The 52,206-nt window shown below is 31.9% G+C and overlaps 4 protein-coding genes across 4 annotated transcripts; 1 reads left to right on the top strand and 3 right to left on the bottom strand.

Annotated features, from left to right (window-relative positions):
* Positions 1-14,095: 14,095 nt before the first annotated feature.
* On the bottom strand, positions 14,096-17,365 carry LOC127253716 (pentatricopeptide repeat-containing protein At5g57250, mitochondrial). Its single transcript, XM_051278441.1, has one exon. The coding sequence runs from the start codon at positions 17,332-17,334 to the stop codon at positions 14,170-14,172; it is 3,165 nt and encodes a 1,054-aa protein (XP_051134398.1). The 5' UTR covers positions 17,335-17,365; the 3' UTR covers positions 14,096-14,169.
* A 10,555-nt stretch (positions 17,366-27,920) lies between these two features.
* LOC127253502 (40S ribosomal protein S26-3-like) lies at positions 27,921-30,338 on the bottom strand. The gene is made up of 5 exons (XM_051278130.1): positions 30,194-30,338; positions 30,012-30,104; positions 29,038-29,122; positions 28,779-28,912; positions 27,921-28,187 (listed from the first exon to the last, which is right to left on the bottom strand). The coding sequence occupies exons 1-5, from the start codon at positions 30,194-30,196 to the stop codon at positions 28,122-28,124; spliced, it is 381 nt and encodes a 126-aa protein (XP_051134087.1). The 5' UTR covers positions 30,197-30,338; the 3' UTR covers positions 27,921-28,121.
* A 4,090-nt stretch (positions 30,339-34,428) lies between these two features.
* Positions 34,429-40,066, top strand: LOC127253562 (extra-large guanine nucleotide-binding protein 3-like). Its single transcript, XM_051278211.1, has 3 exons — positions 34,429-34,887; positions 36,839-36,942; positions 39,811-40,066. Exons 1-3 carry the CDS (start codon positions 34,429-34,431, stop codon positions 40,064-40,066), a joined length of 819 nt encoding a protein of 272 aa, XP_051134168.1.
* Positions 40,067-46,540: 6,474 nt separating this feature from the next.
* On the bottom strand, positions 46,541-47,960 carry LOC127253603 (hevamine-A-like). The gene is made up of 2 exons (XM_051278260.1): positions 47,423-47,960; positions 46,541-47,116 (listed from the first exon to the last, which is right to left on the bottom strand). Exons 1-2 carry the CDS (start codon positions 47,936-47,938, stop codon positions 46,676-46,678), a joined length of 957 nt encoding a protein of 318 aa, XP_051134217.1. The 5' UTR covers positions 47,939-47,960; the 3' UTR covers positions 46,541-46,675.
* Positions 47,961-52,206: the final 4,246 nt, after the last annotated feature.

Below are 52,206 nucleotides of genomic sequence, written 5' to 3' on the forward strand. Positions count from 1 at the left end.
TGTTTCATTTGGGTATAAAATAAATTGTATATAAATTTTTAAAGTTGCACACTTTGTTTTTTTACGGAAGTTCTGTTTGGTATATTTAACTACTATTCAGTTTTTTTTTTGGAGCTTATTTTCATATTTTTGTTTAATTGAAAATATAGATATATGTGTTAGCTTTAACTAAAGACCAAGTTTATCTCATTTGAGTGTAAAATTGATTTTTAATTATTTTAATAATAAAAATGTTATGTTTTCCCGAATTGAATTGGCTATTTTAGTTAAGATGATATTTTAGATAAAAATCAAATTAATAATTGAATTGTTGGTCTTTGAAATTAAATTTAGGAATGTTAGCTTCGATTTAGCGCTAGTTTCATAATATTTGGGCAAACGATGAATTTATGGTAAATTTAATAAGTTCGAGTGAAATTTCATAACATATCATATTTGGTGATTATGTGAAGTTTGATTCAATCAAGTTCCACGACTCAGTGGTAGTTGAGTTGATTTGCTTCCTATAAGTAAAGTAAGGAGTTAAATTATGCATACTTAAAATGAATTGACCATCTAATTAACTCCGTGACATTATAATATATTTGTATATGATATGTGGTGAACTTATTGTGATATGAGATTAAGCATTGATAATTTGTATATATCGTGGGTTTGGCTACACTTAGCCGTTGATTGACAAGTTGAATGATAATTTGTGTTTTGTGTGTATTGTAGATTTGGCTAGACTTAGCCATTGATTGACAAGTCGATTGATAAATTCTATAAGTTGTGGATTTGGCTAGACTTAGTCGTTAATTGACAAGTCCATTGATAAATTGTATAAGCCGTGAATTTGGAAAGACTTAGCCGTTGATTGACAAGTCGATTGATAAATTGTATAAATCGTGGTTTTAGCTAGACTTGGCCGTTGATTGACAAGTTGATTGATAAATTGTATAAGTCGTGGATTTGACTAGATTTAGCTGTTAATTGGAAAGTCAATTAATAAATTTTGATAGCCATATATTTAGCTAGATTTAGCCATTAGGGAAAGTTAATTAATAATTGAGTAAGCCGTAAATTTGGCTAGATTTAGCGGCTACTTGGCAAATTAGTTGATCAAGTGAGTGAGCCATGGATTTTAGATAGTTATAGTTGTTAGTTTGGCTAATACTTATTGTTGGTAATTTCATGCATTTTATATTTAATTCCTTACTTAGCTTTACCTGATGTTTACTACCATTTTTCATGTAGAGTTGATTTTCGAACTTTCATCCACTTGATGCATTATAGGGATGAGACTTTATCGAGTATGCATGACTTTTTATTGGATAATGTCCGAACTTATGATTATACATACTCCCTACTTTTAATATGCATTGAGACTTCTCAATACATGCAAAGACTTCTTACGATTACATGTTTTTCAAACACTTTTGGGTGTTAGAAAATATATTTTAAGATTTTCACAAAGAAAAACTTTTACACTCGCGGTTATGATGCTTTAGCCTAGCATCGGGGCACGGCATGTTTTTATGTGATGTTGTTCTGGTGTTGGCGTGTGACACTTCTAGATTTTTATTTGAGGTGTTACATTCTGTTGATGTAATTTGTGATCTTTGTGACATACTATTTGAACCGGGATTTGTAAAAATCTATAGCAGACAACGGGTTAAGATATACGAACATGTAGCATATTTTTGCATACGGTCGCTCGCCTAATTGTTTAACGTGTTGCCGGGGCGTAGTTTCAGCACAAAAAAAAAAATGTATGAACATGTAGAGAGAGTAACTTTGGCCCTCTTCAAGTTGGGGTTTAAGTCTTTTTTTTTATATATGTATATTACAAACGGAAAGAAAAAGAAAAGAAAGATTGTGAAAGAAAAAAGAAGGACGGGCGAAATCGTGAGGGTAAAAGAAGAAGGAAGATGAGAGTAAGAGAATATGAGGGGATGAAAAAAATTAATTAGGAAGATGCGATCGAATTGAGGTTATATATATTTTTTATATTTAAAATTATCCATATTCTTATTATATTTTATAAATTATAATTTAATAAAAATAGTAGTAGATACAAGTGAATGAATTTTTTTGATATATATAATTGTTTTCATTAGGATTATAAAAAATTCCAAGTGTTTGTTTTATATTTCTGTAGAAAAAAAAAATGCAAAAAAATGGTGAAATATAAGAAGACAATGAATATCAAATCAGCAATATTATGGTGTATATTTTTACTAATGATTTGATTTTTTTGATTTTTTTTTAACTTTGTAGATATGTTATTATTATTATTATTATTATTATTATTATTATTATTATTGATTTATGGTATGTGTCAAATATAAGTTTATAATTTCAATATTATATATCTTAGTTTTTAATTAGTTATTTGAAGGTATTTCCGAAAAGCTACTGGATCGTTGATCGCTATAAACATTACGATAAGAAAATATGCAATACTATTATGATAAACATATTTATAATATATTTTTTTTTTATACTTAATAAATTTATTAAATACTATATTATCACTATTAATTATTTTATTTAAATATAAATGTTTTGTACTTTTTTTTCAAATAAATAAACCAAAAAGATAGTTGAAAAAAGCCCAGATAAAAAATACAAAAGAAAAGCAATACTATTAGGATAAAAATATTTTTAATTTTTAATTTGAATTGGAAATATTTTATGCTACTTAAATATAATTCTTTTTATATAATTTTTTTTTTTCAATTCAAAGTGATAAATAGAAAAAATCTATAAAAAATACATAAGAAAATAATTATTGTTACTTTAATTTTTAATTATATTTGTTATATTTTTTGAGTTTATTTGATTACATATTAGTATTAATATCTCCGTTAGCGTATTAATATTTGAATATTAATTATATCAATACGCAATACAATAAAAATAACAAAAATATCCCTATTAAATTTGTAAAATAAATTATACAAATATAAAAATATTTTTAATTTTAATTACAATGACGCAAAAGACAAATGACGCCCTTCTTATCGAACCGAGGTAGTATTATTATTAGTTGTATTTATATACTATGATATTTTTAATTTTTTTTTCAGTTTTTTGTTTTATTATTTAAAGATAGAAAAATAATAATAAAAAAAAATTTGGATAAAAAATATAAATGAAATAATTTTATTATCGTAATAATATTTTTAATTTATAATTTATATTTATTATATTTTATAAATTTATTATGATTAAATTCCATTTTTTATAAGTTATTTATTATATATATATATGATTTTTTTATGCGTAACCAATAAGTTATCTTATAAGATAAAAAAATAATTTTAGAAATATATATATATAAAAAAATATATATTAAGATTGTGTTTGGTTGATATTTTCAAATTTGAAATGTATAATATTAGGTATAAAAAATTATATAATTAATATAAAAAATATTTTTTTTTTGTTAAAATAAAGTGTATTTTGTGTAAACATATGTATATATATATTTTTAATATTTTATGATTTCATTTGAATATATATTTTTTAAAAATAGTTGATTAATCTATAATTTATAAATAATTTAATTAATTACATTTGAGTTAATTCATTTAAAAAATTTGATAATTGTATTACCATTAATGCAATTCTATATATATTTTTTCAAAAGTATTAAATTGATTTGATTCGAGTAATATATTTTATATGTATAAAAAATATATGTATTATTTATAAAAAAATATTAAATTAGTATATAATTTAATATAAAAATAACTCATGAATAATACATGTTACAAACAAGTATATATATATTTTTAAAATAAATATATACACAATTGTACATGCAATATATTTATTTTGTGAATTAATATAAAATATATTTATAGAATAATATAGTTTTGACAAGGCAAGTCACACTAGGCAAACCATGTATGACAGATGGACCTTAAGATATCGGGGGTTTGAATCCATAATCTCATAATCACAAGTTCATTTCTCAGGGTTATTTATTTTAACAAAATGCTACACATTGTCTCTAATAAACATATATTAACTTTTTTATAAAATAAATAAATAATTTAGTGTATGTATTCTTTTAGTATTTATTTTTATTTTTAAAAAAATTTCTAATTACTATTAAAAACTGCAAAAATATTATTATAAAATATTTATTTTTATTATTATTTAAAAGTATTTTTATGAAAAAAATAATAACGACTGGTGAGGTAAACAGTCTCTATATTATTGTATAATTTTGTTTCACATCAATTCATCAAATAAATATATTTTATGTACAATTTTTCTATACATTTATTTTGAAATATAAACATCATACTTACTAGTATATACTCCCTCGATCCTGCAGAAAATGGAGTCTTTTGTTAGGATACTGTATTTTAAATAGTATAAGTTATTAAGTTATTAATAATAAATTAAGATAATATTTTATTATTTTTTATATGCGTTGTGTTGTTGGTATTTTAAATATTTTTACAATTATATTTCAATAAAATATATGCAATAAAATTTTATATAATACAAATGAATAAAAAAATATATTATTTATTTACCATTATCATAAATTAGTTTTATAAAAAATGAATAGTTTTAAAGATAGATAAAAATATTTATTAATTGATGAGATATATAAAAATAAAGAAGTTTTGAGTGGGTCCTACACGTGAGATAATAGAAGTTTAATTAAATTGATTCATATTTGTTAAGTATATTTAAGATTGATAAACTTGTCAAAAATAAAAATAAATCTATCTTTTTTTAAACATATCAAAAATGAAATTGACTCATCTACGCGAAGGGAGGCAGTATTTTACTTTCTTAAAAGTAGGAACCGAACAAACAATAATTCATTTTAACTCATTGGTAAAGACTGTACTATTGTTGGTGAATTATTGAAACGAATTTATTAGAATATATATATATATATATATATATGTGTGTGAGAAAAGAGACAAAACTGATAAAATTAATTATTGATGTGCAGATATGACAGGGCAGGGAGCCTATACTTACATACATACATTTATTTATTTTATAATAAATATTTGAAATTCAGATCCATCATAAATGGCAGCATAGCCGTTGCGGTCACCATTAATTTCTTTCAACAATTTCAATAATAATAATAATGATAATAATAATGATAATAATAATGATAATAATAATAATTGTAAAATATTTGTTTATCAATTACAACAATAAAATGACCTTATATCTCCTTTACAAATGTTGATTGGGTTGGTCTCGTTGAAATAAAACTAATCGATTATCTCAACGTTAATATGTACTTGTGTTCTTTTAAGATTTGAATTTTGTTTTTATGATTTGAACAGTAAACTTTTAAAATTGGAATAATTATATTATTCGATATTATTGAAACGTGATTTGGATTTAGTGGTCTATCCGACTTGAAATTAAAGCGAAAAGACTGTTTCAATTGGCATGGTTCCTTTTGGGTTTATCCTAATTAATAATAAATAAGCTTGGGATTTAGGGTGTTTTGAGATGCTTATTAATAGATAGTTATGATTCCTAGTCGTAAGATATGACTGTAACTCTCTGAATCAGTATAATAAAATCTCTTCGGTTCCTACCCGTGGATATAGGTTGACACACCGTCACCGAACCACGCAAAACTTCTGTATTTTTTACTTGTTTTCTTTCTCGTTTTCTCTTAACAAGTTATATCAGAGCCATATATGATTGATTGAAGATGTCCTTGTATAAGTTTGATCTAGAGAAGTTTAATGGATCGAATGACTTCACGCTCTGGAAGGTCAAGATGAGGACACTTCTGGTTCAACAAGGATGTGCGGCTGCGTTTGAGGGAGAAAACAAATTTCCTAAAGACACGAATGAGGAGACAAATAAGGAGACTTTGGCAAAGACTCATTTTGCGATCTTATTGTTAGTTATTGATTAGGTGTTACGGGAGGTTGTAAATCAGAAAACGACTTTTTGGGTTATGAATAAACTGTGTGAGAAGTACCAAAACAACTCTCTCACGAACAGCCTATATCAGAAGCAACGTCTTTACACCCTTCAGATGTCCGAAAGTATTCAGGTAAAGGATCACCTTGATACCTTTAACCGTATCATTCTTGATCTTCAGGGGGTTGGGGTTAAAGTAGATGATAAGATCAAACCCTAATTTTACTGTGTTTACTACCTGGTTCATATGAGAATTTTGTAGATACTATATTATATGGTAGAACTACAACTTCTATTAATGATGTGAAAGATGCCCTTATGTCCAAAGAATTGAAAAAAAAGGTTTATCTGGAATAGGGTTCTGGTTCAGGTATGTTTGCAGGTAGGGAAATACCATAAGAGAGGGGTAACGGGAATGGGAGGTCGCGTTCAAAATCAAAATCCTCTAGCAAAGTTAAGTGTTATCTTTGCAAGGAGAGGGACACGCTAAAAGGGATTGTTCACAGAAGAAGGGAAATACAAAAGTTGATTCCAATAATAGTGGCAGCAGTGCTGCTGTGGTACAAGACAATTGTGATGATGGGGACTTTGGTGAAGTTCTGACAACGTGTACTACTAGTACTGTTGATTCTTGGATTATGGATATCGGTGCTTCTCACCATATGACGTTCTCTCGTGATCTATTCACTTCCTTTAAGGAATGAAATGGAACGGTGAAGTTAGGTGATGATGAGGTTCTAGCCATAAAGGGGAGCGGGATAGTGCAGATAAAATTGCATGACGGTACTGTCAGAAAATTTGACTGTTGGTATGTTCCTGAACTCAGAAAGAATTTGATTTCTTTTGGTACCTTAGCTAAGAATGGTTTAAAATATCATAGTAAAGGTGAGTGGGTGAAAGTCCTGAAAGTTGCTCTGGTAATGATGAATAGAAAACTGCAGTATGGAATTTATTTTCTACAGAGCAGTTCAGTGATGGGAACGACGGCGGTATCCTAGTCCTTGGATAAACATAATGACAGGACAAATTTGTGGCACCGTCGATTAGGTCACATGAGTGAACTAGGGTTGTCTGTGTTGAGCAAGCAAGGTTTATTTGGTGGGGATGTGATAGGTAAAATTTAATTCTGTGAGGTTTGTGTAAAAGGGAAGTAACGCAGGGTGAGGTTTAGTACCGGTCATCACACTTCAAAAGAAATTTTGAAGTATGTTCATTCAGATCTATGGGGTCCCTCTCCGGTGAAATCGCAGGACGGGTGTCCTTACTTTGTCACTTTCATAGATAATTATTCGAGAAAAGTCTGGTTGTACTTTCTGAAAACTAAAGATGAGGTGTTTGGGAAGTTCAAGGAGTGGAAGACCATGGTTGAAAAACGGATGGGTAAACAAGTCAAGACTCTAAGAACTGATAATGGGTTGGAGTTCTGCAACGCTCCATTTGATGATTTCTGCAAGAAATAAGGTATAGTGAGGCACCGCACTGTACGACACACACCACAGCAAAATGGAGTTGCAGAGCGAATGAACAAAACCCTCATGGCGCGTGCTAGGTGTATGCGCATATTTGCTGGCTTGTCTAAGCAATTCTGGGCTGAAGCAGTAAACACTGCTAGCTATCTGGTTAATAGATCTCCATCAACTGCAATTTACTTAAAGACTCCTCAAGAGGTATGGTCCGGTAAACCCTCTGATTACTCTAATCTAAGAATATTTGGATGCCCTGCATACGCTCATGTGAATAATGGTAAGCTGGAGCCGAGGGCGGTAAAATGCATATTTCTAGGGTATACAACAGGAGTAAAAGGTTATCGACTGTGGTGTACATAAGGTAAAAATCCTGGTAAATTTCTTATTAGCAGAGATGTAACCTTTGATGAATCTGCTATGCTTGATCAGAGTAGAGGTTGTGAAAGTATTGCAGGTACAAAAGATTGTGGTGCTAACCAGAGGGTGGAGTTTGAGACTCCTGACAGAGTTGTGTTAGAGAAAAAGCAGCAGGATAATACTATTGATCAATCCGATCAACCAGATCAATCAAAACTTCAAGGGAAACCGGTTGAGGGGGAAGCTGATGAAGCTGGTACTGGGGTTGAAGATTCCATAGCACCAAGAAAGGGAAAGAGAAATATTCAGAAACCAGCTAGGCTTGCAGGATGTGTCAATACGTGTGACATGGATTCTGTTGCTTATGTACTAGCGGTTGGTGATGATCTTGGCTCTGATGAGCCAAAGACATATAAAGAAAGTGTGGCGAGTAAAGATGCAGAAACCTGGATTATGACAATGAATGAAGAAATGCAGTCTCTTGAAAAGAACAAGACTTGGGATCTTGTTGCACTACCAAAAGGGGTGAAGCCAGTGGGATGCAAGTGAGTCTTTAAAAAAAAAAGAGGGAATTCCTGGTGTTGAACCTGCTAGGTTCAAGGCGAGACTGGTGGCAAATGGGTTTTCACAGAAGGAATGAATCGATTACCATGAAGTCTTTTCTCCCGTGGTGAAACACAAAACCATTCGGATTCTTTTGGCAATGGTGGGTGCTTTTGATCTGAAGCTGGAGCAGCTTGATGTAAAAACAGCATTTCTTCATGGTAATCTAGAAGAACAGATTTACATGTCTCAACCGGAGGGGTTCTACAGTTCTAAAGGGACCATGTATGCTTGTTAAAAAAATCTTTGTATGGCTTGAAGCAGTCTCCGAGGCAATGGTACAAGAGATTTGACACATTCATTGTGTCTAATGGTTATGCTCGTAATCAGTTTGATAACTGTGTTTACTCGAATAAAGTTTCTACTGATTCCTTTGTGTATCTGCTATTGTATGTGGATGATATGTTAATTGCAGCTAAGAACATGACTGTAATTAATGACTTGAAGACTCTACTAAAGGGTGAGTTTGAGATGAAGGATTTGGGTGCGGCAAAGAAAATACTTGGTATGGAGATCTGGCGTGATAGAGAAACAAGACGGTTATGGGTTTCTCAAGAAAAGTATATTGAGAAAGTTTTGCAGGCATTCTCTGTTGATCAGTCCAAACCGGTAAGTACCCCTTTGGCGGCACACTTTAAACTTGATCGAAGCACTATACCGGCTACAGATGAAGAGGTTAGTTACATGAAGACGGTTCCATATTCAAGTGCAGTTGGAAGTCTTATGTATGCGATGGTATGTACGAGACCGGATCTCGCTTATGCGGTTAGTGTGGTGAGCAGGTTTATGGCTAATCCGGATAAAGCTCACTGGGGAGCTGTAAAGTGGATCTTGCGATATTTGAAAGGAGCGTCTGATATTTGTCTGGTATATGATGATAAAGGCCATGGTGATGGTCTTGTTGGCTATGCAGACTCTGATTATGGGGGTGACCTGGTGAAACGAAGATCACTAACTTGTTTTATCTTCACTTTGTTTGGATGTGCAGTCAGTTGGAAGTCTACTTTACAACCTACGGTTGCATTGTCGACGACTGAGGCGGAATACATGTCAATGACTGAAGGTATTAAGGAGGGTATCTGGTTACATGGTCTGATGCAGAGTTTGGGTCTGAAGGTGGAGAAACCGGTGTTATTCTGTGATAGTCAAAGTGCTTTGAGTTTGGCTAAAAATCCAGTGTATCATGAGAGAACCAAACATATTGATGTAAGGTTGAATTTTATCCGTGATGTTTTGGAGGAAGACAAGTTTTCTATTCAGAAAATAGCTACAGAGCACAATCCAACTGATATGTTGACAAAGGCGCTACCGACGGAGAAGTTTGAGCACTGCTTGAACTTGGTGAATATTCGTAGGAGGTAAAGCCCTCTCGGGGCATCTGGCAGGAAGGAGACGACTGAGAGATACTGACGAACCTTTGGCAGTTGGAGAAACTCCAAGTCAAGGTGGAGATTGTTGAAACGTGACTTGGATTTAGCGGTCTACCCGACCCTAAACCAAAGCGAAAGGGTTGTTTCAATTGGCAGGGTTTCTTTTAGGCTTATCCTAATTGATAACAAATAGGCTTACGGTTTAGGGTGTTTTGGAGTGCTTATAAATAGACAACTATGGTTTTTAGTCGGATGACACATTGTAAATCTCTGAATCAGTATAATAAAATCTCTCCGGTTCCTGCCCGTGGACGTAGGTTGACACATCGTCACCGAACCACGTAAAACCTCTGTGTTCTTTATTTGCTTTCTTTCTCGTTTTCTCATAACACACGTCAATATTTTCCGTCGGTTTGTTGACGGTGGGACAAAAAAAAAGATAAAGTTTGATTATATTGGGACAAAAAATAATTGAGTTTTGTTATATTGAGACTAAAATTGATAAAAAATTTATATTTGGAAAAAAAATGATGAGTTTTGTTATATTGGAACAAAAAATATAAATTTTGATTATATTATGACCAAAATTGATAAAATTTTTATATTGAGATCAAAATTAATAAATTTTGGTTATATTGATACATAAATAAATTTTTCCTTTTAAATATTCTCCAAAATCAATATATTCATTTTATTTTATGGAGTAGTAATTATACTTTCTATGTAATTAATATATCAATTTATATATAATTTTTTTTCTCTCTCTAGTGTTTGTTGGTATATTATACTCCCTTCGTTCCGGAATTAAATATTCATTTGCTTTTTGCACGTAGTTTTAGAAATATTAGTATTATATTGAGATATAGTAGGAATAAAGTAGAAATGACTAAAATAACTTTATTAGTACGTGTGATATAAATGTAATGATATTTGTATAATATATTGTAAGTTGTAAGAGTATTTGTAATGTTAGGTACATAGTACAGTTACTAAAAAAAAATGAATACTTTGTTATGGGATGGAGAGAATAATAAATTACTTCTAAAAAGGTAAAAAAAAGAAAATATGTATAAATAAAAAAAATTACTCCCTCTCTCTCAGGTAATACGAGACAAAATAATTAAAAAAATATATTAATAAAAATAATTATAAATTAAAATTAAAATAACTAAATAATTTAATTAAATTTTAAAAATTATAAAATATAAAATTTAAACGTATAATCACATTTTAAAAAGTAAAAAGACAAATAATGTAGAAGAGATAAAAATAGAAAATAAAAAAAAAAAAATTAAATAGAAATAGATACACTAGATCATCTTCACCCAAAATCAACAAAAGTGAAATGAATATCTTCTCCGGCATTTCTATCATCCGCTCAACTTCAATCAATAAATACACTTTCAATGTTTTACGTACATCCACCCGAACTGACTATTCCTAAGATATTTTCAAGCTATTTTCTCGTTATTATATCTTCATACCTTTGCATCCAAAAAAATCCTACTAGCGCATAGCGCGCTCATAAGCACTAGTATATATATTGTGCGCTAAGTGTGATTTTGATTATTAAGACTGTATTTGCACAAGTTTTGCACATAATTCTTGAGTTACGAAATTAGATTATGACAATAATTATACAGAATTATTTTTAGCCCGATGGTTTAGATTTTTGGAAAATTTTAAACTTCTAGAAATAATAAAACGGTATGTATTTAATATAATATTTTATGAGAAAAAAATTAATACTCCCTCCGTCTCATTAAAATGTTGTCATTTTTCATTTTTGTCCGTTCCAAAACAAGGTTACCATTTCCTAATTTACTAATTTTACTACCTATTTAACACAATAAATATCATTTCAACTTACACTATATTACACAAATGTCATTATTTTTATATTACACAATACTAATAGGATATTTTCGTCTTTTTCACTACAACTTATTATAATACTAATATCCAAAAATCTACGTGCAAAAAGTAAACGACAACTTTGCATCGGGACAGAGAGTATTATCTTATGAAGAAATTACTGTTGAATAATAGTGCAACATACCTTTTTAAACAAAAGTATGTTTGGTTGTTGGTTATAACCGAGGTTCGAAGTTATGTCTAATTAAATTTAATTTATAATGTAATACATATCACTAAAATAAATTTAAAATGTATGTTTAAGTGTTTTAAAAAATATACATTTCAATAAAATATAATAATACCAATAAATTCAATCTGGATGTCCTACAAAAATGGAAATAGAGATTTCATTGGAAAGATTAGGCTTGGAAACAGGTGGTTGTGAATACTGAAGAAAAGAGAGAAGAATCTCAATGTTATGCTTAGGTTTTGAAACAAATTATATGTCAGGGATTGCGCAATATGAGTTTATGAGAGAAAAATGCATCCAAGAAAAACAAGACCAGAAAAGTTTAAGGAATCACAGTAACCTCCATGGAAAAGCATTGCAAAGTGCCAAGTTTTCTATCTATAGGCATTTCCCAGCTACAATATTAACAGAGAAAAAAGAAATAAAAAATAAAAAATCAAAGAGGGCATGCATAGTCCTTAGGAAATAATTTTTCTTCTGTTATATTTACTCTATAACTGATTATCTGATGGAGTTGCCAATTCCTCTGTCACAATAACCAGATGGGGTCCTGCAAAAAGAAATTGTTGTGCCGTAGGAGATGGTCGGGTGGTGTGGAGGTGGACTCGCGACCGTGATGTCATAGAGTTCAAATATCTGACGCCTCCAAATCACTTAACACACATGGTTCGTCTAAGATTCCTGTAATACAAATTAAAAATTAATTTTACATTCAAAATATCACATGTAACACCTATTTATATCACAATCATACAACTATTACAATTCAAAATTTTTACTATTCAAATCCGAACTCCAAATCCAAACCCCCAAACAAACACACCCTAAAATGGCATGGGAAAATTTGTGCTAAAACATAGATGAGACATGGTAGACACAACTTCAGTAAAAATTATCTTTGAAGATATACCAACTACTTTCATCTACCTGCTTATCCAGAATTCTTGAGAAATCTTTTAAGGACAGAGTCCCAATTTTCTTCCGAAGCATCTATTTGCTAGATGTATTGCTTGACATTTTTCTTCATTAACTTGTAGAGAATATAGTAGCTGCAAGAAAACGCCAAAAAACAATTTCACTGCCATCGACAATCAAATGATAAAACAGCAACACTGAACTTCAAATCTAGCCAACAAACCATATATACAACAACAAAAAAAAAAAGTTCAAAGACCAACGAAAATAGGACAACCTAGCAGAACGGCTGAATGCTAATAAGCCAACACAACCAAAACCTCACTTCTTTTGAAAGCCGGCAGCCATGCTTCGGGGGTTTGATAGGGACACCGGCCTGTGAAGAAGGCATTTCCAGCAAGCTGATCCGACAACAGGCCAATAAAAAAAGCACAATAAATTCTTTATAAGGAAGACAAGAGCACGGTAAACAGAATACCAGTACAGGTACTCACATACAGCAGCATGCAAAAGATGTCTTTTAACATGAATACAAAAGATACAATTTTCAATAACCGTCTGGCCCCTTTATAAAATAATTTTCCTCTAAGCGATAGCAGTGAGATCCACTCCCAATTGCATAAAGTTATTCTATTCCACATTACCATGATAAAAAGAATTCATTTGGCTACGATCGAGAAGACAGATCCTTACCCTCCACGTCCACCTCTTGCAACAGTCACTTCATCACCAGGTTGAGGTAAATCAGCAAGAAGCTTCCCTCTTTCTTGTTTAACAACAGCACCTGCCAACCATGCAATCAGAGCAAGCAAATGAAGAGTAGCTCAAATGAAATATACATAAACAAGAGGATATCAAATCCAAGATAAAATTATAATATCACATCTACCACTCCTTAATTTTCCCAATAGAAGATCCAATAAAGAAAGTGGCTTGATAGACTGTCAACAGATTGAATGCCATCTTATAACTCCTCTTCATCCATCTCTTCATCCTCTTCGACTTCTTCTTCCTCCTCTTCCTCTTCCTCTAGTGTTGAATCTAAAGAGCTACTAAGAATTTGACACCCAAATGAACCCACAATGCTAGCAACCGATTTCAACAAAAACCCGAAAATATAACTAATTCTAGAAAACATGATAAACTACCTCCAAAGCGGCGCCGAGAAGTGAAGGGACTAGAGCAATAGAAGTTGTCGATCTGGAAGCGATGATGCAACGCTAGCAACTTCACTCGATCAAAGAAATGGTCGAGCTAGGGCTTTTTCCTAAGGAGATTAAAAGAAAACGAGAAGGGTGGTAGAATGGTATTTCTAAGTAGCCATACGTACGACACAGTATATATTAGTATTAGATATAACTCTACCTGCCGTTGTGTGGTAGATCAGTGTCATAGAGACAAGCATTGTTTGCTCCTCATTTGAACTTCTTTGAAAAGTTCATGATGTCATGAGCATTTTCATTAGTCTCTTCACTTCAATTGAATTCCCTTTTAAACAAAGTGAACGAATAACCGAATAGAACGAATCGAAATCCTTCAATAGCTCTACTTTTCCATCTTCACCACCACTAGTTCTGAGCTGATTGCGTTGACTGTCGCTGAAAGGCAATGGATCTATTCCTGCTTCGGAATCCGGCACATGGGTAGAACAACTTCGTCCCGTAAAGAAAAGAATGGACTCGACTTCATTAAGCACTGCAATAGCCTCATCCATCCGCCCTTGCTGACAAAGAAACATGAGCATATTCCCCACTGAATCCAATTTAATTTCAAGGTCTACCCTGCGTAAAATCTCGACAAAAGATTGTGTCTGAAGCATCTCTTTTAATACGCTCCGGGACTCTTCCATCCTTCCTTTAGCACACAGCCCTCTTACTAGATGCATTATGCCGTGAAAATCAGGTAGTAATCCTTTGAGCTTGAACTCAAAATACAACTTAAGAGCCCCTTCCATATCCCCTTTCTGGCAATAGCCATTGATCAGAGCAGCAACTGTGAATCCATCAGGCTTAAGAACTCTTACTTCCAAATCATGGAAAAGTTTCATACCTTCCTCGAGTCGACCCACCCTGCAATAGCCATTGATCAATGAATTATAGATGTGTGTGCCCGGGGTGAGATCCTTCGCCAACATTATGTCAAAGAGCATCCTAGCATCATGTAGAAGTCCTTCTCTAACTAAAGCATCAATAAGAGTACCATATGTAACTTCCGTAGGACAAACATTGATCCTCTCCAGTGAATCGTACAATCTAAAAGCCTCAATCAAACAACCCTGATGGCAGAGACCATTTATGACAGAATTGTAAGTAACAATGTTTAGCGCTATCCCTTTTCCCTTTGCTACAGAGCAAACATTCAACGCCTTATCGATATGCTTGCCTTTACAAAGAGCATCAACCATAATTGAGTAATTGAAAACATCCATATTTGGGAGATGGTTTTCAGCACCCACCAAGAGCTCATATGCATCTAAAACTCGACCATTATTTGTCAGTGTCATGAAAATCATAATCGGGATGGTAATGCTCCATTCATTCCCATTCAAGGTTGAGAGGTATACAAGTGCCTTTTTCACATCAAGAAAGCACAGGTAATGCACAAGTATCTTACAAACTCCAACATCAAACATGCCATGGCTTTTAACAAACAAAGGTAACACACTACGAACCAATGGTGTTTTACCTTCACTCAGAAGCTTCCTCAACATCGAATAAAAACACATGCTAGACAACTCTAATCCTTTCCTCCTCATCTGCGACAATATTCCGCACCACAAGTCCTCAGGGAAAACAAATTCCATTTTGGACAGGAAAAAAATAGTGTCGTTGCATATATCGCACAATGATTGATGCTCCACATTTTCCAATTTATATATCATCTTTAAAATACCTTCTGCACCTTTGTTCTCTGCCATCGCCTTGATCAACAACTTACATATAGTCTTGTCCAAAGGCATACCCTTCCCAATATACTCAATGAATACATCTATCGCCATATCTACCAACCCTTTTTTGCAAAGACCGGAAATGATACAATTGTAACAAGCAGCCGAAACATTCAATGACTTCCGGAAATCTTCAAATACCTCAAGTGCCTCATCAATCATACCCACTCTACAATATCCATCAACTAGGGTACAGTATGTGACAGAATTAGCCAAGAGATTCATCGTCGTAAGCCCTCTATAAATTGCATAAGCATAGTCGAACAAGCCTATCATAAGTGTTGCTTTAATCAACACATTACACATTACTATATCCATCGTCACACCAGATTCCTCAACTCGTCTTTTTGTCTCTAATATGCCTAAGGAACTTTGCTCTTGAAGATATCCATGTAAAAGTGTTGTATATGTCACAGCATCCCCAATTATGCCCTTTGAGAAATCATCAGCCTCCATTGTCCTCCCAACTTTGCACAATCCATTAATGACAGTATTGTACGTCACAACACCAGGATTCACACCTTTCTTCACCATTTCATCGAGCAGCTGGAATACAAGGCTGAAATCACCAGTTCTACAAGCTCCATCAATCAAAACAGCATATGTAACTTCATCGGGCTCCATCCCCAACCTCTTAAGCATGCCAAAAATTGCTAACGCCTCATCTAACTTCCCTTTCTTGCAAAACCCCAAAATGATTGCTGTGTAGGTAACCACATTCAGTTCGACTCCCTCTCTTCTCATCTTGTACAAAAAACCAACAGCCTTCTCCACAATTCCTTGCTTCGAAAATCCATCAATAAGCATTGTATAGCCAATGTTGTCCAGCTCAATTTTTCTGTCTGCCATTGATGTAAACCTTTCAAGCGCCTCATGAATCAATCCTTCACTTAAACAAGCATACATCCAATTGCTATAGAACACAACATCAAAAGGCAAATTATTGTCTTCCATCCAAGCAACCAAATCAAAAGCCTCAACTTTTTCCCCCAATTTACAGTACACATTCAGAAGTGCTGTGCAGGTGACGACATTGGGCACTAAATTACCGGATTTTACAGCATTATCATAAAACCTAACCGCAAGTTCATATTCCCCAATTCTTGAAAAACCAGCAATCACAGAGCTACAAACGAAGTTATCAAAAGGATAATTGAACTTATCATCGGACATCAATTCTAACAAATCAATGACCTTATCCATTTTCCCCAATTTGCTAAAGCCAAAAATCAATAAACAAAAGGTGCGAGAAGAAGGGAAGAATCCCTCGATTTCCAAGAAAGATTTCAATAGAGAAAATCCCCTATCAGGATCATGATTAGAAGAACAAACTCCTTGTAACGAAGAATCAAGAACCCGATTCATATTGCCAATCCTAGACTTCACCCGAAGGGTTTTCGAGAAACCAACGCCTCCTCCATATTTATTCTCCTTCAGCAAAGCTTTTGCAAAAATTTTGAGGGTTTGGGTGTCGGCATTGATTTGGTTGGAGCTGAGTTGAGAGAAAATGTAAATAACAGCTTTGAACCTTTGCTTGCTGCAGAGGAGGAAAAGGAAGTTGTTAAAGTCTCTAATGGTCGGAGAATAACCGATTTTCAACAAGTTGGGGGGCGGAAACATTTTGGACTGATTTCTAGGAAGAAGATACCACGCCATCCATGAAGAAATCGTCCCAACTTGAAGGCTTTTTTTTTTTTTTTTTTTTTTTTTTTTTGAGTGAACAACGTTGTGACCTTTGGAGCGTTACGAGCGTATTGCACTAGTGGAGCTGGGCCGGGTCGGGTCGGGTCGGGTGGAAGGTACATGGATTATGGATAGATCCAGACTTGCCCAGTCGAACCGCCGGTTCTCCGGTTTTCCTCCTTCCAACTTTGGTCACTTTTTCTATTTCATTCTTTCTAAAATAATTTATTAAAAAAAATATTTATTTCGTCCACTTTTTTAAGGTTTACATTTGTTTTTTTCGAAAGAATATTTTGAATATTAAGTATAAAAGATAAATATAAATCTACGAAGTAGATGTAGGGATTGACGATTCGTTGATTAATGATATAAATATAATATTCCCCCATTTGTCAGGACAAGGTATTGGAGTATATATTAATAAATTATTAATAATAAATTATGATGTTATTTTATTATTTTTTTTATAAGAGCAGTGTTGGTATTTTAAATATTTTTGAAATTATATTTCACTAAAATATATGCACTGTGGATACCATTTTGTAAATAATTAAAATTTTACTCTCCTTCTTTCCTATTCAAACGTGGTCATTTTTCATTTTCGTCTGTCCCAAAACAAACTTATCATTTTCTAACTTAGTAATTATACTACCTACCTAGTATAATAAATATCGTTTCAACTTACACTATATTATACAAATATTATTATTTTTATATTACACAATAATAATAGTAATAGGGGTGTTTTTTTTCTTTTCACTATAATTTAATATAATACTAATATTTTAAAATGTACATTCAAAAAATAAACGATAACCTTTCTACGTGATGAACGGAGTAAATAAATATATATATATATATATTTATAATAAACTTAAAAGCAATCTTATGAAGTAATTATTGACGATAAAAACAATCATCAATAACATAAATTATTGGCAATTTCAAAGAAGTAATCTATTAATATTACAGAATAAATAATTATAAATATATATATGCAGCTCTTGAAGAATTATAAAATATTTATAGAACAACATTAATTTCTGTCAAATAAAATATGAATAAGATAATAGATAAATATTTCAAATATTTTGTAAGCATATTAATTACTTTATAACACACCTAATATTATACTTTCTTATATTTTTTACTCACAATATATATTTCAATTTTTTAATTAATTTTTATTATCATATGTATATTTTAGTTTTATATTTATTTTTATGATTGATTATAGTCCGTTATATTTGTATTTTTTTAATAATATTTATAGAAAATTGTTCTATTAAAAAATATTGAGTGAACAAATCTTGTTTAAGACTCCCTTCATTTACTTACAGTGTATACATTTACTTTTGACACGGTGTTTAAGAAATAATAGTATTTTAATTATAGTAGATAATTAAAAAAATAGTGTAATAATATTTTTGTCTTTGCTTTTTGTATAAAAGTAACGATGTGATGTAAAGTAAGAGTATTTGTGGAAAAAAATAAGATATTCAATGAAATGTTTACTTTATAATTGAACCCAGGTGGACGGAGGAAATATAATTTTATATTATTTAATTGTGTTAAAATTTAAACTTATATTTATTCAATAAATTGAATTAGTTTTTTAATATTGATTTGAATTAAAAAAAATTAAATGATATTTGTATTTATATATTTTAAATTCTCAGTTAATAAAAATAAATTCAATATTGGTATTATTTTGTAAAATATAGAATTTTATGACTTAAAAATATTATAAAATTAAAATAAAATAATAAATTTAGAATAAATTACAAAAGCCATATATATATAAACATGTTGTTCACCCACTCGTATTCTTCAATTACGATTCATCAAAAATAATATAAATAATATAAAATACTTTTTATAAAAGTCAAAAAAAGTCAAAAAAATAAATATTTATTAAAAAAAATCAAAAATTAAGAATATTCAACTTAAAATAATATATTTTACATTTTTGACATAATTTCTCGTATAATATATCACACCAAAAATTAATCCATCTGAAAACGATGGTGAACGGAGGAAATATAGATCATATAATTGTCATATGTTCCAATTATGATAGGACACATGGATTCAAGATGTCTCCAGGTCCACCTGTCACATGGTTCGCCTAGTGTGACTTGTTTTATCGGACCTAATTTTTAGGGTATTAGGTTCGGCGGAAGTTTACCCGGTACGCAATTTCGAATAACGATTGCAGATTCTCACATCATAAAAAATAAATAAATAAAAGAATCTAAAAGTACGAGCATTCTTTTCAAAAATTATATTTTTCTTATGTAAAATAAATAAATAAATAAATAAAAGCACGAATCCTATTAGATAATTATAATGCTGCAATGGTGTGTTCTTTTTATATAGTAATGAAATTGAATTTATTGCTTAGGGTTAATAGTGGATCAAAAAATCATATACACACTTACGCATTTAAACAATTGTAAAATAATTAGTATGTCTAGTAAATATCTACTTAAACAATAAGTAGATTGATTTCATATATATATATTTATATAGTGACAAATAATAATATATAAATGTAAATAATCACAAACTATTAAATAGTAATAGAAACTATTTATTTATTGATCTCGATTAAATAAAATATTGTTATAAAATATATAACAAAGTATAGTACTACTACTAATAATATATAATAATATAGATGTTAAATGTATAGATATATATATATATATGTCTAGATAGAGAGAGATAAGAGAGGAGGGAGAGATAAAATAGAATCGAAATTAGTGCAAGGAGTTTTTTTTTCATTCATTTTTCATAAAGGCTATTTATAAGCAATATTACATAACATTACTCATCATCAATTGCCATGTGTTTATACAAAATAATGACACATATCCTAATAACTAATGAGTCATAACACTCCCCTTTAGGTGTCATTAACTGTAATGAATACGCCTCGTTAAAACCTTACTAGGAAAAAACCCAACAGGACAAAAATTCGTTAAGGAAAAAGAGTACGTCATTCATGCATTATAAATACTTCTCTTGTTGTGGACATCACTTGAAATGTTGCTCCCCTGATGTGGACATCATTTGAAATCTTGCGACCGACGCATCCCGATGATCTTCACTAATTTCTCGAACGTTGCGGTCGGTAAAGCCTTGGTCAACAAGTCTGCTAAATTTTGGTCTGATTGAATCTACTGTACATTTATTTCACCATTTTTTTGGAGATCATGAGTAAAGAAAAATTTTGGTGAAATATGTTTCGTTATATCTCCCTTGATATATCCTTCTTTCAGTTGCGCTATACAAGCTGCATTATCTTCGTACAAGATAGTAGGAGGATTATCATTTTCAGATTTCAAACCACAATTCTGTAAAATGTGGTGAATCATTGATCTTAGCCAAACACACTCTCTACTGGCTTCATGAATTACTATTATTTCTGCATGATTTGAAGATGTGGCGGTTAATGTTTGTTTAGTGGATCTCCAAGATACCACTGTACCGCCATAAGTAAACATATAGCCAGTCTGAGACTTGGCTTTATGCGGATCAGAAAGATACCCAGCATCTGCATATCCAATCAATTCATGTCGAGATCCTTATGGATATAATAGACCAAGATCAATACATCCTTGGAGATAACGAAAAATATGTTTGATTCATTTCCAATGTCGTTGTGTTGGCATTGCACTAAATCTGGCTAATAAATTTACAGCAAACGCTATATCTGGTCTAGTACTGTTAGCCAGATACATTAGTGCACCAATAGTACTTAAATATGGTACTTCAGGACCAAGTGCTTCCTCATTCTCCTCTTTTGGTCTAATAGGATCGAAAGTTCTAACGACCATTGGAGTACTTAATGAATGTGCTTTATCCATTGCAAATCGTTTCAATACCTTCTGGGTATATGCAGATTGATGCATCAAAATCCCATTTTTCAAATTTTCAATTTGTAGACCAAGACAAAATTTCGTTTTCCCGAAATCTTTAATTTCAAACTCCCTTTTCAAATATTCAATAGCTTCTTGGACCTCTTCAGGGGTTCCAATTAAATTCAAGTCATCCACATAGATAGCTATTATTACAAAATTTCTCCCATTTTTTTTTATAAAAATACACGGACAAATAGAATCATTGGCATATCCCCCTTTCAATAATGATTCACTGAGACGATTATACCACATGCGACCAGATTGTTTGAACCCATACAAAGATTTTTGTAACTTAATAGAATAATATTCTTTTGGCTTTGATTTATATGCATCAGACATACTAAATCCTTCAGGGATCTTCATGTAAATATCACTATCCAATGAGCCATATAAATATGCAGTTACAACGTCCATCAGACGCATATCCAAATTTTCATGTACTGCCAAATTGACAAGATATCGAAATGTTATTCCATCAATTACTGGAGAATATGTTTCATTAAAATCAACTCCAGGTCTTTGTGAAAAACCTTGGGCAACAAGTCTTGCTTTATATCTGGCAATTTCATTATTCTCATTTCGCTTTAGAATAAATACCTATTTATAGCCAACAGGCTTAACACCTTCAGGTGTTTGAGCAATGGGTCAAAAAACTTTCCGTTTTACCAGTGAATTTAATTCAGACTGGATCGCATATTTCCATTTTGGCCAATCTATTCTTTTCCGACATTCATCAACTGATCTAGGTTCTGGATCCTCGTCATTTTCCATTAGATCAAGTGCTACATTATATGCAAAAGCATTATCCATAATTGTATCACTTCGGTTCCAATGCTTTCCAGTAGTAACATAATTTATTGAATTTTCAATAATTTCATTCTCTTCAGAAGAAATTATATTAGGATTAACATCCTCATCAAGTTTATTAGGATCATTTTCTCTAGAAATCTGATCCATGTTACTACCTGTTTCTTGAGGGTTTTGATTAACATTCAAATCTTCAATCCTTTCATTTGTTCCTCTTTTCTTTGGAGGATTTTTATCTTTGGAACCTACAGGTCTGCCACGCTTTAGGCGTACATTTGATTCATTAGCACTTTGTATTTTGTCTCCAGGAATAACAATTTTAGCAGGTACATTTTCAGCAGCTATATAAGATCTAATGACCCTGCTGGCGTCACAAAAAGTATCAGGCAACTGATTTGCTATTCGCCGCAAATGTAAAATTCTTTGTACCTCTAATTCACTTTGACTTGTACGAGGATCAAAAAAATTGAATGATATTTTCCAAGTAATTTTCTTTTTCAGTTGATCAGTTTCTCCCCCTAATACCGGGAAATACGACTCGTCAAAATGACAATCAACAAAACGAGCCGTAAACGAATCACCAGTTAATGGTTCAAAATATTTAATGATAGATGGTGATTCGTACCCGACATATATCCCCAATCTCCGTTGGGGGCCCATTTTTGTACGTTGGGGCGGTGCAATTGGCACATAAACTGCGCACCCAAAAGTTCTCAAATGTGAAATATTGGGCTTTTCATTGTACACTAATTGTACTGGGAAGTAGCTATGATAGCTTGTCGATCTTAATTTTATCAGTGTTGCTGCATGCATAATTGCATATCCCCAAGCAGAGACTGGATTTCATTAGCATAGGTCTTGCAATTAATTGCAGCCTTTTTATAAGTGATTCAGCTAGACCATTTTGAGTATGTACATGAGGTACAGGATGTTCAATGTCAATTTCAATAGACATGCAATAATCATCAAATGTCTTAGATGGAAATTCACCAGCATTATCAAGACGAATTTTCTTTATTGGGTGATCTGGAAACTGAGCTCATAATCTAATTATTTGAGCAAGCAACCTCGCAAATACCAAATTGCAAGTAGATAATAAACACACATACGACCATCTAGTAGATTCATCGATAAGTACCATAAATATCGAAATGGTCCGCATGGTGGATCTACAGGTCCACATATATCACCCTGAATTCGTTCTAAAAATGAAGGGGATTCAGTTCCCACTTTGGCCGGTGATGGTCTAGTTATTAACTTCCATTTTGAGCAAGCAACACATATAAACTCATTTGTATTTAATACCCTTTGATCTTTCAAGTTATAGCCATTGATATTTTCAATAATTCGTCTCATCATAGTATTACTGGGATGCCCAAACCGGTCATGCCAAATCATAAAATTTGTAGACTTCTGGTCTACCAGATATGTTTCAACCACATTAATCTTTGTGCAATATAATTCGGAAGACAATGATGGCAATTTTTCTATTATATATTTATGTCCATGAATTTTGTAACAAAAATTCATTATTTGTCACACTTGATGTCTCAATATGATATCCATTTCTGCAAATATCATTAAAACTCAACAAATTTCTTTGAGATTTACTAGAATATAGTGCATTTTGGATATCAAGTTTTACTCCTTCGGGGAGAAATATTATCGCTCTTCCAGAGCCCTCAATTAACTTCGCACAATCACTTATGGTATTCACCTCAATTTTTCCCAACTTCAGGTTGGTGAAATATTTCTTATATTTCAAAATAGTGTGCGTTGATGCACTATCAATAAGACATGAACTATCTTCCATATTATTCATTATAATGTGCTCAGCATTCATATTTCTTTTTCTGGGAGAAATATAAGAATAAATATATAAAAAATTTGGAGAAAATGCATAGCTGTCATATCATTACAAAATGTAGGGAGCAAAAACTACATGTGTTACAAAAATATCTACGCATATCTATATGCATTTATATCGCATTTCCGGGATTTTCATAGTACCCACCTTCATGGTGTACTAGAAAATCAGATACATCTAGCTGCGTATTATCATTACATTTATCACCCCCATTTCCACTGGCAACATTCTTTGAAAAATTAATTTCTAGGGGATTGGCATTTTCCGGTGCTTTAACTTCTTCAGGCACTTTGTCTTTCTGTTTCAGGGAATTTTGGTACAACTCAACAAAATAAGAATTGGAACGACAATTTCTGAACCAATGCCCTGTCATTCCGCAACGATAATACTTATCCTCGTTTTTCTTTGAACTCTGACTAATATCGTTCTGAGGCCGCTTCATAGGCTTATTTGATTCTTGTTCATCAAAATATCCCTGACGGTAATAAACAAACCTGCCACGATCTCGTCCACGGTCGGCTCCACGTCCACGACCAAATCCACGTTCACGACTAAATCCACGTCCACTGCCTTGTCCGCGACCTCGTCCGCGGTAGAATCTAGGCATATTATTTAAACACTGAGTCGCATTCACTTTAGGGAATGGACTCGCACCAGTTGGCCTCGATTCGTGATTTTTTTAACAATAATTCGTTATTCTGTTCAGCAACAAGTAGACAGGTAATAAGATCACAATATTTATTAAAACCTCTTTCTCGATATTGTTGCTGTAAAACTATATTAGAGGCATGAAACGTGGTAAATGTTTTTTCCAACATATCCCTATCAGAAACATTTTCTCCACAAAATCTTAATTGGGACGTGATTTTGAACATCATGGAATTATAATCAGCAACTGTTTTAAAATCTTGCAAATGCAAGTGTTGCCGTGCATGTTTCGCTTTCGGTAATATAACAGATTTCAAGTGTCCAAATCGATCTTTCAAATTTGTCCATAATTCAAATGGATCTTTCACCATTAAATATTCTATTTTTAGGGCTTCGTCAATATGATGACGCAGGAAAATCATTGCCTTTGCACGTTCTTGATTTGTGCATTCATTTTCACTAATTATTGTTTTCGAAAGCCCCATGGATTCGAGGTGCATTTCGACATCCATTACCCACGGCATATAATAATTTTCAGTAATTGCCAGTGGGGAAAATTCAAACTTTGCTATATTAGACATTGTTAAAAGAAAATAAATACTTACCAAAAATTCCGCAACCTTCCGAGTAATACAACAAAAACAACAACAAAAAAATACGCTATCTTTTATGTGCACTTCCTCGACAAAGCCTCGTGCTGATAACGTGTTATAAAATATATAACAAAATATATAGTACTACTACTAATAATATACAATAATATAGATGTTAAATGTATAGATATATATATATGTCTAGATAGAGAGAAAGATAAGAGATGAGAGAGAGATAAAATAGAATCGAAATTAGTGCAAGGAATTTTTTTTTCATTCATTTTTCATAAAGGCTATTTATAAGCAATATTACATAATATTACTCATAATCAATTGCCATGTGTTTATACAAAATAATGACACCTATCATAATAACTAATGACTCATAATAAATATAAGTAAGTTAACAAACATTTATTTTGAGCACTATGTAAAAAAATATATTGATTACTTTATATATAAAAAATATTTATAAAACTACAATCATTCATTTGACATATATATATATATATATATTTTTTCTCATATAAAAAATGCAAATGATAACTATTTTATGTCAAGTTGATGTAATGTTTCACCGAAATAGTTTATTATTTTAATATATTTTTATAAATGTGCAAGTGTTTATTGACTAAATATATTTACATGTAAAGCCAGTAAAAATTAAAATAACATGACTATTGTATACGAAAATCCATATATTCGAGTCTTACAACAGTTTGATGAAAGGTGAGAGTTTTGTCAAAAGTTCCCTAAGGTATTCCAGAAAGTTTTTAGGTGATCGTTTCATGCCTGAAAAAATTGGAATCGGCATAAAATCGGCCGACTGAGTTGTTTGTTGAGAAATTTCTCGAAAATTTTCAATATTCAATTACAGGAACTAACCAATCATCTGTAGAGTTTTAGTCAAGAGTGACTGAAGCCCACAATGCGCACAACGATGACAAATTGGTGTTACTTAGTTTTTTAGAAAAACTGCAAAAAGAAGTCAAACAATTTCTTATATGTGTAAAAAAAGTAGAAAATTTAGTGGCGCACCAAAACTGGATATAGTAAATAAATTTATTACACTGACTATAATTTTTTTATTTCAGCTACATATGTCAGACAATTGTTTGCGGAGAAAAATAAGGTCAATTTTAAATGTGATCATGTTTATGATCACTTAAAAGATTTCGAAAAATTTAAAGATCGCAATGAGTACGTACCCCGTAGAAAATTTTTATGAAAGCATAATGCAACTCATGTCTCGTCATCATCGGAACATTCAACTAGTAATTATTCTGCGTTGTCTTCATGTTCTATTCATTTGGATGATGAATATGATACTAAAGGATCCTCTTTCAATATTCCGTATGCCAATTTTGAAACTCCACTGGAACAAACGCGTCCCACGGGAGTAAAAAAATTTAAAATGAAAAAGAAAATTGATGAAATTGTTTAATTTGATAATCATGGTAAACAATATCTCACAAGTTGTCGAAACTATGAACATGTCATATGAACAGATTAACACGTATAATGAGCTTGAAAAACAAAAATTATAATATAAAATGCTTAGACGTGATGATGGAATATTGAAAATGAATTATAATAAAGTTTCAGACATAAATATTATAATGAACAACACAAGAAATAATAATAAAAAAGAACAATATAATATCAACAAAATTCGACTAGTTCGTTTTCGCAATTCTTTGATGGCATTGGTGGAAATGGTGGTGACTTATATCCGTACTAAATATTATATATCTTAATTTTAGTGATTATGCAAACTTGTATTTATTTTTACTGATGTTTGTAAGGCCATCTCCAACGCAACCTAAAAAATGAGGTTGCAGCTCCATATTTGGAGATTTACCTCTCCAACCCAACTTCATATCCAACACCATTTTTGGTGTTTGCTACAATGCAATGCCAATTTTGAAGTTTTTTACTTTTTCTTTTTTATTTTTTATTTTTTAATTTTTGCAAATTATAAATTGGTCCCTATAAAAATTAATTTGTAATTTTTTATATTTTAATTGTTTATATTTATTTTTTTAAAATATAAAAAATTGTTTAAAATAATATATAAAATAGAATATTTAGAGAATATTCTTTTGAAAATAGAGTTATGGGTTGAAATTAAATTAACGTGGCAATTGCACTTTTAAAGTTATAACTGCATAGATAAAGTTGTCCGGTTTAAGATAGTCTAATATATTTTATTTTAATCCAATGAATATTGTCGAATTTCTTCTATGTAATATTTTATGTTGTCTTAGTTGATGACTTAACTGTAGTTGGAGAGGAGAGGTATTGGAGGAACTCATAGTTATAGGAAATGCAATGTCCAAATTATGCCTAACAAATAGCTTCAAAGCAAGACCATCTCCAAAATAGCTGCCAAAAAGACACTGCAGTCCCATAATTGGAGTTTGCCCCTCCAATGGAAACACCATTTTTGGTGTTTGTTAAATGGCGTAGTGTTCTTTTTTTTTGGTTTTCATTTAATTTTTAAAATTTTTGTATTTTAATTTTTTTTTAAAGATAATATTAATTGTAGATACAAAAAATGATTTAAAAAAATAATAATATGAAATATTGGAAGAATATTCTTTTTAGAATAAAAAATAGAGTTACATATTAGTGTAAAAATACTGCATCTTTTAAGTTAAAACTACATAAATAGAATTCCCGAGTTGGACCTCAAACATAAATACTAGACTAGACACGTTTGCAAAACTTTGAATAGAGATTTTAAAAACCACTGCACTGCAGTTGTGGAATCAAGAACATGTTGCAGAAATTCAATGACATGTTTTTGCACATCAAGAACAAATCAGATCAGATCATATGGTTTCAAGTCTAATGATGATGATAAACTAGATATCTTTTTCAATCAAAATCATGCCAGGTAATAGCAGATACTCAAATTCAAGCACGAGCAGCAACAGGAGGTCCACCGGGGCGTGGAGCTTGACCTGGCCTAGGCATGTCATCCTGTAGACACAGAAACAGAGCGATAAATCAACTATGACACATTGATGTAGTAAAAGATAAAGAAAACTTGAGATATAAGCTTGCGGGGTCTGTCCCGACTCAAACTCAGAAGATGCAATCACACCAAAGGGCAAATTTCTGCACTATGGCATGGAATTGAATAAATGGCTAAAACTCTAAGCCCAGAAATACACATCTTTTTATGCTAATGAATTGTCCTTCAATCAAGCAAAGGCCAGTTACTGAGGGGACTGTATTCAATTTGGTCGATTCTGGACATATCAACTATGTTACAACAAGGCATGTGTGCTAGATTTAGTATTTGGCGGATACATCTATTAGTCTAAAAAAGTAAATTCAGCATCCACTATCCTCAAGTTTAATTTTAGGGGTTTTGGAAAAGAACTTGTAACAATTGATTTGAATGAGGAAGTTAAACATGTTTGCATAATTGTAAGGCACCGCACGATTATCATCAAATACACAAGAAAATATATTACATTACCTTTAGGTAAAAGAGAAAAAATGAAGTAAAAAAAATATGATTGGCACTATTTGAAGAAACCAATTATGCAAGGATTAAAAACTAACCCTTGGGCGTCTGAAGCGCTGTGGGGGCTCACGATTCCTCCTGTCAGTACGTGAGCGGACACGAACCACCTTGGAGTGAATGGCACATGAGACGCAGTACTGCATCTTCACATACAGCTTGGGAAGGGTATAGGCTGAATTAAGCATAAAATAGCACATTAAATAATATGTACATCTCACTTTTGTGATATAGCTACGGAGAAATAAGCACCAAGCATAGACATGAGGATAACCTAAAACAAATGGAGCAAAATCTTACTATCAAAAGCACATGCTTCTTGGACATCCCTTACAGCAGCTTGCTCCACGATGTTTCTCACCAGAAACCTCTTGATGGCTTTGTCCTATGCAACATAGTCAGTGTAAACAACAATCCAACTATGCTATTGTTTTTTTTTTTCCGAATAAATTCTGAAGCTAGAATAACTGCACAAGAATATTTCAGGAAGTATAGCATAGGCAATCAAGAATTTTCAGAACCAATTACTAATCTCAAAAGAAACTAAATGTATGATGTGATGAATGCATGAATTTTAATAGCTTCCTTTGCAAGTACCAAAATACAAAAACACTTACATTGAACCACATGTCAGAAATCAATTCAGGATTTTACAGATGCCTAAAACTTAATTCGATTATTATATGTGATATATGCATATATGTAACAGAACACTAAACTTAATACACAACTTGTTAATATCTAAAACATAAACAAACCTATCATCATTAAGTGGTATTTAACCATGGATGAGTACCTCCAGGTGATGGCCCCATGAAAATATAACATTAAAGAAGAAAAAACACAACTCCTACAGTTTTAATCAAGAAATTTAAATACCACAATCTCAGCAAGATAAAAGTGATGGTTTGATGTTACTCAACATTATAATTGCAAAAGGCTTCCATTTATTAGTTGATTCTTTATTTGAAGAAGTTTGAATCATACAACCAAATAATCTATTTAACCTCCCAAAAAATATATCAAATTAATTCGCGGCCAAGAAAAACTTTCCGTAGGTAAAATATACACCATGCACTTCCCTTTTCGCCTAGCGAACACAAAAGACATAACCGACAACTTAACAACGGCACCAACAAACAACTGATCAACCAAGTCAATTCCAGTCAATTACCACAACCAGCTTACCCGAAAAATTAGAGCGTAACAACGTAAATAAAAAAATTAAAATAACGAATTCTCAAAGATGAGGCATCAATCGAAACAGGAAATACCTTGGGACAGCATTTCCCGCAGTTAGAGCAGCGGATGAATTTAACATGGCCACGACCATGCTTGTTGCGCCCACCGTTCCTTCTCTTGAATGTCTACAAAAATTCCAACCGAAATTCAAAAAACAAGATCAAAAATCCAAAATCGTTGCGCCAATACACAGCTCGGAAGAAGCCATTCATACCATGGTTCGATCGACAGGATTCGCTTCTCTCGGAGTGAAGGCGCTCCGCCTCAGACAGATCGATACTCCACTCTAGGGTTACAGCCTCCGAAGCGAGCAGCCTCCTACAAGACGAGCAAATTTATACGGCCCAAACCCTAATTTCAATTACGGGTTGTAGATCTGCCCAATCGATTCGAAACCGCCGGTTTCAAACCGAACCGATCTTTCCCTCGAACCGTAATTTCCGGTTCGAACCGTTGGTTTATGTGGATGTGGGATGTTTTCTCTTCTTTTTTTTTTTGCTAGCAGTGTGTCTAGATAATGGATTCAAATCATCTATTCTCATTTCTTCTATGCGTTTTATCCAATCAAATAAAGTCATTTATGATAATATCATTTATTTAATTAATCTATTAAAATCGGGACCAAATTTTCTGTTCCAAATCTCCCTATTCCCTCTGTTCCAACAAGTAAAATTATGACACATTCAAATGTTGCAGTAGTTTCATCGTATAAAAGTACTTAATAAAAAATAACAATTTGTTTGTGGAAATTCACACCAACAAACAATGCAAGAGGACGATTTTGAGAATTATTCTCATAAGTTGTATCAAAAGATATAACATCTTCAAATACGACATAATCAGTTTTTATTCTTCCATCTATCCAAAATATATTAGTTATTGCATCATCATCATCAACTTGAATTGAGTGAAAAAAAAAATTGGCTTTTTTACATGCATCTCTTCTAAATATTTAAGTACTCCCCCGTATTCCAATTTTCATATCCTTAGTTATTTTTTAATGCAAATAATTTCTATAATCTTGTTAAGTAAATCCTAAATCATCACGACCACATGCTTGTTTGATCATATAATCATTTTTCATTTTTATTCAAATGTATTTTTATTTTTGCTAAACATTCAAATTTAGTTTCGGCACGCGAATTTTTAACATAAACATCTCGCTTATCAAGTTTTTGTTTACCTTCAGCACAACAACAAAATATTTTATCAACTAGTTTACCATTTTTTTTGTTATGAAATGTGCTTTTTCTAACACCAAATCCAACTTGTTTAGCATATGCATAATAAAATTCTCCAGCCAAATTTTTATTATCAAATTCCATACCTATTTGAGGAATTTGTTCTTTTGAGATGAATTTATGCAAATAATGAGAATTAAAATTATCAGAATCTGAACCATCTATAATAATGAGATCATCACTTTCTTTGTTGATAAAGGAATTTCCTACAACAAATATTAAATTTAATTTAAAATAAATTGTAAAGCAGTTCAGTCAAAATAAAAAAACAATAAATATAAATATTAAAAAAATAAAATACCTGAATTTTTTCTTCATTTACATAAGATAAATTTGTTTCTGATATCTTATACAATTATACATAGAATCCTATAAAAAAATAAAATAATTAGTTTAATATCAATTTTTTTTTTAAAAAAAAAAGAATTCTAAACAACATAAGAATCATATAAATTACTATAAAAGCAATAATTTTTTGTAATAAAAATTCAAATTTTAATTAATTTGAGATTTTTTATTTTTTCACATTCGATTCAAAATATTTTTAATATGTTTGATTTGATTAGAAGAAACAAAAAACAATTAAATATAGAAATTTTAAGTGAGAATAAAATGGTACCCGAAGAAGAAGTGACATATGTCGACGCACCAGAAAAAACTTCGAAGACAGCAAAAAAAACAACGAAATGCAACAATTAAAATATTTGATGATAGCAAGAGATAGGCAGAGATAACTATATACCAGATCTCACAAATGGAAGAGAAAGAAAGATAAATAAACACTTATAACCCTTTTTTTTTAAGGGTATAATAGTTATTTAAATAAATGGATTAAATAAAAGATGATTTTAATGAATTAATTAAATAGAAAGTATTCTTATAGGTGGTTTTATTGGATTGAATAGAACAGATGACACAGACGAAATTGGAACAGAAGATTTGAACCCGTAAATTAAGATCATAAAGATTGAACTTATGATCTTATACTCACAAGCTCATTTTTGGGTAAAAATTTTTTAAAATAAAATATATATTTTATAAAAATAGTAGGCAAAATTATAATATTTTTTAATATATGATTTCATGAAATTGCGCCTCATACTTTTAAAATTGTATTGAACCTTTGCATGATTTTTTAAAATCCGTGTCTAATTTATCGGTCTTTCTTATTTAAAGGTACTTTGACCTGCATGTGCTTAATATTTTGATCATTTAAAAAGAACAAGAATAATATAACAATTTAAAAATATTTGGATTTGGGTGTGAAATTATAAATTAGTTTTTTATATAGAACAAGGGTTTGTTTCTTTTATAAAAATTATTTGAAAGAATTTTTTTTTGTTTATAAATTATAAGAAATTGGGTAGATAATATAATAATAATAATATGAGTAGTATAAGTATATATATTTTTTGAAAAATATGTGTATAACAAAACAAAGAAATCCTTTAACATTGCTATATATATTCAAATTTTTAACAAATTTTATTAACACTTCAAGATATTTCTACTATGACACTTTAATTGATACAAATTTTATTATTCGCATACCTTTTGTTGTGTTTATATATTAAAGTTTTATTTAAATAATATTCGGCAGAAAATATTGTTATTAAAAATTTTGATGTTTACATAAATAAATAGAAAAACTGAATTTAGATGTGAGTAAAATGAACGATCACATATAAAAAATATATATTGTAATATTATTGCATGGTACGAAAAATGTTTAAAATACATCCAGTCCTACTTATTTTATATATTATTTTTGTTCGTTCATTATTTCTTTTGTTGACACAATTTTCTATAACTATTAATATAATATATATAATATATATTTTTTTATTTTTGAAAAAAAATCAATAATTACAAATAAAATATTATTTTTAATATTATCTATATAATATTTTATACCTAACATTAAAAAAATATATACATTTATTAAAAATTGCTGTAATGCAACATAAAATATTGGGTAGCCTGCATATATGCTGGATTCAATTGTCCAGCTGTGTGCAATAAAATTTGAAAACCATTAGCAAAGAAAATTAGAAAAGAATACTTCAACATCCTGCCAAAGCTTAGCCAACCCTATCTATTTTATGTGCTATTACATATCCACAAAATAGATAAATATATAACAGTAACAACCACGCGCTAAGCAAACCAAACCAACCGGCCAAGTTAATAATAATAATAATAATAATAATAATAAGGGGAAGGTTACGGTGCTGATTCCATAAAATACAAAAAAGCACAAGTTTTTATTAAAAATAGTACATATTGTTTATAATAATGACATGTGTTGTTTGTTTATAATGCTGAAATGAACTGTTGTGCTTTGGTAGACTATCTCATGTCCTGTTAATTTATGTGTTTGTATTTGTATTATATTAATATAAATGATGTGTTGTCACTAATATTATTATACGCTGTTTGTTAGCTATCTGTGTGTTGTTAGTTCATATAGAGTGTGTTTGTTTGGGAGCTTGGATTTTGGATTTGGATTTTTGAAGATTTGTAAGTATGGATTTTTAAGTTGTGTTTGTTTGAAGGTTTGAATTTTGTAACGATGTTGGAAAAAATATTATTATATTAAAAAAGGTGATGTATTGATGTGATTGTTTGAAATGAATGATATTTAAATATTGTTAAAATAAATAAAAGTAAAAAAGTAAAGTGATATTGGAATTGATATTTTTAAAATATTTTTTTTAAATTTTTTTTTGGAGATATTATTATTATTTTTATTTTTATTTTACGAGATGCGGTAATACGAATGGTGATTATTTATTGCCTCACCTACCGTCCAAACTGTCAATCAGATCAGATGAGAGGTGAAGTAGACAGGTGATTCTCGCGACAACTTCTGCTTACTGGGAAGGCGAAAGGAAACCTACGGTCTAGGAACGTGCCTAGGTTATAGGGGTAGGATCTTTAATTTGAATTTTGTACAGTATTTCAACAGTAAAGTCTAGTTAAGATTCGTCAAACGAACACAGCCATGGTGTATTTATATTATATTAATATAAATAATGTATTGTTACTATTATTACCGTGTGCTGTTTGCTAACTATCAGTGTCCGTCTAATAATAATATTTTTGTCGTGGTCCTAAAAACCCTCCTTTCTATATAAATATATACACATATAATCGCTCCTAAGTAATTCAGCCCTTAGCCTTAGTTATTGTAGTTGACATAATATTAATGGCGAAGGGCAAAATGGAGCTGGAAGAGCTGTACCTGGGAGTCCCCGACGACTACGTCAGCCTCACTTTCCAACACTTGGCTCAGCTCAACATCAACAGCAGATCACTAACCTCGCCGGCCATCTCCGAACAATCTACGAGGCCAACGATGACGACGGCGATGGCGAAACTCCCGAGTCTCGACTTCAGCAAGGGGCTGCAGGAAACATCATCCGCCTTGGAACATAAGATCATCTACCGCCGCGACGACCACGATCATCATCGTGTTCATCAAGGAGGATACCGCCGCGATGTCGACACGATGAATAGCCAATTGAGTGGGACGACGAGCATTAGCATGAGCATGAGCATGGCGGATAATATTGGAGCCGGCCGGAGGAGACGCCCCGGGATTCCGCACTCCAATATTTGCGCCGTGTGTTGCGACTACATCTATATTTTCCGTCACCGTTGCCTGGTATGTCGCTTCCGTCATCAATATACTACTTACGTCCGGTTCTAAAGGTCTTATTTACTTTTTGTTTGTTGATCTTTGAATATTACTTATTATATCAAAACGTAGTACAAATTAAGAAACAATTGCAAAAATACTTTTATTACTGTCTTATAATACTAATATAATGACATTTATGCAAAAAATTATACAAATATAAAAATATTTTTAATGCTAAGTACAATGACGCAAAAGGTAAATGTGACCCTTAGAGCCGAACGGAGGAAGTATATGATATTATCCACTTTGAGTAATATGCAGTGATGGAACTAGATTTCGAGCTGAGAAACTTTGGTTTTCGGTTTGAACTGACCATTCATTTTTTTTTTCTTATTTGTGATATATATATATATATATATAAGAATTTGACCACCAATTATTTTAATTTATTCTATCACTACAAAAAAGAGAATATATTTGTAGCGAAAATTAGGGACGGATGACGTTAACAACGTGAACTTTAGGGATGATATTTGTTTCTGATTTCATTCCTAATATAATTAGTAATAGAAAAAATAGATTTAAAAATGAAAAAATTTCGTTACAAAATTACATTTTCTTTGTATGAAAAGTAGACAAATTAAGGAATAAGATGAGATTTGAACGGGCAATTTTAACTTGAATTTAGAAAGAAAAAATATTCTCAGTTATAAAAGCTACCCATGCAACCCAACTAGCAATTGATTTATTAATAGCTATGCTTGGCTAGATGCTAGGCCAAAAGCTTTGTAGTTCTTAGTTTGAAAGAAAGATTTGTTAGGAAAATTGCAAATAATATCTCCATGTATATCCAATTATCACTTTTGTCGTATATTTATTTCTCTGATAAAATATATTTTATATGTTTACAGAAATCGTTATTTCTGTCATTTGGCCACGCGTGACGTTCACCACGCGCGACTATGAGCGACCAAATGATAGAAATAACTACTTTTGGAGACGTGTGAGATGTATTTTTCCGGTCAGAGATAAATATATGACAAAAGTGATAATGATCTATAAAGAATATTTTTTTGCAATTTTTCCTATTCTTTTGGTTGAGTTTTGAAAAAATTAGTTTGAGTTTGAAATTAAAATATATTTTATGGAATATTTTGTGAGAAGAAAATATATATATTTTTCGAAAAACGCAAAGTCCAAATAATAAAATTTGAAAAAATTTAGCAAAAAGAAACACACATATAGTATGAGATTATTTTTGAAAAAAGGGCGTGAATATGCTAATTGGGTCAGTATATATAGTTAGCGCACACAACGCATACTTCTATATATAGCACAATATATGTTCTACTATAACAGAGATAGTAGGCTCACATTAGTATTGCATAACCATTAACCAATTATTAGCTAGTAGCATATATTATCTCCGTTCATTAGTAAATTTCTCATTTTATCATTTTAGGGTGTGTTTGTTTAGGGGATTGTATTAAATTTCTACTATTTATCCCATTTTTTCCTCCCAAAAATATCAAATCAAACACCTATTTTTTTTTATATTATATTAAAAATCAATTTTACATTCAAAACATCACATCAACGCTTATTTATATCACATCATACAACTATTCAAATTCAAAATTTTTACTATTCAAATCCCAACTCAAAATCCAAACCCCCAAAACAAACACACCCTTAGTTTATCCAAATAAAATCTTTTCATTTTTTTAGTAAAAATAACTTTCAACAAAATACAAAAATATCCATAATTTTTACTTTTCATATTACTTTTACTTTAATATCAAGAATAAAATAAACATTACACTTTTATATTACACTGTATATCTATAAAATACTAATGCATTAATCCAATTGCAAAAGTCAAATGAAAAACTTACGTGTAGACACCAAGAGAGTATTTTGATGATGTCCTAATAGATGTATATATATATATATATATACACATGTGTTTGTGCAGGTGTGTGGAAGAGCGTACTGCAGACAATGCGTGACCATAGGAATGGGAGATATGGCTGAAGGCAGAAAGTGCATCGACTGTTTAGGGAGAAGATTTAGCCAAAGGTACTGTACTATGCAAGTGTGGTTAATTTTTATAAAATATTATATCAAATATTTAAGTTTTTATTATTTTAAAAATATTCTAAAATTTTAAAAATTTAAAAAATCAGGTGTGTTTTTGGATTTAAATGGAAAAAATTTAATTTTAATTTTATATTTAAATAATAGTTGATGTGTGATTTTGTAAATATATATATATATATATATAGAAATGTAAGTTTAAATAATATTGTACATTTTTTGAGATAAATCTCAAATATATTTTATAAAAGGGTAAATTTTTTTTAATTCCGTAACTGTACCCCTTATCATTTTAGTCTTGTAAATGGAGCATGTTGCAAACTAGTCCCATAAGTGGAAAATTTTCGTTGTTTTAGTCCTCTGGCGCCGGAGACGCCCGCGTGGCTCGCCGGAAGCCACGTGTCCGCTAGATGTCCCGCCAGCTCAGCGACACCGGGCGGACACGTGGATTTTATTTTATTTTATTTTCATTGTTTTAATTTTTTTAAATTTTTATAATTGGACCAAATAAATAAAATTAAAAATAATTTTTTTAAAAAAATTAAAAAATAAAAATAAAAATTAAAATCCATGTGTTCGCTAGGTAGCCTCCGGCGAGTCACGTGGGCGTCTCCGGCGCCGGAGGACTAAAACAGCGAAAAATCTTCACTTATGGGACTAGTTTGCGATATATTCCACTTACGAGACTAAAATGACAAGGGGTCCAATTACGGGACTAAAAAAACAGTTTACCCTTTATAAAAATATTACATTATATATGCATATATATATATATATTTATTTAATTTGTTTACTATTTAAAAAATCTAAACATCAATATATATATATATATATATATATATACCCAAACTTTTCCCATGGGATAAGCCCTGTTTTTGTCCTAATGCATTATTAGGTTTGTGTTCAAATCAATCAGTATAATTTATTCATATATACTAACCAACAATTAAAATCATTGTCAACAAACACATAATTCCTTCTTGAAAACAATCAAAAGAATATCTATCTATCTATCTATCTATCTATATATATATATTTTTTAGGACGTTCATAATAGTTGATATATTTTTATTTTTTATTATTTATCAATATTAAATAAATTTAATAAATATAAATCAATTCAATTAAATTTAGGGTAAACTATTTTTTTTTAGTCCCGTAACTAGACGCCTCTTATCATTTTAGTTCATAAATGGAGCCTATTGCAAACTAGTCCCATAAGTGAAAAATTTTCGCTTTTTTAGTCCTCCGGCGCTGGAGACGCTCGCGTGGCTAGCCAGAGGTGACGTGTCCGCCAGGTCAGCGACATCTGACAGACACGTGGATTTATTTATTTTTTTCATTTATTTTTAATTTTTTTTAATTTTATTTAATTGAACCAAATAAAAAAATAAAAAATACAAATAAAATTAAAAATAAATTAAAAATAATTTTTAAAAGACAAATTAAAAAAATGAAATAAAAAATTCACATGTCCACCAGGTGTCGCTGACCTGGCAGGATACCTGGCAGACACGTCACCTCCGGTGAACCACGCGGGCGTCTTCGACGCCGGAGGACTAAAACAGCGAAAAATTTTCATTTATGGGACTAGTTTGCGACAGGCTCCACTTACGGGACTAAAATAATAAGGGGGTCCAGTTATGGAACTAAAAAAACAATTTACCCTTAAATTTATAACATCTTATATGTAGGACCAAAAATAGTTACCGCGGTGATTTGGAAAATTAAATAAGCACATATAAAATATATAACAACACATATTTTTATTTGATGCATCTCATGCAATTGTAATAAAAACATGTAGTATCTATTTATAAGAAAAAGCCAAAAGCATAAGTATAAGCATAAATCAAAAGCAAAAGCAATTCGATTTTATATTTTAAAAGCAATTTTTTTATAAAAAAATATTTGAATAATAAAATTGAAAGTGCTTTTAAACCGTTAATTATCAAATGTGACATAGTAATGTAAATATATTTCTTTTAAACTTTTCTAAATTATAATTAAAATTTTTAAATAATCTAAATGAACAACTTTTATTTTTTTTATAAATAAAAATGAAAATATTATTAAATTTTCATAAATTTTAATCTATAAATTATTTTAGAACTTTATAAATTTATAATTTTGAATTATTTACTATATAATTAAAATTTATATTTATAGCATCGTAATCGCTGCCTTCAAGACCCACTAAAAAAATTCTTTTATTTCTATCTCCTCCTCAATCAACCTAATACCAACACCACGCTCACATAAAAACTAATAAAATATCATAACATGTAATTTATTAAAGAATTGATATAAAAAAAAAAGAAAAAGTGATGAGTAAATAGTAAAAAATGTGACAAATTGATTATTATTTGTTAAAATATGAATAATAAAATTATGAATGAATAAAATTGTTTACTATAAATGAAATATACATAAGTTTAACGGATAGAAAAAAAAAAATAGTGACATAATTCTAGCAACAAAAAAAAAATAATACTAGCTCCCTTCGTCCGCCTCTAAGGGTAACATTTAAATTTTGCGTCATTGTACTTAATATTAAAAATATTCTTATATTTGTATAATTTTTTATACAAATGTCATTCTATTAGTATTATAAGACACTAAATTGGAAGTATTTTTGCAATTTCTTTTTTTTTTTTAATTTGTATTATGTTTTGATATAATAATTAATATTTAAAGATCAACACTCAAAAAGTAAATGAGACACTTAGAGTCAAACGGAGATAGTAATTTAATCTAATTAACTAATAAAAATCTAATTTAAGTAATATAAATTTAATATAAAATATAAATTAAATATCTAAAACATCTCAACAAATATTATTACGACAGATGTATTAAAAAGGCTGGAAAGACAGGGTGGTGTTGCATGGGGTATCCGTCCGGGCTAAAGCAAATGGAGCTCAAGTGGGCGGAGAAAGGGCCAAGGAGGAGCGGCGAAAACAAATACTACAGCAACAATCACGCGGTGATGTCGAGGACAAGAAGCCCTATTGTCCCGCCGTCACATAGCAATCCGCCTTCGTTTGTGATGAACTCATCGCCATATAACTCGCCGAGGAACCAACACAATCCCATGCCTTTCTAGATATATATATATATATATATATATAGATATATGTTTGTTTGCATGCATAAATGTGTGTTTTTGGACTTATTCCTATCTTTTTGTAACGATGATATTTATTGGTTGTTTGCTATTTGATTTGTTTGGGAATTCAAATATTTATTCAATGGTTTGTAGGATCATAAAATTTATATCTACTTACCATGATAACATAATCTTAAATGCCGAAAAATATAAAAGAAGCAAGTTATAGATAACGGTGTCGATGAAAAATACAGAATCTAATGTCTGTTGTTCTTTTTCTTTTTTTATGAATAGTATTATTTTCATTGTTTAATTGTATTATTTTTATTTAAATATTGAGATTATGCGATGATATAATATTAGAAAATTGATATTAATTGATATAATCACGGTTGGATTATAAATAATTTTTCTTATATTAAATTAAATATATATATATATTTAAATCAATATTGTGTTGATCCTTCTTTCCTAAGATATGATCTCCATTATTGCATGAGAATAAGTTTAACGTGTCCAACATGAAAACAAAATGGCAAAGCGATAAGTATGAGAATAAGTTCAAATCTGACCCGAAAAGAGCTGTGAAATGATTAAAGTGGATGTTATCAATGAATTACGCGTCAATGTTTCCAATAATATAGCCTACAGGGCAAAAAAAAAAAAAAAGCTTTGAAACTATTGGAAAGGGATGTCACACATCAATATGGTAGACTTTGGGATTATACTCATGCACTGAGGCAATCTAATCCCGGGTCAACTGTTGTGTTAGGGATCGAGGTGGATGGGGATGACTCCAAGTTTGACAAAATGCATATTTGCCTCGATGCGCAGAAAAAAGAAAAAAAAAATTCAATGAAGGTTGCAGGCCTTTTATTGGCATAGATGGATGTCATCTTAGGACTGTTTATGAGAGAGTCTCGTTGTCCGATGTTGGGTTGGATCCCAACAATTGCATTTTCCATATAGCCATTGCATTTGTGGCAAACAAGACACTAGAAATGTGGACATGGTTCCAGACATTGGGCAATAGGAAATTAGAAAATAACATCTGAAAGGGGATGTCATAGACTATGTGAGTAGCGTGTATCATGTGGAAGCATATAATAAAATCTATTCTTATTCAATCAAAGCCGTTAGCAGCAAGTTATTTTGGAAACTCACAAACTATCCTTCTCTTAAGCCACTCATTGCTAGGAGATGCGTTGGGAGGCCAAAGACACAACGAAAACATAAGCCAAAGAGCATTAGAAATCTATTAAAGTGAATGAAAGAACGTTGAGATTGGAAAGGAGGCAAACCACTATTAAATGTGGGCGCTGTGGTGTTAATGGCCACAACACCCCACTGCCAAACTCTGAAACGACCTAAGGTTTGTACCTAGATTTATATAAATATATATAGGGTAAATTGTTTTTTTAATCTCGTATCTGACTCCCTTTATCATTTTAGAACTTTAAGTAGACCCTATCTGAAAATAGTCCCATAAGTAAAAAATTTTTCGCTAAAATGGTCCTCCGGTGCCGGATTCGCCACGCTGGCAGCCGTTGCTGACGTGGCGCTGATGCGGCTGACATGTTATCGCCACGTAGATGCCACATCGGATGACCATTTTAGCGAAAAAATTTTACTTGCAGGACTATTTTGAAACATAGTCCACTTAAATGTCCTAAAAATGAAAAAAGAGCTCATATACAGGACTAAAAGATATTCCACGTGTGTTGACGTAGTATCTACATGACAATGACATGTCAGCCGTGTCAGCGCCACATCAGCAACGGCGGGCCAGCATAGCGAGTCCGGCACTGGAGGACCATTTTAGCGAAAAATTTTTACTTACAGAACTATTTTCAAACAAGGTCCACTTAAAGTCCTAAAATGATAAAGTAGATTAGATACATGACTAAAAAAGCAGTTTAGCCATATATATATATAATATACTAGGTGTTACTATTTTTTACCTATGTTTTAATTACACAATATAATTTTTCTTGTTTACATGTAGGCTACAAATGTAGAAGAGGTAGCAACCAATGCTGAGCACTTATTCACAATTCAAGAACAATATGGAAAAACTTCAGTCCACGAATGTGCTCCGATAAGGATTATACTACACTTTGGTTCTAACAGTGCATTGAGTGGTTGGTTTTTCATTCACTTTTTGGATTTTGGATATTTAATGAATACATTTGAACTATCCGAGGGAGTGGAATATATTATATTTATTTAAATAATTAGATACTAATATAACACCATAATATTAAAATTTTATATTAGTTGATATATATTTATATTAAATTAATATTACTAATTATTGAATGTTAAATATATAGACTGTAATTGGATCTCATAAAAAGTTAGAAATGAACATGTATATATAAAAGTAATGGACAAGTTTCTATTTACTAAAATAACTAATATTCCGTTTGCACAATATCTAAATTTACTAAAATAACTAATATTCCGTTTGCACAATATCTAATAAATATACATAATTTGTTTTTCATAAGACTATCATATTAAAATATTATTTTAATTAAAACGTAAATCAAATTTACTATTTTTTTTACATCACATCCCACTTCTTACTTTTTGAGTGGAATCTAATAATATGGTTTGAATTTATGACCTCACAATCACGAATTCATCTTATATATTTCTGTAAATCACATTCTTCTCTAATTCTTTTTTTTTTTTTTTTATGACGACATTATTCTCTTATTTTCAACTATCTGTGACAGATAAAATCGAAAGGCGTCGGTATTTGAACTTATGAGCGAACTTAATAGCCTACAAACTAGGCTCGACAAGACAAGTCATATTAGATGTACCATGTTTAGCAGACAAGACCTCGAGGCGTCGCGGGTTTGAACCCATGACCTCAGGTCACAAGTTCATCCTTTATTATTATTATTTTATTCTATTATTATTATTATTATTATTATTATTATGGGTAAATATTTTTTTTAGTCCCGTAATTGGACTCCTTTATCATTTTAGTCCCGTAAGTGGAGCCTGTCGCAAACTAGTCCCATAAGTGAAAAAAATTCGCTGTTTTACTCCTCCGGTGCCGGAGACGCCCGCGTGGCTCGCCGGAGGCCACGTATCCGCCAAGTCAGCGACACTTGGCGGACACGTGGATTTTATTTTATTTTTTAATTTTTATTTTATTTTATTTTTTTAAAAATTTATTTTTAATTTTATTTGCTTTTTTTAATTTTTTTTATTTGGTTCAATTGAAAAAGAAATTAAAAAAAAAAAAAAATCCACGTGTCCGCTAGGTGTCGCTGACCTAGCGGGACACCTGGTGGACACGTGGCTTCCGGCGAGCCATGCGGGCCTCTCCGGCGCCGGAGGACTAAAACAACGAAAATTTTCCACTTACGGGACTAAAATGATAAAGGGGGTCAAGTTACGGGACTATAAAAACAGTTTACCCTATTATTATTATTATAATTTGTTCTGGGTAAATCTCCAAGTGAACCTAATAGCCTGCAAACTAGGCCCGACAAGGCAAGTCCCATTAAGCAAATCATGTGTGGTAAACAAAACTTGAAAGCGTCGGGTTTGAACTCATGATCTCACGATCACTAATCTGTCCTCATACCGCTAGGTCATCTCTTACGGAAGACTATTCTACTCTTATTATTTGTTTGATGAAGTAATGATCGATTCACCTAAAAGTTTAAGTTTTTAGGGATGTACGTCATTTATTTATTTATCTACAAATGAGAGTCCACCACCACCTCCCCTCACGTGCAAGGTGGGTAAACACCACCAAATAAAACTTGCACGCGGACGTCAACAAACGGGGGACGGTGGGACTCGAACTCGAGACTTAAGACGTTGATACCATGTTAAAACAATTTACGAAAACTCAAAAATTGCATTATTATTCGTAACGATTATAGAGACCTATAAGTAGGCATGACATACAGACTCCATAATCTCAAATCTAAATAATATAATTTATTTATAAAACCAAATATAAATCAAAATATACTAAATATAAAATTGAATATATAAAATATCTCAATATGTCCCTCAAATTCAAGTGGTATAACAGAAATGAACTTGAGTTTGCAATGAGAGATCGAAGATGACGCAACCACAATCGTTTATCATGTCAATCAAAAGCAAGTATCATCAACTGAATTAAAGTAAAAAAACAAACTCTCAAAAAAGTAAAAAATGGGACTTTCACTGAAGTCGAAAACAACGGGAGTATTCTCCACAAAGTCAGAAACATGGAACTCTAACCGGTGCCGGAAAATACGGAACTCTCACCGAAGGCAAAAAAAAAAAAAACAAAAAAAAACAATAGGACTCTCAACACAATCGGAATCAGTGCTTTGTATTAAACCATTACAAACAATCAAAAACTGAACTTGGATGTAAAATTGAAAAATAAATTTGACGGACGATTGATTGCAAATAGATTTCAAAATTAGAAGACCTCTGTTGACACCATAAAATAAAAATAAAAATAAAATAATCTCAAATTTGAGAGACTTCCATTGACGCCATAAAATTATAAATAAAAAGCTCAAAATTGGAAATCTCCGGGTACATTCAGGTTGAATATACCCGGAGTATACTTGGAGAAACGCGAGTTGGGATGTTATATCCTAACACAGACAGAAACCAAGACTCTAAATAGAAAGATTGACGACCAGACTGAATGTACCCGGAGAAACGCAGATTGGTATATTGTATTTACTAAAAAGAGAAAAATAGGCTCTGATATCATGTTAGGTGAAGTAAACGACCAACTCGCCTAAAAATTTATACTTTTAAGAATATGCGTCTTTTATTTATTTATCTACAAATGAGAGTCCACCAACATTATTAAATGCATATTCTATTAATCAAGGTGGACAAAGAGGATTTGTTATGTCAAGCCGATAATAAACTAAAGCTAAAAACTCTCAAAGCAAAATTTTGTATTAGTTCTCAATTTTTTATTTTTTTGCTTGTCCTAGTCACTATTTTATTTATTTATTTTTGCTTATTCTACTAGAGAAATGTTGACAATGTAGTATGAAAAAAAATCAATTTTAAAAAATAAAATTATTGTTACATGTTAAATATATATATATATATATTCAATAAAAAAATGTAGCTGTGGTTGTCCTCAAAATGTGATCTTGTATTTATCAAATTCAATATTATGTTAGAATTTTAGTTTTGAATTATACTGTATTTTTATTTCTTTGTAATGCTTAAAAATTTAATGTGTCACTGGTGTGTTTGTTTGGGGGATTGGACTTTTTTGTCTCTATTCATCCAATTTTTTCTCCAAAAAAACATCAAATCAAACACCTATTTTTCATTTTTTATATTATACTAAAAAACAATTTTACATTCAAAACATTATATCAACACATATTTATATCACATCATACAACTATTCAAATTCAAAATTTTTACTATTCAAATCCCAACTCAAAATCCAAACCCCCCAACAAACACCATCTTTATTTGAGTTCAACTTGCTATATTGTACAATTTTTTAATTGCAATAATACATAATTTATATATTGATTGTGTTGTGAATTAAATATTTCATCTTTTTAACATGTTTATTCTCCCCGAGGTTTTCTATTGCAACTATACACATAATACACATTCGATGTGAGAATAAATAAATATATATAAAGACAAAAAGATAATCCACATCAAACTACACAATTCTTTAATCGACTTTGGAGGAACTGTTTAATGACGGCTATTGTTTTATTTCAATCAATTTAATTTCTTTCTCATAAATAAAAAAATCTTATAAAAATTTCCGCTGAAACATCAAAAGCCCATTTTGCTTTATTTACACTACTGGATTTTGTATGTATATGCAGGGCGGATGTATGTGGGGCCAAGCCCATCCCAACCTACCTCTTTTTAATTTTTAATTTTTAATTTTTATTTTATAATATATAATATATAATATAAAAATAATAAGTAAATTAAAAATTATTAAAAATTGATAGAATATTTATGTGAAAATTTAAATTTTAAATAATAAAAAAATTTATATCATAATAATTATTTGATGTTATAAAAATAAATATGAACCAAAAAATAATAAATAATAATTTTAAAAAAAGAAAAATCTTCAAAAAATTCTCAACAAAATACACAGGAGATGATATTTTTAAGAGCTATTTTTTTTAATAAATGTTTTTACTATTTATCAATTTCATAAATACAAAATTCATTTGGTAATACGTAGTTGTCACTATAGATTGATATTTTGCAAAATTTTCGATAATTCCATTAATAAAATTATTGGATAACAAATAGATGATAATTGTTTTAAAATTTAAAAGATTAGTCCCCCTTTAGTCCCGGTCTGGTTATGCCTTTGTGAGTATATATATACATATATTTAAATTAGGGTTAAGGTAATGCTTTTATTAAGTTACTTTTATAAGAGTATTATTGCGTTGACGTAAATAAAGCCAAAAAAAAAAATGCATTCAAACGCGCCGACGCCCAATTAAATTTACTTAAAGCATGATATTCATGCAGCCTCCTATTTTTTCAACAATAACTTATTCCAACACAACGAAGCTACAAAGGCTGCCGGTTTCCATGGCAGAATTATAATCACACGGCGGCGGCGGCGGCGGCGGCGTCCAGAATATTGCCGATCGGTTTAGTGGCAGCGGCGGCAGGACACACGTAGGGATGTATCTTTTGGCTATAACCGTTATCCTTGTCTTCGTATCTACTCCACAGCATCACTCCTCCGTAGTTGGATGATTTCTTCACCTCCGGTAGGATATCGGATGTCAAATTTTCTGGCGGGATGTATCCTGAACCGGCGGCGCCTGAACTCGCCGGCAACCCCAATAAGAGAGTCGCATTCGCCGGAATCGACGAACTCCACTTGTTCCAAGCGGCCATGAGCGCTTCCTTTCCACCACTGTAATCGTAGCTCGGATTATTGTAGAACTGCACTCCGATGTAGCTGAAAGCCTCAGTTTTAATCGCCTTCCCCAGATAAGCGTCTGGATAAATTGGCTGCGGCGCCGCCGCCAAATAGACCTGTTGTAGTAGAAAAAGTGCAAATATGGTTACGATTAAATGCTTTGAAGATGCTTGAAGAACACAATTTTTTCGATCACGATTTGATTTCAATTACTATTATGCATGCAATTAAAAAATATTTGAGTTGGCTCGATTTAAGATCGGATCGTGCTTGGATCGAAGAGGTCATGCCCGATTTGAAATCGGGCCATGTCCATCTTATCCACTTCCAAACCGGGTCGGACCGGCCCGGTAAAAAAAACTGGACCGGCCCGAATTACCACCCTTACTTCTCTTTAGTTTCATGTTAATTTCTAACAAGACCTTCCTCGCCGGCGTGCTGTAGCTGGCGAGGGCGAGGGCGAGGTCTTCGTAGTAGGCGTCGCCGGATTCGATGTCAAAGTCAACGCCGTCGAGCACGGCGTCTCCCAGCGGGCGGTCCGGCGCGGAGCCGCCCAAGAAATTGTCGTATATGTACTGCGCCACTCGCCGCGCATCGTCGGCGTCGCTGAGGCCGTAGCTCCCTATGGCGCCGCCGATGGAGAGAAGAACTTTGACGCCTTGGCGCTGACAGTAATCGATCTGTGGGGAGAAGACGTTGCAGGGAGAGGGAAGGCAGTGGCCGGCGAGGTTGTAGGACGGGGTTTGGCCCATGCCGAAAACGTTGAGGAAAGCGATGTTGACGTGGCTGTAGAAGCCGGTGTCGCATGCTTCTGTGAGGTCTCCTTCGAAGCCATTCTGACCCCAGTAGACGGTGATGCCGCAGCCTTCCATGGCGGCGGGAAGCGAGAGGATTATGAGAAGGATGATCGGAAAGAATTTGATTGCAGAGGTCGCCATTGTTGGAATTTAGGGTTTTGGGTGATGCTAATCTGGTTTTGGAAGGGGGTTTGGATGTCGTTTTATAGTGGAAGTTGCCGAAGACAACGACGGGCGTCTATTTGTTTTCAAATTTCCACGTTTTAAATAAAATTTTACTATTATATTATTTTATTTAATAGTACTATTTAATATTAAAATATAATATTATTAAAATTAAAAATTTAAATATAAATAAACTAAAACATATATATTTCCTCAGTTTCATACAAATGGAACTTTTCTATTGACAGACAAGTCCACTCTCCCAACATCTCTTATGGATATTATTGATTTTTACATAAATGGTATTTTTTAAAAATATATATAATTTAAAAAGATTTTAAAGTCGAATTTAGGATGAGTATAATTAATAAATAATTAAAAATTTATTAGTAAAAATAAAAATCGTATAATATAAATAATTATAAATTAAAATTAAAATAAATAATTAGTTTAATTAAAATTAAAAAAATTAAAATATGAAATTTAAAATGAGATTAAGGTGTGTAATCATTTTTCAAAAAAAAAAAAAATAACATGAGATGTGAGACCGACAGAAACGACAATGTTGACATGATAGGTAAGACGGAAGGAGTATATAAGCATTTTGTAGAAAATAAAATTTATATAATAAAACAGATAAGTGAAATTTATTTATTTATTTATCTATCATTAACATAAATTAATTTTATATAAATATTGAAAATTTTAAATATAGATAAAAATATTTATTAATAAAAATATAAAAATAAAATTTTTTTGAGTAAGTCTTATGTAAACAACTAAGAACTTAATTAAATTAATTTATATTTTTTAAATATATTTAAAATTAATAAATTTATTAAAAGTAAAAATATATCTAACTATAAATTGATAAACTAAACTAAAATCCATGTCAACTATTAAGTGATAGAAAATATATATAACAACTTTATTATTTACAAAGTAACATATTAAATATATTTTATTAACGTATATATTTCTTACGGCATTCAATATATTTAAAAGTAATTTAATTAAATATACATTATATTATAATTTAATTTACAATCAACTAATTTTTTATTACTCAATAGTAAATTGAAATGACAATTATACTTCCAACTTGCAACCAAATGTCTCCATAGTAATTAGATACTCCAAATACAGTTATCGGACAAGATTTAAAGAATATTGATATTATATTGATAGTCGGTAAAAAATATGGATAAATTTTTTTTTGTTCTTGTGAGTGTATTAACGTAAAAACTAGTGGCAATTATATAATAAAAAATAAAAAAGTAAAAATAATTTATGATGATATGGTTATTTATGAAAATAAAACTATTATTTTAGGACGAACAAAAATGGTAAACAGGACTATTATATTGGAACGGAGAGAGTACAATACTTTCGTAAATATATAATTCATTTCATTCTAAAATATTGATAATTTCATTACGGATACAATATTTAAGGTTGTTACTCCCTAATTTTTAGGGCCGATAAAAAGCGGTGATCCATCCCGACACGGATCAGCCCATCCAGGCCACAAAGAAGTCCAGTCGGATCGGCCCAGTCTAAAAAGGTGTTTACGTGTCCAAGTGAAATTACGGAGGGATGGAAGAGAATGCAAAACCTTATCAAATGTTGCTTGGGAGTCGTGGGAAGTTGAAAAAAAGTAATGGAGAAGTGCAAAGTTAAGGAAATTGAGAAAAAGGTGGAATAAAAAAATATAAATAAATAAAAAAAATAAAAAAAAATAAAAAAAGAAAGAAAGAAAGATAGGAGATATCCAGTAGCAACAATACCAAATGCAAGTTTCAGATTTTACTTTTTCTTTTTATTCTTCTTTATTTTCCCTTTTAGATTCCTACTGCATTATAGTTCATGCATTTTTATCTCATTTATTCCCTCAACGAATCATTCATTTTTTGCGCAATTTTAATTGCTCATTTCCATTAAATTTTGTTTGCAATTAATTTCTAGTAACTAGCTTTCCATCTTTGCTCTTGCATTCGCGTGAAATTTTACAAATTAGTAGATGATCTTTCACGTCCAATTTCAGATTTTTGTATTTTTACCCCATCGGTTTGGCTTCATTCAATTTTGTAGCATTTGATCTGATCTCTATTATGTTAATTGCAATACTTTCGACTCTCAATTTATTGAAATTATTATTAATTGCGAGACTAGTCTAGATACTTACTTGAGTAGGCTGTAAAATTCAATTTACGTCGATTTCGACAGCCCAATTCATTTAGCTGTCATGGACGAATTTCAGCGATAACAAATTGTCACGCCTAGTGGGACTCCAACGAGTCTCGCATTTTTTATGCAACTGAGAAACCACAACTTACCATCACATGACAAAACTACGATGTCGAAGGAGAAAGGAACCGCTGGCGAAACTTCGGCGCCGCGTATCTCGGGAGAAATCACACATGATGAATCTTCTGCTGCTCCGGGAAGTGAGGAAAGAATTGTAACAATCCCGGCTAGCGTTTTACAGGATCAAATCCTGGAAGAGAACCAAACGACACTTCACAGGTTGGCGCTGAAGCTTTCCCAATATGTTACGGAGAATTCTCATGGATAAGGGACGAGGAAACACGCAAGACCAAGGTGCCGGTGGCTATCCCCGAAAATGTGGGAAATGACCATCCGGAGAAGGCAGGGCATGGGGGCACGGCCGGATAACCTCCGATATCACTCAAATACGGCAATGTGACGATACTAGCCAAAGAAAACGGAAACAAGGGACCCTCGGACAAGGCTGTGGCTGTAGCACCTGGGCGGTCCTCGCGGTAGGCCATCCTAGGACCGCCTCCACAATAGACACTTCCAGGAAGCATAAGAGGTATGCCACCAACATCTCAATGGTACACTAACCTTTATTTTGTGGAACACGTACTCATACATCGATTTCGGATCGCAATAATCAAGAAGTGACCGTCGACGCTTGGGGGGCATAGCCGAACTTGGCCCCGACACCTCCAGCCGTTCCTTCAACCTCTGGATTCAGTTGGAGGGGCAACCGCACCACCTCTAAGGACACCCTAACGGGGCAGTCTCGCCTCCTCTGGGAACCTGGGAATCAACTTCTTCGGCCGTCACAGTGCGTGGAGATCAAACGTACCGACTTCATTGGTGCCGCCTCCGCATGGAAGGTAAGAAGCATAGCACAAGATGAATTTTCCTGAGGCGTTTGGATAGCACTAGGATTACGGATCTTGAAATGAGAAGGTCTCGACACCATTTAGGAACTTTTCGACTCCGGCAGCACCACAGATGACTTGGAGGGTAGCTCCGACTCCTCTGGGAGTACCACCAGCTCCGCGGATGACTTGGGGGCAGCTCCGACTTCTCCGGAAGCACCACCAGCTCCACGGATGACTCGAGAGGTACCTCTGGCAACACATCCAGCGCTAACTGCGCAAGGGATGACCTAGAAGGTACATCCGGTGACACTTTCAGCTTCAGATATTACCCAGACAACAACTTTGGCACCTCCGGAAGCATATTGAAATCCAAAAATTATCGGGAAGGCAGCCTCAACGACGCCGCCACCTCCAAGGGCAACAAGGGATGTAGATCCGCCACATTCGCTGGAAGCATCATCAGCGCCGGAAATGGCCTAAAAAGACCCGCCAGCTCCGAGATGGTCAACTCTGTCAAATTTGGACAGAACGGCCCTAGAACCGGGCAGACCAGTACTAGCCCCCGTACGGCCCGAAGGACACGCAAAAATACCCTCACCGCCGCGGTCGATTATTGATCCGCCGGCGATCGAAGTGATAGTCCGAAGAATATACAATGATTCCGCTGGCTGCCCGCAAGGCCATACTATCAACGGCCATTCTCGGATCAAATCTTTGTCAACTATCCCCTCCCCCGAAATGCTCGAACTCCGGAATTCATGCTTTTTTTGGGGGAGGACTCACGCTCAACGATTGAGCATGCCGATCGGTTCACGACACAGTACAGAGGAAATTTCGGGGAAAACTCCAACTATTTCTGTTATCCCTCACGGGACTGGCCTTCACACGACATGCATTTCTCCCTCATAATTCATTTTATACATGGGAAGACCTAGAAAGGACATTCCACGAGCGGTTTTACAGCCCGCTTCCGAAAGTGACAATATCCGATTTTTAACTAACCAACGGCAAAAGTATGATGAGCCGGTAGAAAGTTTTTTGGAAATATTTTATATTGCAAAAGGTCAATGTTAGGTGCGGATACCCGAAAACTAAGTTGGATACCCG

This window comes from Andrographis paniculata, unplaced genomic scaffold, assembly GCF_009805555.1.
Source record: "Andrographis paniculata isolate CXL003 unplaced genomic scaffold, ASM980555v1 Contig51END, whole genome shotgun sequence".
NCBI lineage: Eukaryota > Viridiplantae > Streptophyta > Magnoliopsida > Lamiales > Acanthaceae > Andrographis > Andrographis paniculata.

Bases quoted from the DNA above. Each gene is read 5' to 3' on its own strand.
- LOC127253716 (XM_051278441.1), bottom strand. From the start codon at position 17,334: ATGGCGTGGTATCTTCTTCCTAGAAATCAGTCCAAAATGTTTCCGCCC.
- LOC127253502 (XM_051278130.1), bottom strand. The intron at 29,123-30,011 runs GTATTTCCTGTT...TATGTTGCATAG, and splicing joins GCGGGAAATGCTGTCCCAAG to GACAAAGCCATCAAGAGGTT. The intron at 28,188-28,778 runs GTTAGTTTTTAA...CTGTGTCTACAG, and splicing joins AGCGCTTCAGACGCCCAAGG to GATGACATGCCTAGGCCAGG.
- LOC127253562 (XM_051278211.1), top strand. From the start codon at position 34,429: ATGGCGAAGGGCAAAATGGAGCTGGAAGAGCTGTACCTGGGAGTCCCC. The intron at 34,888-36,838 runs GTATGTCGCTTC...GTGTTTGTGCAG, and splicing joins TTTTCCGTCACCGTTGCCTG to GTGTGTGGAAGAGCGTACTG. The intron at 36,943-39,810 runs GTACTGTACTAT...TTATTACGACAG, and splicing joins GGGAGAAGATTTAGCCAAAG to ATGTATTAAAAAGGCTGGAA.
- LOC127253603 (XM_051278260.1), bottom strand. From the start codon at position 47,938: ATGGCGACCTCTGCAATCAAATTCTTTCCGATCATCCTTCTCATAATC. The intron at 47,117-47,422 runs GTCTTGTTAGAA...CTACTACAACAG, and splicing joins ACAGCACGCCGGCGAGGAAG to GTCTATTTGGCGGCGGCGCC.